Source organism: Hibiscus syriacus, unplaced genomic scaffold, assembly GCF_006381635.1.
Source record: "Hibiscus syriacus cultivar Baekdansim isolate YM2019G1 unplaced genomic scaffold, ASM638163v2 tig00111783_pilon, whole genome shotgun sequence".
Classification (NCBI taxonomy): Eukaryota; Viridiplantae; Streptophyta; class Magnoliopsida; order Malvales; family Malvaceae; genus Hibiscus; species Hibiscus syriacus.
Window position 1 is genome coordinate 2,756,835 of NW_024063178.1, and position 72,089 is coordinate 2,828,923.

A 72,089-nucleotide genomic window follows, 5' to 3' on the forward strand; every position below is an offset into this window, starting at 1 on the left:
TGTCTGGATTGAGGTCATCAAGAATAGGGTTCAAATGATCTTGTATCGCTCTTGGTCTTGCAACTCTAAAATTAATTGCTGCATATGGATCTCTTAGATCTCCCATGTTATGTTACATTTGGAGTTGATTTGATTGTTCTCTGGTTCTTTGGGTACGCAACCTTTGTACGAGTGACTGCTCAATTTCAGGGTCGAATGGTTCCAAAGGCTTTCCAAAAGAACTAAGGGTCATACAATAATAAAAACCTACAAAAGAAAATAAAAATTACGTTAGACTAAGTAAATATAAAGTGACAAAAATGAACTTGTTATGGCTTTCCAAAAATGATCTTGTATCATCTTGTTGATTGTTGAAATCTTTTTTTCTTTTACGAAGAGGATGTTGAAGTGGAAGGAATCTTCTATGACCAAGAAAGCATATTTTTTTTCGAATTTGGCAACCACTATGAACAAGTATTCTCTGAACATATTGGACACGCATAATAACCTTTGGTAATACACCTCGAAAGATTACCATATGTAGGAAAGTCATTTATAGTCCAAAGTAATATTGCTCTTAGATTAAAGTATTCTTTCTTATAAGCATCATATGTCTTCACGCCAGTTTCCCACAAGAGTTTTAGATCTGCTCTCAATGGTGCCAAGTAGACATCAATATTGTTACCAGGTTGTTTTAGACCTGATATCAATAGAGTTAACATCATGAATTTTCTTGTCATGCACAAATAAGAGGGTAGATTATAAGTTATTAAGATAACCGGCCAACAGCTATGCTTGGAACTTAATGACTTGTGAGGATTGATACCATCAACGGACAAGGCTAATCTAAGATTCCGTTTTTCTTCTCCGAATTCTTTCCACGTTCTATCAACAAGCTTCCAAGAGGGGGAATCACGAGGATGAATTAGCATACCATTATTAGCCCGACCTTGTGCATGCCAAGTTAAGTCATGTGCCATTTCCGGTGATGAAAACATTCTCCTAAATCTGGGGATGGGAGGAAAATACCACAAAACTTTCGAAGGTACATTTTTTGTATTCTCATTCCAGCGAGATGTGCCACAAGTTGGACATTGAGAAGCATCCTTAAGTTCTTTCCAGAATAGAACACAATCGTTTTCACATGCATGAATTTTTTTCATATTGTAGACCTACTCCTTTTAGCAATTACTTGGTATCATATAGGGAGTTAGGTATTGTATTGTTTAATGGTAAGACATCTTTTTGGGCACCTAAAAATACTTTAAAACTATCCTCAGACCACACAAATTGACCCTTGATATGTTGGAATTTCAATAATCCACTAAGTGTATTATACTTTGACCCTATGTAAAGTGGCTTCTCACACTCTTCAAGAAGTGACTTCAATGAATCGGGTTCTTTTTCTATATCTCTGAAGGCATCATGTATCATATCTCTTGTATAATCAAAGTCAGGAGGAATAGATTTGTTAGGGCATCTAGAATCAAGCTATGGTTGTCTTTCTCCATGGAAAGACCAAACCTTATAACTTTCATTAAAGCCAGAGATAAACAGATGATAGCGCACAGTCTGAATTGAGTGGCGCCACAAATTGATACAATGTATATAAGGACATCGAATAAGATCTGAATTTGGATCATTACTTTGTGCAAACTCTAGAAAGGTGTTTACACCCACTTCATATGCATCAGATAACCTATCAGACGAAATACATGATTTATCCATCGACCATTACTTACCATCCTAAATAATTATAAATGTTGGGACCGTCAGCGTACCCTACGGCGCAGCGGAAACAAAACTCGAATGTCTCACCAGCGATCCAAGTACATAAAACCGAAATCAGGAGGAAGAGATGCGAATACTTACAGTGGGTTCCTTGAAAACAGTAAGAACAACAGAGAATACTAGTGGTGTAGATCGGTTCGAATCGTAAGCCTCCACGAAATCACGTCTCGGCCTCTACTCAGTTCACCCGATTGAGAGCAATATTTATTTTCCCCAAGATTATTTTGAGAGAAAAACGGCTGAAGGTTTATGTGTGTGTTTTTAAACGGCTGCTAGACCTAACACACCCATTTATATCCATTACCCTAACATCTTAAGGTTTTCAAAGTTATTTCGAATTAACAATAAAATATTATTTAATTAGTTCAATTAAATATACATTAAAGACTTATAATCTGAATTATAATCTTTAATGTTATTTAAAACTTATTTAATTATTCTGAATTATATATATACCAATTAAAAGAGTTGTAATCTAAATTACATTCTTTTAATGCTTACTTACTATATTCGGGATAATTAAAATCATATGTATATCAAATATACATATCATAACTCTAGATATATTTTAGTAACATACAACAATTTGTACATGTTGCACATTTCAATCCTTGGGTGTGACCATGTAGGTTCTTGTAACGTTAGTAGTAATTATTAGAATAATTCTAATATTACATACAATGAGTGACATCTAGCAATATATCATTATCACCTAAGTTACAAGAAATTATGATTCGACATATCATCTTCGTGATTAACTCTTTTATGTATTACATCCTTTTGTCCTTTATATATAGAATAGGCACAAGTCTTAGAATAGTCATACTTGTATAGCCCATCAATTGTTTCTTGATATCTAGAGTAGACTATAATTAACGAATATGATATCATATATCAACTTAATCGACCATGGCCATGCTTTTCTAGTCTCACTCAATCAAGTGGCCTGTGATATATTTCCTATTATGTAGGAAGGACAAATCCTATCTTAACCATATATACCCCACTACATATATCAAAATATATTCAATAACAGTCTTTATAGTGCAACCAGTTATGGAGCATGTTTAACTGTATCAAAACATACAAATATATGTTGGGATGACATTGATCTCAAGTGAGGATCATACATATAGTCATCACCATGAGCAATGTTATGACCGTTACATAATAATCCAAGACATATGCTCATGATGGGTCAATCCAATACATTGTTCTCTAACAATATAAGCATGTGTCAATTCTGACATCTCTATGTCAATGACAACTCATTGTCATCAATCAATATCATGTTAGTCTTAAGCATATTATTATTGTCCATGCCCATAATAATACTTGACTATGGATCTTTTAATAATGTTATTATATAGACTTTATTATCTTTCAGTTTATATTAAACACAGACACGTAATTGAAAATAATAGTGGCAATGCCTTTATTCATAAAATCAGTGAATAATATATTATTACAATCATCATGATTGGTTTGGGCATACTCTAACAATCTCCCAGCACTAAGCCAATCACTCACATATCTAATACTGAGTGACTCAGTGTGACAATCATGCCTCTGCTGTGTAAGAGGCTTCGTCAAGGGATCATCAATGTTTTCATCCATGTGTACTCTGCATATTTCCACATCTCCTCGATCTATGATCTATCGAATGAGATAAAAGCGCCTAAGAATATGTTTGGATCATTGATGAGATCTGGGTTCCTTTGCTTGTGTAATGGCTCCATTATTGTCACAACGGAGTTCTAGAGTATCTGATATGCTGGGAACAACCCCTAATTCCAATATTAACTTCTTGATCTAAACAGCCTCTTTTGCTAGTTCATTGGCTGCAATGTATTCCATATCTATTGTAGAATCAACTAATGTGTCTTGTTTCAAACTTTTCCAACTCACAGCACCTCCATTAAGACAAAACAAAAAAACCTGATTACGATCATGAGTCATCCTTGTCAGTTTGGAAGCTGGCATCAGTATAACCTTTTATACTAAGCTCTTCCTCCCCCCCCCATAGACAAGAAATTTATCCTTAGTTCTTCTTAAGTACTTAAGGATATTTTTAACAACAACCCAATGATTTTCACCAGGATTCGCTTGATACCGACTTATCATGCTTAAAGCATACAATACACCTGGTCGAGTACATATCATGGCATACATGATAGAACCAATAGCCGAAGCATATGGAATCTTATTCATCCGTTCTCTTTCTTGTGGAGTTGAAGGATACATTTCCTTCGAAAGAGAAATGTCATGTCTCATAGGCAAAAATCTTTTCTTGGATTATTCCATACTGAACCTTTTCAGCACTTTATATATATTTGTACTTTGACTCAAATCTAGAAGTCGTCTTGATCTATCTCTGTAGATCTCCTAAGATATATGTTACCTCACCCAAATCTTTCATATAAAAACAACTACATGACCAAGTCTTAACAGACTGTAAAGTAGGTATATCATTTCCTATGATGAGAATGTCGTCTACATACAAGATTAGGAAAGAAACAATTCTCCCACTAGCCTTCTTATAAACACAAGGCTCGTCTTCATTTCTTATAAAACCAAACTATTTGATTGCATTATTGAAACGAATATTCCAGCTTCGAGAAGTTTGCTTTAGTCCATAAATGGACCTCTATAGCTTACAAACCTTTCCAGCATTTCCTGGAATGACAAAACCTTCTGGTTGTGTCACATATATATCCTCTTCAAGTTTTCCATTAAGGAAAGCGATTTTGACGTCCATTTGCCAGATTTCATAATCATGGAATATAACTATTACGAGCAAGATCCATATGGACTTAAACATAGCTATAGGGGAGAATGTTTCGTCATAGTCTACACCATGAACTTGTCAAAAACCTTTAGTGACTAATCGCCCCTTGTATGTTTGTACATTACCATCCATGCCGGTTTTCTTCTTGAAAACCCATTTACACCCTATAGGTTTGACCCCTTCAGGTGGTTCAACCAAAGTCCATACCTGGTTTATTGACATGGAATCCATCTCAGATCTCATGGCTTCAAGACATTTCTCAGAGTCTGGGCTAGACACTGCCTCTTGATAAGTCCTAGGCTCATCTTGATCCACAAGAAGAACATCTCCATGTGTCGTAACGAGAAATCCAAATCTCTCAGGTGCACGGCGTTCTCTTGTGGATCTATGCATGGTTGTGTTTCTAAATCTGTTGAATGCTCCTCAATAGCTTGTGAAACATGCTCAACTTCAGGTTCATTTATTTGTTGTTCTTGAACTTCTCCAAGTTCAATATTTCTACCATTCCCTTTCTTTGAGAGAAACTCTCTTTCGAGAAAAACTCCTGTTCGAGCAACAAACACTTTGTTCTCGTTAGGGTTGAAGTAATAGTATCCCTTAGTTTCTTTAGGATATCCAACAAATATACACTTATGAGATTTAATTTCGAGCTTTGTAGACATCTGATGTTTTACATAAGCTTCACAACCCCAAATCTTCATAAAAGACATACTAGGACGTTTCCCAGTCCATATCTCGTATGGTGGCTTTTGAACCGATTTAGATAGAACATGATTTAGTGTGAAAGCGACTGTTTCAAGTGCATGTCCCCAAAAAGAAGTCAGAAGATCACTATGACTCATCATCGATTGAACCATGTCTAACAGTATTCAATTTCTTCTTTCAGAAACTCCATTCCACTGTGGTGTACCAAGTGGTGTAAGTTGTGAGACAATACCATATTCTTTTAGGAGTTCATCAAACTCTATGCTTAAGTATTCTCCACCTCAATCTGATCGAAGAGCCTTAATACTCTTTCCTAGTTGATTTTTTACTTCATTTTTAAATTCCTTAAACTTTTCAAAGGCTTCAAATTTATGGCGCATAAGATAAATATACCTATACCGACTGAAGTCATCGGTGAAAGTAATGAAGTAATGGAATCCACCTCTGGCTTGTGTATTCATTGGTCCACATACATCACTATGTATTAACCCCAATAAATCACTTGCTCACTCACCTTTACTATTAAAAGGAGCTTTAGTCATTTTTCCCAACAAGCAAGATTCGCATATATCATATTGTTCGAAAACAAATGAATCTAAGAATCCATCTTTATGGAGTTTTGATATGCGTTTTTCACTTATATAGCCTAAATGACAATGCCAAAGATAAATTTGATTCGAGTCATTTGTTTTTGATCTCTTAGTATTTATGTTATAAATGGTGTTTTCTTGATCCAAATATAGAGACCATTAACCAAATGTGTCAAACCATAAAAAGCACTATCGAGATAAAAAGAACAATAATCATTCTTAATAATAATCTCAAAACCAATCTTGTCCAAACAAGAAATATAAATAATGTTCTTAGTCAAACTAGGCACATAATAACAATCCTCAAAATTTAAATCAAGTCCACTAGGCAAAGATAAAACATGTCCCTATAGCTAATGCAGCAACTCTTGCTCAATTTCTCACTCGCAGGTCTACATCTCCTTTAGCCAGATTCCTTCTCTCTTTTTTGCAGTCCCTGTACAGAAGTACAAATACGAGAACCACAATCGATATCTAATACCTAAGAAATAGATGTTGGAAAATTCACATCAATAACATAAATACCTGAAACAAATGTTCCATTTGTTTTTGCCTTCTTGACCTCTTCAAGGTAAACAGGGCAGTTTCTCTTCCAGTGTCCGGTCTTATCGCAATAGAAACATTTTCCTTCCTTGCTAACTCCCCCTTTGGGTTTTAATGCATTTTTTCCTTTTGGTTTGGTCTTACCATTTCCCTTAGACTTTGCCATTACATTTTTCTTTCCCTTTCCTTTGTCCTTGTGGACCATTAGAATGGGATTAGGTCCAACCTTTTTCATGTTACTTTCAGTAGTTCATAACATGCCAAGTAACTATGGCAAAGTCTTGTTAATTTTCAATCATGTTGAAATTAAGGACAAATTGGCTAAAGCTATCTGGCAATGATTGTAGGATAACATCGGTAGCCAATTCATCTTTGAGAGGAAATTCCAGCTTTTCCAACGTTGGATGTAGCTCATCATCTTGATGACATGAGCTTCTACAGGAGTTCCCTCTGCCATTTTGCATTGAAATAGAGATTTAGAGGTCTCATATCTCTCTTGATGTGCTTTCCCTTCATATATTTCTTTGAGATTTTGAATGATCTCAAATGCAACCATGTCCTCATGTTGCTTCTGAAGCTTAGGAGTCATGGTGGCAAGCATTAGACATCCAACATCTAACATATCATCCATATGTTTCTTGAATTTATCTTTGTCAGCTCATCAAGAACAGGTTCCTCAATGAAATATTCATTCCTTTCCTATTTGAGAACAATTCTCAAATTACGAAAACAATCAAGGAAGTTTATGCCATTAAGTTTATCCTTCTCAATGAGTGATCGCAGTGATAAAGTGTTGTTTGCCATTAAATCTACAACAATGGAAATATTAAAGTAAGTAAATTTATCGAATTAAAATTTATAAATAGGACTTTATTTACAAATTACTCTCACTATTTTATTCAAAATTAAAAACCCTCTCTGTTTTAATTTTGGAAAAAATTCAATGAAAATTTTTCTAGTGGGTGAGGATCCATAATACATCAATTTTCTAAATCAGCTTTGGCTTTTCTTTTAGGATAATGATTATTTAGGTAAGTAACACTTTACTAGTTACATCTCATGTAACTCCTCATTTTGGTGAACAACTTTTGTTCAAGTCATCTCATGACTTATCCAAATATATTTAACCTTTAGGTTTCTAATCCTATTAGAATAACCTAGCTAAGTTATTACCAATATTTCAACCGGTGAATATCACTTGCTTATTCTTCGTATTTAACCAAGATAGATTTATGTGCCAATGCTTTGGCAAAGCCTAAGCAATATCGATCGAAGCCTTAACGGGGGTAAATATTGGACGGTTAAGTTAACTTAGATTATAAAGAGGGATTTGCGTAATTATCTCATCATTGTTAGTTTTAAGATTAGGCCCTTATTGATCTCATCAATATTCATTCTTATTTTATCATTTGATGCATTACATACATAACAAATATAGCAATAAATAAGATGCAATGGTTATAGCCCAAAATAATGACTAAGGTGGCTCATCCTAAGCCAATGGGAGAACCAAGAACCTTAAAGCCTAAGAATGATCTCTAGGTATATTCTCGCCATTCTTCTACTCCTTGTGAATCTTCATAGGTTTACAATTTTAAAAGAAACTCGTTTTACATACGAGAGAGTAAGATGAAAAGAGAAATACAACAGAGATATAGAAAGGCACAGGTCGCAGACCGTATTTCACATTAAACCATTATAAAGTCAATAAGGGTTATAACCATGCATGTCAAACACCGTGCAAAATAAACATATCATATATATATATATATATACATGTTCTTATGCCTTTGTTAAAAAAATTAATATGGGCCTTCAATTTGTACTGCTGATGAGGGGTCAAGGGGCTTTTCGGATTTTCAATCCCGAAGGTTTTCTGCATCGGAACAACCTTTGTTCCACTGCCAAACGCGAGCTGCTATCGCACTCCCACAGATCATCATGTCAATGATTGACATATGGATTTCGTAAAATCCTTGCAGCAACAAATCGATTGAAAAAACATATTAACAAATTAACATATTAATCGTTGTGGTTATCGATTCGAACAATGATATCAGCATATGTACCGAAATAGATAAAACTAGAACATGCATCTCATACATATCGCATCATCCAAGAATTTAACCCGAATTCGGACCGTACAAGTGGCTCTAACACCACTATTGGGACCGTCGGCGCAGCCCATGGTGCAGCGGAAACAAAACTCGACGGTCTCACCAGCGATCCAAGTACGTAAAACCGAAATCGGGAGGAAGGGATACGAATACTTACGGCGGGTTCCTTGAAAAACAATAAGAACATCAGTGAATACCGGTGGTGTAGATCTGTTCGAATCGTAAGCCTCCACGAAATCACGTCTTGGCCTCTACTCAGTTGACCCGATTGAGAGCAATATTTGTTTTCCCAAAAACTGTTTTGAGAGAAAAATGGCTGAAGGTTTATGTGTGTGTGTGTGTTTTTAAACGGCTGTTAAACCTAACACACCCTTTTATATCTATTACCCTAATATCTTAGGGTTTCCAAAGTTATTTGAAATTAACAATAAAATGTATATTTAATTAATTCAATTAAATATACATTAAAGACTTATAATCTGAATTATAATCTTTAATGTTTATTTAAAAACTTATTTTATTATTTCGAATTATATATATACCAATAAAAAGAGTTGTAATCTAAATTACATTCTTTTAATGCTTACTTACTATATTCGGGATAATTAAAATCATATGTATATCAAATATACACATCATAACTTTAGATATATTTTTGTAACATACAATAAATTGTACATTTTTGCTCATTTCAATCATAGGGTGTGACCCTGTAGGTTCTTATAACGTTAGTAGTAATTATTAGAACAATTTTAATATTACATACAATGAGTGACATCTAGCAATATATCATTGTCACCTAAGTTACAAGAAATTATGATTCGACATATCATTTTCATGATTAACTCTTTTATGTATTACATCCTTTGTCATTAATATCTAGAATAGGCACAAGTCTTAGAATAGTCACACTTGTATAGCCCATATATTGTTTCTTGATATCTAGAGTAGTCTATAATTAACGAATATGATATCACATATCAACTTATTGAGCATGGCCATGCATTTCTAGTCTCACTCAATCAAGTGGCATGTGATATATTTCCTATTATGTAGGAATGACAAATCCTATCTTAACCATATATTCCCCACTACATATATCGAAATATATTCAATAACAGTCTTTATAGTGCAACCAGTTACGGAGCATGTTTAACTGTATCAAAACATACAACAATAAATGTTGGGATGACATTGATCTCAAGTATGACGATCATACATATAGTCATCACCATGAGCAATGTTATGACTGTTACATAATAATCCAAGACATATGCTCACGATGGGTCAATCCAATACATTGTTCTCTAACAATATAATCATGTATCAATTCTGACATCTCTATGTCAATGACAACTCCTTGTCATCAATCAATACCATGTTAGTCTTAAGCATATTATTATTGTCCATGCCCATAATAATACTTGACTATGGATCTTTTAATAATGTTATTATGGACTTTATTATCTTCAGTTTATGTTAAACACAGACACATAACTAAAAATAATAGTGGCAATGCCTTTATTCAATAAAATCGGTAAATAAATATATTATTACAATCATCATATGATTGGTCTTTGGGCATACTCTAACAATAAATTATTAGCAAAACTACAACTTTATAACTGATGATTGATGAAATATTTATGTAAGATATGAATAACAAAATGTTTACCCCAAATTACCGAGTACAAAGTAAGGAAATATATTCATAAAATCTAGTAAATTAATTGGAATTCCACCTTCTCTAATTCACCCAATGATTCTTTATAAACCCTAATTCACTAGTAAATTAACCATACCCAAAAGTTAGAATTCCGTAGAAGTTTAAGTTTCATGATTGCTTGGTAGACAATAAAGAAGACCAGATAACTGGAAAAGCAAACTCCATGTCTTCACATATGCCTAACACTATGGCACTAGTGGAAAAGAAAGTAAGAGTTGCTTGGTTTGTTGCTCATATTATGGAAAATCATGTCAACCATCGAAGATAACACACCACTTTGAGTTTCAGTTAAAATGAACATTAACAAACACACATTGTTTCTCCCGTTGCAACATAGAAATGGTTTTACATACAAATTCACAGGAATATAACATAAGTAATTCACAGGAATATAGCATCAACGTGGTAAATGCAAAAGTTTTTAAGCAACAAATAATCGGCAGTGGGGTAAACGAATAGGCTTTGGAAACAAGTTATGTCTGTAAACATTTCAACAAGCATAAAAAACATATATCAAAAGATAATCAAAATTCAACATTTTGGAACCAAAATACATAATCCATCAAAACCCAAAAAGCAAAAAGAGTTCAAGAAATAGCACAAGAGTCCACTGAAGTATAAAAACTGAAATAACCCACTTAAAGAACCTATGAACTGAACAAATCAGTAGCGATTAATCAAATAATAGAAAATTACAGAAGCAACAAATCTCGATTCAATTTCAACATATATGAAGTAAAAGCATCAAACCCATTAAATCAAATAAAATAGAAATTAACAAAACCCTAAATTTGCAATAAAAATAAACAAGATATGAATAAATACATTTGAGAGTTACATCCGGGTAAGTTATCAAAGCGGGTTTCTCTATTTCACCACAAACACTTTTTGTATTCTCCATCATACATGAAATCTCGTCTAGAAGTATTAAAGATGGTTGTAGAATCGGACCTATCCATTAGACAATTTCTACCCAAATTGATTTTGGGTATAGAACAATGTTCAAGGGTTATGACCCATTCATAAAATCTAAAAAACTCAATCGAAACTGGAACAAACCCAAATTGAATGGTGGAATAGAGAACGAGGAATACCTGTGGAAACCCTTGAATTTTGACTCCCTTCGTCTGCGTTGTGGTGAATGGCGAAACCAGTGGACTGATGCAAAGAGAAAAAGGGGGAAGCATGCGTGCGTGAACTGATTATCGAGGAGGCCAGGACTAGAAGCGGGAAAGGATGAAAATAATGGGGGAAAATTAAAAGATGACTTTTAGAGATGACACACAATTAAAAGTGTACTCCGTGTGTTTGCTAAATTTTTTGGATTATGACTATTAAATATGACACACATTATTGTAAGTCATAAATCATTCAGATTTTAAGAAACATGACATTTTTTATGACACACATTTTTTGCAAGTCATAAATTACCATGTGTCATTGTTCGTGTGTCATTAGAGGTATATTTTCTTGTAGTGAAAAACACTCCAAAGACACTTGAAGAAGGTGACTACAACTATCCAAACTTAGAGATTAAGATAACAGAGTTTTCATTCATATTTCATTCACTTTCTCTTGTACATAAGTGTATTGAGCTTATTGTATATCTTTTTAATTCATTCTTTGTGAGTTTAATTCTTGTAAACACCTAATTAAAGAGGTATTATTGTTTACCCAAATCAAACCTTGTAAAAGACGGGAGAGGTTCTAGCTTAGCCTTCGGAAAAACTAGTGAGTTGTAAAGGTTGCACCTTATCCTTGAAAGTTAAGAATAAAATTAGTGAATTTGTTAGAAAATCCTTAGTGTGGTACTAAGGTAGTGTATGTAGACTTTGGTTGAGAAAGTCAAACCACTATAAATATTGTGTCTAATTCTTATCATTTATTGCTTCCACACCAAAGATTTAAAGGCCAATTCACCCCTCTTTTGGCAATTTTCACTTGATCGATCAAGCCTAAAATATTCCAACAGTTTTCTAATAAGTTTCAATAAGCTAATATGACACTAAAAACATTAGTATCCAATCAATGCCACATAACATAATCATCTTATCAGTTGGATAAGGGGCTTAGATATTAAGAATATGAGCCATTTCCATTGAGGTAACAAGAGAAGATAACGAGTTAACGTCTCATTTACCATTAAAGGTAGCGAGATTTTGCACAAGTATTCCATCACAAACCAAAGATGAGGCAAATAAATCGAGTGTTGCAACGTCCCGAGAAATTGAAGGATTAATTTAGGGGTTCATTTCGACTGAAAATTATGTTTTAAAATAAAAATGTTAATCGATGGAGTTGCCACCAATCATTGTTTAGGTGTGATTGGATCACCCAAAGTTTTTTCATTTTAATAAAATTTTAATTTTAAAATTTATTAAAATAACTTTTTTGGTCTACTTTCTAGAAAAATAGGCTCAGGATTCGATTATGTGTGGGGAAGGGTTAGCACCTAAACAATGCCCAAAAATCGGTACCTATTTGGATTATTTATTGTCTTTGCAATGGAAGTTATGGATTAAAATTGTTAATTTAATTAATGATTCCCTTCTTAGTTAAATAACTACTATAATATTTAAAATTCAACAGAGAAGATTTAATGATTCGTGCATATAACTAGGGAAAGTTAACCACCTTATATGAGGAAGAATGGTATCCCTTTCATTTCCAATTAAATCGATGAATCACTAATCTCTACCTCGAAAATTTTAATTGTCATTTCAACGTTTTGAACCAAAAAAGAACCACCACCTAATATAAGGTAGAATGATGATTCCCTATATTCAGAAGAAAACAAGAAATATCCCACTCATGGTATTTATTTACCTAAATTTATGCTACAAAAAATTATTTATAGATTATCGAGTCTTTAAGAAAGATAGAGAATGTTCGCATATTTAGATGTGTCGAATCTATACCTATGAATAGGGTCAAAAGGCTCATTTTCGATAAGTCTAAATATGGGTACATTTCCCTTTCTACCCTCTTAATTGATTTTAAAAGTGGGCATTTTTTATTTGTTTCACTGGAGGGTGCTCGTTCACTTTAAATTATCGAATTAAACTACCCAAGTGAGTTAGGATAATTTGCTTTGATAATTTAAATTAAATGGGCATTACCTTTTATTTATTATGTAAAACAGTAGAGTAATGGGGATGAGGTCATCATGCATACAAAAATAAAAATGTCATGCAAACAATTAATTTCAAATAAATTAGTCATGGGTTAATCATGTTCGAACTATTTGTCAAATTAATTAATCATGCTTAAAAATAAAACAAGTTAATGAATTAAATAATCGTGTTTCAATATATAATCAAACAAGCATACTTCATAAAAAAATTAATCTAATAGGCATGCTTTAATTTACAAAACAAACAAATATATATTAAATAAATAAATAGATAAATCATAAAGGAAAAAGGCCAAACTGGTTGTAAGCTGAAATTACATGGATAAAATTATAAAAATAGTGACCAAAATGAATTTCATATCAAAGTTACAGGAACAGAAAAATGATTTAAGAATCTAATAATTACACTCGCGTCCCTCCTATAAAAATCCAAAGTTCCCCCTTCTTTTTTTTCATTTTCAACCATGCTCTCAAAAGAAAAGGCTAAAATTTTTCTCTAGCTCCGACCACGACCACGGTGGCCGAAATTCCAAAATCCACACCACTCGAAGCTCCTTAATCCCCTGGTCCCGATTTTAAGACCCAAAATCACAAATAATACCCCGATTTGTGTAGATCTATGGATCAAGGTTTCAGCTTTATCGTTTCTAATGATGCCTTTTCGATTTTACGCGAAAATTGGCTTCTCCATCTACCGTTCGTCCTCTAAGCAAGTGCGAAGCTAAGCTTCCTTTCTTTCTCTATTTTTTTGTATGTTTCGAATTTCATTCTCCCAAAACAAATGACTCCCTCTTTGATTCTTTACAAGATTTATAGCTTGAGTGGGGAGCGTTTTTCCATAAGTTCGTCGAGATGTAATCCTAAAACTAGTGGGATTTGATAGAAATCGTTTCCCCTTTCTTTGATTCGTTTTTATTTTTCGGTTTTATTGCAATGCATGCCGATTTGATGCCATCTCCTTGTTGACTTCGATTCCATTTTTGTTTGGGATTTGATTCGGCTCTGATTTGCACTATTTTGGTTCGAATTTGCTTCGATTGATGTTTTGGGAAATAAATCTTTCCAATTTCTTGTGATGTTCGATGTGTGTTACGCGTTTGAGGAAATTTCCCGGCGTGTGGTTCTCACACCCCGTTAATTGATCGTCTGGTGACCTTTTCCGTTCTTTGGTGGATTATGAACCATTGGATCAAGGGCTTGGATCCAACGGTTGCTAAAGCAGCTGCGTGTATGACATTATTTTTTAGGGTTTTAAAACCTTAGATTTCCTACGACCTGGGTCATTCATTTACCCCCTGATCTGATGGTTCCTGAGCGTGCGGCACTAATGCTAAAGTGTGAACCCTAATTCATTGGGCTAGACAAATAGGTTCCCTGATGAAGAACGTTTTTCAAACTGTTCCCAACTGATAAGCGAGATTTTAACTACAAAAATAATCGAGTTTAGATAATAATAACTCAATCATGAGCTTCAATCACACCTGTGAGATCCTACTAAGGGAACTTTTAAGAAAGAAAAAAAGTATAAAATTTGAATCGAATCAAAATTAAATTCTTAACAAAAGTTTTTTTTTTTTCGAGAAATAATACTATTTTAAGACTATTTCTTTCATATGTATCCTAAGAAAAAAAAATGAAACATGGCATATATACATACAAACTATTTCTATTTTCAACACTAAGCTCAAACTTTTAATTGAATGAATTTGAATATATGAATATTTTAATATATACATAAATTAAAGTGGAATGTCTAAAAATAAATCATTTTAAAATTTAATGGCATAAACTAAAGTTTACGAGAAAGAAAATCGCCACATCATAACACCCTTAGCAATTTAACAACCCAATGCCTACATTAAAGCTAAAATCAAAATTCAATATTAGAATTGAAATATTTTAAAATTTAGTACTAAAATATTTTTAAAAAAAAATTCTAAAAAGTAATAATAGTTAATTATACATATAAAATAGTATTCCATGTTTTTATGCATATAATAATCAAGAAAGATAAAGAATGTAAGCCTACTACTTTATATATCAAAACCTTTGTCTTGGCAATGCTGCTGCTGGTGTTTTCTCTCTTTTCTAATAGATGGGCGCACTTGGAGCGACGATGTTCAAAGAATACCACATCCGCATCACCAACTATTTGCCTAATCATCAATTTCATTTTCCTAATCCGATGTGTCCTACTTTTATTTGCATTGCAAACTAGAGAATAAGATATATCAGTCCCAAAACCTTATTAAAAAATGAATTTTATTAGAGTTTTAAGGTTTCTTCTTTGATAAATTAGGATTATATTTATATTTTATGTATTTAAAATATATAATTTTTGTTCATTTCATTAGCAATATAGATGATGTTATCTATGAATCCTTTTATAATAATAAAATAATCTGATTACTTGCATTGTAAGAATGATATTCTTTTAAGATTTTAAGCAATCTTAATGCATCTTCTCCTTGGATTGATCTTCTTGAATCATAAAAAAAAGTGATTTTTTAATTAATATTATTAGCTAATTTTGATTCGAAAAATTATGACAATTCTTGATTTTTTTTAACTAATTCAAACCCAAAATTTATTAGATATCATTTTTATAAAAAAAAAACCCATATATGATTCAAAAACAAAATATAAATACTAGAAAATCTTATATGGTGATCACATAACATATGACAAGCAGCATGGGCAATCTCAAAAGTATTACCCTCCCATTGCTGCTAGCATTTTCCCTCCTTCCATTTGCAGAGAGTGATTGGTTCATGAATTATTATATTCATGTCACGAACGATTTGCCTTTACTTAATTCACCACCCAACCAGAATTTGTTCCTACATTACAAGTCCAAGAAGAGGGACATCGGCGACAGACCGATGATGAAGGGGCAAGATTACACGTGGGACACCAAGATCAATTTTTTCCGGCCGATTATTTTCCTTTGCAATTCGCAGTGGGTGGGTTACAACTTACAAGAGTATGTCTTTTGATGCTTTTGAGGCCAAAAGAGACGGAAAAAAAGTGCTTGGAGTACCATAACTCTTGCATGTGGTCGGTGAGGGCAGATGGGATTTATTTCAGTAAAGATAACACTACTTGGTTTAATGCATACCGTTGGTAAAATCTAGTCTATAAATTTATATTCTCGTCGGAGAACATATTAACAACCGGTTGCAATTATTTGTTTATTGTTTGTTTATTTATTAATAAAATAAATTATAACGTCATCAACGATTAAATTTAGAAGTTTGTATTAATATTTATATATTAAATATATTATTTCTGAATTGATTCAAAATTAAAAATAGATAGTTGACTCGAGTTAAATCTATTAAGTTTAGTTGATTATCCGTTAAACTTCATCGGTTATCTAATTTTAAAATAAAATAATAATTTTTTTAAAGGAATAATTCGATTATGTTAGAATTTGGATTTTTTTAATATAGTATCTAAGATCATAATTTTGTCATCATGAAGCAAATTCAACTACGGTGGTAGTTAAATTTTTTTATGCATCATGGGGAATTTAATTATGGATGCAAGTTTAGACAATGATGATTCAATCATAGGTCTAAGTCACCTTTGAGGTCTAAACTAAAAGGCAATTTTTTAAGAAAAAATGTATGCAATTTAATTTCAGTCGAAGTCGAATTTTTAACAAAAATATTTCAAATCTATTTTGAGAAATAATATCATTTCAAAATTATTTGGAAAAGTAATTCTTATTAATATTTCTAAAACTAATTTTATTGGAAGACCACTGAAGGAGATCAGAGTATTAGAACATAAAATCTTTAGATAAATTTTCATCGTGTTTAAGTGTGTTTCATGAAAAATCAATTCAAAAAGAAAAAAGAGAAATGAAATGTGAATGTTTTAGTATCAATCTTGTTACAAATGACGATCGATGAAAAACAATGATTTTTTGAAAACGACGGCTATAGGAGTAAATTATTGTTTGAGAGACCAAAATGATACACACTAAAATTTAGTGCCTAAATATAAAGTATTTTAAAGTTTCTTCCATCATTTGCTGCAAAACCCTGGCTAGGATGGGTTCGCTTGGGTTGATTCAGGTGCCACTTTGGGTGAACTCTTCTATGCAATCGGTCAAAAAACAAGATCCAAAGTTTTCGCGCCGGTGTTTGTCCGACAGTAGGTGTTGGTGGTCATTTTAGCGGCGGCGGATATGGTAACATGATGAGGAAACATGGGTTGTCTGTCGATAATGTTGTCGATGCGAAACTGGTTGATGTCGGTGGCAATGTTTTGGATCGAGAATCAATGGGGGAGGATCTTTTTTGGGCTATCAGAGGAGGTGGTGGAGCTAGCTTTGGAGTTATACTTTCATTGGAAAATCAAGTTAGTTTCTGTCCCTGAAATTGTTACTGTTTTTAGAATTGAGAAGACATTAGAGCAAGGTGCAACTGATATAGTTCATCAATGGCAATATATAGCTGATAAGATAGATGAAAATTTGTTCATTAGAGTTGTTCTGTTACCTGTGAATAAAAAGCGTTTGCAGTCCATTAAAGCTAAGTTCATTGGATTGTTTCTTGGTAATGCTAAAGAACTGACTTCAGTCGTGAATGAAAATCTCCCGGCATTGGGTTTATTGCCTGAGAATTGTGTTGAAACGAGCTGGATCAAATCGATACTGTTTTGGTCTAATTATCCCATTGGAACATCCATGGAAGTGTTGCTTCAGAGACAACCTCAACAAGAAAAGTACCTGAAGAAGAAATCGGATTACGTGCAGGAACCGATTTCGAAGGAGAAATTTGGAAGAAAATGATTGAACTCAAAAGACCTGCATTGACATTGAATCCTTATGGTGGGAAAATGAGTGACATTCAAAGAGTCCGATACCCCGTTTCCTCATAGAGCAGGGAACATATACAAAATCCAATACTCGGTCACCTGGAAAGACGAAGGCGACGAGGCATTGAACCGGAGTTAAGATCAGATACGAAGGCTTTACAATTATATGACACCTTATGTGTCGAAATCTCCTAGGAGTTCATATCTGAACTACAGAGATGTGGACATAGGGATCAATGAAAATGGCAATGCAAGCTACTCGGAGGCTGTTATATGGGGAAGAAAGTATTTCAAAGGCAATTTTGATAGATTGGTTCAAGTGAAAAGTAAGGTTGATCCAGGTAACTTCTTTAGATATGAACAAAGCATACCATGCCTTGGATCCTGGAAGATTGTCATGGCAGAATAGAAATCTGTTTTTATTTAGATAGCAGCTGCTTGAGCATATACACATAAACCGTGACTCTTGATTATTTGTAACTTCTACTACAGAACCAATTTGTAAAACTATATGTTGCCTTGTTTTCTGGTTTTTGTTTTACATCTTTTTCGCGAATAAGGGTCGGATTCATCATTTTTACAATAAAAATATAATTATAATTGAGATAAAACTTATAAGATAAAAAAATTAAAAAATATTTTGTAGTCGGTTTATGTCCATCTATTACAGCTCCTTTTTCTTGGGTGGACCGTCTCCTGCCTTAACGAATAAGCACACTCCACATTCTGCCCTGTGTCGGTCTACACTATGCTACTTTCGCCGCATTTAAGATGCCACGTTGTCCTATTGCCCATTTGCCACCTCCATCTTAAACCCCCTTCTCGATGAACGAAATAGAAAGCAAACCATATCCCACGCCGACTACGAGCAATGCCGCCACTGTCGACATCGTTAACTACTGTTGTTTCAATCATCGTCTTCACCACCGTATGTTTGCCGTGTGCAGCCGCCGATTCAGTCTATGAATCCTTTCTCCAATGCCTAAAAAACCATTCCACTCCATCAGATAATAGTATCTCTAACACAGTTTACTCTCACTCCAGTTCATCCTATGAACCTGTTTTACAACACTATATTCGTAACGCTCGTTTCAACACTACTTCCACACCTAAACCCATCCTCATCGTCACGCCTCTGACCGAATCCCATGTCTCCGCAGCCGTCATATGCTCCAAGAACATCGGGTTTCATCTCAGAATCCGAAGCGGAGGCCATGATTTTGAGGGTATCTCCTATGTATCCGACCAACCCTTTTTTGTCCTCGACATGTTTAATCTTCGTTCAATATCGATCGACATGAAGGATCGGTCGGCTTGGATTCAGGCCGGTGCGACCCTCGGGGAACTTTATTATAACATATGGGAGAACAGCAAAGTCCATGGTTTTCCTGCGGGGGTTTGTCCTACCGTTGGTGTTGGTGGTCATATAAGTGGAGCTGGGTATGGTAACATGGTGAGAAAACATGGTTTATCGGTGGACCATGTGGTGGATGCTAAGATAGTTGATGTTGACGGTAAGATTCTCGATAGAAAATCTATGGGGGAGGATCTTTTCTGGGCCATCAGAGGCGGTGGCGGAGCTAGTTTCGGGGTGCTTTTAGCTTTCAAAATCCAGCTCGTTGGTGTACCCGAAACCATGACGGTTTTTAGAGTTGAAAGAACCTTGGAACAGAACGCAACTGACGTTGTTTATAAGTGGCAAACCATTGCTCCAACAACAGATGATGGTTTGTTCATGAGGATGCTTGTGCAGCCGGTTACATTAAACAAGCAAAAGACCATAAGAATCTCGATCTATGCACTGTATTTAGGGCCTGCTAATGATGTTGTTTCTTTGTTGGCCAAGGATTTCCCTGAATTGGGTCTTGGAAAACAGGATTGCTTCGAGATGAGTTGGATCGAATCGGCTCTATGGTGGGCTAGTTTCGACAAGGGAGCTTCGCCTAATGTGTTGCTAAATAGAGATTCTTACCATGTCAAGTTCATGAAGAGGAAGTCGGATTATGTCAAGACCCCGATACCAAAACAAGGGCTGCAATGGCTTTGGGAGAAGATGATTGAACTAGGAGAGCCAGGGTTGGTTTTCAATCCATATGGAGGGAGAATGAATGAGATCAACGCCACAGAAACACCGTTCCCGCATCGATCCGGGAATCTGTTCAAGATACAGTATTCGATAAACTGGAAAGAGGCAGGCATGGAGGCTGACGAAAGGAACAAAGACTTGGTGAAGAAACTTCATGGTTACATGACTGGCTTTGTGTCAAGGAATCCAAGGAGTGCTTATTTGAACTATAGGGATCTTGAAATTGGGATTAGCAGGAATTGGAGTTACAAAGAAGGTAAAGTTTATGGGGAGAGTTATTTCGATGTGAATTTTGAGAGATTGGTGGACGTGAAGACAGTCGTAGATCCCCATAATTTCTTTAGGAATGAACAGAGCATTCCCCCTCGTACAAGCAATGAAGGAAGCATCGCCCCTAGTACAAGCAAGGCATGGAACAAAACAAAACCTTTTACTATTATGATTATATTGTTTATAGCCATAGCTCACACTACCACAAATTTATTTATTTTCTATGTTTAAAATATTATCATTAAAACTTGCATTTATGTCACCATTTGTCTTTCGTGACGTTAAAATTGATGTCACGACAAATGTCATCCTAAATGTATCATTAAGTGTCAAAGGTGACGATATATGTATTTTCATCACCTATTGTTAATCGTACGGTGATGTTAATAAATAATATAATATTATATTTTGTATTTAATGAAATTTAATTATGCCATCAAATAATATAAAACTGTCATTAAATTATTTATATCGTCATCAATAATATAATAATTTTATTATATAAATAAAGAAAATAATATCATCACAATTCGTTATTAAATTTTTTTAAAAATATGTTATATTAAAAAATAATATCATCACAAAAACATTAAAAACACTAAACTTTTATAAATTATGATAAAAGACAAATCTTTTGTAAATTACTATAAAAGACAAATCTTTTAATATTACAACAAAGAATAAATCTTTTATAAATTACAACAAATGACAATATCTCACAAATTATAATAATGACGCATACTTTTTACAAAATATAATAGCAACCATGAAATTTTCAAATTACAATAAAAGTCCAAATCATACAATAATTCCATTGTAATCCCTCTCCTCTTGTAGTATCCCATTTCTTAGAAGCCCAAACGCAAAATTGTATGACCAGTGGTCAAATATGCTTACGTTATGATCCATTGATCCCACTTTCAAGTACTTTGCATCTGAATCTAATTTGACACAAGTTGCTCTACCTGTAAATACAGAAGAATAATGCATTTCCATCTTCATCTTGCAATTAGGAAAGATAATAGAGTGCAGCTAAAAAAAACATACCATAGGTTGAACCGACCAAATGTGCATAAACTATTATATGATCCTTATATAGTTGTTGTACAAGAAAAACTATGGTTCCTGGTTTCACCCGTCCAGCCAGTTGGTGGAGTTTGGTTGTAACACTCTAAACCCGATTGGGTCTAAAGTACCCCACTGAGCCCGAGGCAACCTCTGATTTTTCTTAACTTGTTCATTTTCTTTTCAAACATATTGAATGGTATCATAGTTAAATAACATTTAATTGGCATAAAACATTTTACAAAACTGGAGCTCTGTGACACATGTTTTAAAACCAAAATAATACAGACACAGAGTTTAAAAAACTGAATACATGAGTAAAGTTCTATGAATACATATGCCCACTATGCTACAGTACAGTACTATATCGGAGATGCTAGAAGTTCTACTGTGATGATACTCCACGAACTGTTCAAGCTACCAACCTGCCCACGAAAAATATCTGAAGGCTGAGCTTACAAAGCCCAACATTATAATCGCTAATCTAGAGCATCATTAAGAGTTTCATAAACATAAGTGTGCTAAAGATTATGTACTAAGCAATAGGCACATACATGATCTTGATCAAGTGCTACCTAATTAAGGCTTTACTGTTCTATCACTAAAGTATGAGTCTCACACTTCCTTTAGTCCTCTGCTGAGGGCCTCGCCATGAGCACACCACTAAAAGGGGGTCCTAACCTTAATGATTGCACACCTTATCTAAAAGCGACTATAACACCACTATGCATGTCCTGAATGAAACACTGACTCTGTGGTGCATTATCTGAATGCAACATTGGCTCTGCTATGCTAGTATCTAGTATCTTAAAGCATCAGACACTAGCCTAGTGAGAGGGGGTACAAGTATCACATAGTGTCGATATGGTCCCTCTAAATTGCTGGATGATCTCCTGGTATCACATAGCATCAGGTAGACCATCGAGAAGAAATCTCGATATCACACAACATCGGATATTCCCACTCAACTGAAGGGTTTGCCTTGTATCACCCATCATCAAGCCAAAGTTTCTGATAACTGGGGTATTGGACTGAAGCAACTACATGTTGACACTAGTTTTCGTCCGAGTGTTGTATTAATATATATATCATATATGTATTAATATATTATTATATTGTATTATTTATAAAGCCCGAAGCCCGGTTACAAAGTGAGGCACACATGCCCATTTACGAGAGGACAATCCGATTACAAGGCACACATGCCCGACTACAACCAAGCCCGAGCATGAGTCAGATGCAAGCCCAAACTCATCCAGGCCCAACAATGTTAGTAGGCCCGTGTGAGATACCCATCAGTAGTTAGGGTTTTCACCGAATATTCCAACGTCGCACAGCTCTCCACCGTTTAATCTCAATGCAGATCAAGGGTCCATATCAGCCCAACAAAAACCCTAAAAACCCTAGGGTTATCATCTTACCGCCACCATAGCTCCAACCAAAGGTTGCCACGCCGTTGCCGCCTCTCCAGATATCACCAGAGCACTCCAGAATTCTCTAGAAGATGCAAACCAGCCGTACAAGTTGCAACCCTAGGGTGAGTCACCACCGTAGCTCCGGTGACTCACTGAAGGGCACCCTTGTGACCAGTCCAAAGAATACACCACCGAGCCCTATAAAAGGACTCGATCGATCCAGCAAGATAGACAGAGAGAGAGCAAGAAAAGGGAATAACCATAAGAAATAGAGAGCAAATAGAAGGCTATCACAACGATCCACAATAGTAACAAAAAGTCGAGAGAAGAGAGTGAGGAAACTTACCATCACCAAAGCCCAAATGTCATTGGAAACTCCATTTCATCGAAGGTAAAATCCTAGATCAATTGCTTTTGGTCAGGTTTTAGAGAAAAATGAGTGTGGTTTTGGATAGAAGGTATTTTGATCTACGATTTGGGAAGTTTTTGTAAATTCTGGCTACTGTGTGTGGTGGCCGGTGGCGGCGGAAATCAGCGAAATAGGACGGTCGATCAGTGATCGGTCTTCCTCAAGCGAGGAAGCTAGAGAGAACCAAGAGGTTCTCTCGGTTTAGAGAGAGAGGAAGAAGGGAGAAATGAGAAGAGTGAAGGCCTTAGGGCCGGTTATTATGCATTTATACCCTCCCTCATGTGACGTCGTTTTGGGGAGGGTATCTTTGTAATTTTAGTATGGGTAAACTATACGCGCGATCACTCCAGCTTTGTAAACATTCCATTTTGGTCCCAAAATCAGGTTTTTCATATATTTTAATTTTGTTTTTATGTTTTTAAAATTTGTATTTTAGTCACTATTATATATATAAGTATGTTAAGGTAAAATTATGCATTTAGTCCCTAAATATTAATAAATTTATATGTTAATCCCATATTAATAATTTAGGATAAATTACACAACTTGTATATAATTTTAGGATTATTTCGTATTAATTAACATTAATATTTATTTTCTAATATACATTATGTGATAATAGTTATATATATTAGGATTATTATCATACATAATTAATATGATTATAATATAATTTTATATTATAATTAATAATAGATTTTTTTATTTATTTATATTAAGCTTTAAATAAAAATTTATAATTTATTGCAAAGACACTAATTAATAAATACCGGTACTAATTTTGGGCAGTATGGGGGTGTTAATCCTTCCCCATACGTAACCGACTCCCGAACTCATTTTTCTGGTAAGCAGACTCGAGTTGTATTATTTTAATATTATTCTTAGGAATTTTTATTAAAATAATATGACATTTTGGTGACCAATCTCACCGAATTAAAAGATTGGTGGCGACTCTACAACTTGGTGTTTCATTTTATTCAAGGAGGATAAACACTTACTTTTTCGAGACTAGTTACACCATTTGGGGTATACTATTTGCACTCTCCGTCGCCAGGGTAGAGAAACATCTCGACAGGTTGTCGACTCCGCTGGGGAGTTTTCTCTTAAAAAATGAGAGTCTAACCACCAATTTCTTAATTATTTATCTTTGCAATAAATAATAAATTTGTTTTAATTATTATTATTATTTTACTGACTTTTTGTTTTCATGTATACAAATTTAATTTTGAGTCATTAAAATAGAATAATAGGTTGTATATTATTTTTGTTATGCTTTTCCTCACCCACTATGCACTACATTCATGTCATGAGCTAAAACCCCGCTCTTATCATGTTTAAGTGAATTAGAAACTACTCCCTTGTGTGGTTTTCACCTCCGTATGGGATAGAGGACCATTCTTTGAGCTCACATCTTATGATCCTCCTGTGGTTTTCACCTCCGTATGGACATAAGGAAGTGTATTCCTTCGAATTGAACTTAATCCAAAAGTCTGTAATAGACCAGGATTGAGAGCTTGGCAGTCGAAGGGGATAATAACAAAGGACAATTCATTAACCCTCATTACTCTAGAGCCAAAACCTAGCATATAGTAAAACCTAAAACTGGAGTTTAGGTGGAGCCTAGCCTGATTAAGTCTTTTAAGACGATCACACAAGGAAAAACACGTTGAGTCTTTTACTTATTTAATATTATTTTCATTTATTTCTAAATAAATGCATACGAACTAGAAATCATGCAGCTAGGTTATTTTTCCTGAACAAAGCATGGAACTAGAAAGCATGAGGTTAGGGATATAATTTTTCTTACTAACCAATTTTTTTATATATTTTGAAAATAAATATATTAATTATTTTGTTTGTATTTGCATAATCATAACATACTCAAGGGTGTGATTCAAGAGTGATTATCAAAGGTTTTCATTTTGGACAAAGGGTTTCATGATCAAGTAAACAGTGAAGCAGCCAAAGAAGGATATCTTGAGGAAGCTTTTAAAATAATTGAGGGGTATGCACATAAAAATCCTGTTAGACTGATACCGAAAGCCTTTTATGGTAAGAGCATCAATAGAAGTAATCACAAGGGAGAGAATTTTTATGAAGCTCAAGCCCATTTTTGGAAAGACGAAAACAAGAAATTAAGCACAGAAGTCGAAGCCATGCTTGATGATTTCCAAAAAGTCAGTCAGACCTTCAAAGATGTTGGATTTGGAAATTCCCCATAAGAATGGATGACATGAATCATTAAACTGAAGAGTGACGATGAGTATTGGAAAAAGGATACATGAAGATCAAGCAAAGAAATTCTCCTATGACTTTCAAATTGCTGAAGAAATATACAATGCAACCATCACCAATTTGGAGAAATGTCAAACTGAAAACCATATGTTGAAGAAGGATGTAGCCAGCATGGAAACTTCATATCTGATTCATCAAAGTGAGATTGATGTTGAATTAAAAGTTATTAAAACTCAAAACCACACATTACTAAAAATGGTGGATGATTATGGAGATCTGATACAAGAACTTCTTGAACATAAAGGTTCTCTGATAAAAGAAAATGAACAATATTGTCTACAAATTCAGAAAATGGTGGGTAAGATTCAAGAAAAGAAATATGACATGGAAAAAGCCGTTGCTCAAGCAAGCAAGGTAGCCCACAAGCTGGTGAACTTAGTTGGTTTTACAAGGGAACTGAAACTGGTTAACGACTTGATTATGGAGCATAAATGGAAATTAACCTGGATTTTTAAGGAGATAGAGGAATTAGGAAGGAAAACTATCCCTTATATGTAATGATCTTTTGGATGTATTGAAAATACCTTTTTGTGTTCATTTATGTTTTGCATAGCATGATAGCATTTATCAATCATGAAAGCATGAGAGTAATCAGTAAAGGATTTTGGAATCAGGAAATCTGAAAGTACCTTCAAGAATCAGGGGAAGGTCTTAAAAGAGATTAAAATCCATGAATGGAATATTAGCTCAAGTTGTAAGGATTGAGAGAATTCAAGAGCAGCTTGTAGAAGTCCAACGATAAATGATTAAAGAAATAAGAATGTTCCAAGCTGAGTCCAAGGAACAAACGACTAAGATAAAGAGTATGATGATTACTCTGCTATATGGGGAGAAAATGTCAGAAGATTCTATGAAACATTAAAAGATGAAAGTCTCAGGAAAAAGTCTGGATTTCAATAATGTAGTTATTGATATGATGACAAATGACCAAGAACCTGTTGTGGGAATGTAGAAATCCAACTCAGCTTTATGAATTAGGAAATGTGATAGATAACATGGACATTGAAGCTGGTACAAAAAAGAGAAACATGGAACAAGTCCAATTGAAAATGGATAAAAAGGGCAAGAAGGAAAATAGAATGACACATCTCATTCCAATTCCAATTTCGTATTCAGAGTTGTTACCCTTTCTCTTTGAAAGTGGTCTTGTAACACCTATTCCTCCTAGTACTTATTTATATCCAAATTGGAAAAATATCAAGAATCCATGTAATTATCACTCTGGAGATTTTGGTCATTCTACAGAAAATTGCATAATGCTGAAATTAAAAGTCCAAGACCTTATGACAGAAGGGTTGTTATGTTTTGAAGGTAGGAAACCAAAGCTGGTTGAAAAAGATAAATTTTCAAGTCATCATGATGATCAAAAGTCAGACATTCAAAGAAAACATTTCCAAGAAGGCAGTGTAAAGAAACAGTCATATCAAGGGAATCTCTACCCTGTTTTCCTTCAATTTCATGTAGCAAGTTATATGCCAAATTTTATGAAGCCCAGCTTATTGCCCTGTGTCTGGCTAAACCTTTGGTACCTCCTTATCCAAGATGGTATAATAAAAGGGTCTTTTGTGGGTATCATGCTAAAATACGAGGACACTCTATTGAAAATTGTGGCAACTTCAAACGACGAGTTCAAGATCTTCTTGACTCATAGAATTATAGAAGTGGATACCGACAGTCAATCCATTTTGATCAAACATTTAGAAGTCAACCACAAGAATAAAGCTGATAGTGTCAAAACAAATTAAGAACAAGGCAAAACTAAATAGGATAAAGTATGTATGGAAGATTTAACTCTCGATACTTCTCTCAAGCTAAAAGATGATGCAAAAGAAAGAAATGAAAAAGCAAAATGAAAGGTAATCCGAGACTGGCCTACAGGTTTAAAAACAAGCAAGATAGATACAACCTTGGAAATACCTATATTAGATCTTTAAAATCAAGAGAAACAGGGGCAATTTAGTAAATGCTACTCCAAGCGCAACTGCAAGAAATATCCAGGATCAGGATATAGCAATTGTCACCAAAGAGATTAGTTCTGAAATTCAAACTGAGCTCAACTATCAATCAAAAAAGATGATAAGATTTGATCAAGAGATAGCTCAGGAAAAAGAAGACGTTTGTATACCTAAAAGCTCATCAAAAGAAGTTATCCAAGAAATGATCAAGAAATGGGGGCAAATATCTACAAAGATCCTGGTCTGATTATGTACCTGACATCCAAGGAATAATGGGACAGTGGAAGTTGTTATCTATCATTATTGTACCTTTCAATTTGTAGCATCATGTTTGAATATGTTTTTGTTTCTTTCTCCGCCTTTTGTAATAAAATGTGTTGCTTTTAAGGTTAGGAGCATTGAATCAATTTTATAATCTTGAAGTTCTTTGAGTATCATTAAATTAAAACTCTTTACAATTAGAGTTATACATTTTTGGCAAAGTATCAAGATTGAATACCAGAAAAAAGGACCCTGACCTTACCTAAAAATAATGCATCCCCAAATACTACCTTTCCAAAAATATGAGAGAGCTTTCTCCAATGCAAGGAATTAGACAAAAGGCTTGGTATTGATATTTAGAAGCATACAACGTGGGGCATCTTGTGTAACATTACGAAGCTAACTAGATTACATTTTTATTAATGAGGTTCGACGATGAAACTTTTTCTAGTTTAAAGTCAGTTGCTTGGGAATTGAAGTTTGGTAACAAGATTTTCTAAATTTCACTTGACACATAGATTATAGTAGGTTCCCTGTAAAAAGTAAGAGTCATAAATGTCAATTAGCCCAATGATGACTAACGTCAATAAAGCTAAATTCAGCAAGCCAAAATGACAAAAGAAGTTGTTGTAAAGTGAAATAATAATTTTTATAGTCTATTTCACACATGTGCACACAGAAATCTTGTTGTTAGACCAATGTTCTCACACTGCTTTGAATAGAATCAAAGATTTCAGAGAATTAAAATGGAAGTATTCTAGAAGGTCTAGTAATTGTTATAATAGATTATGTCATTTTGTACGCATCCGATTAAAGATACCAAGTCCAGAAAGTGAGACATGTGATAATGTTCGCAAAAGAGTAAGAGATGAGTGACATCTTCACTAAGATGTAACCATAGAAAATAGGGAAACCAACCTAAAACTAACTTCTCAGTCTTGATACTTGTCAAAGAACTATAACTCTGAAATAGTAAAAGTTGTTGATTCTTTTGATATTCTTTGAATTCATGTTTATGATTTGATTATATTGTGAACCTGTAAGGGACAATATTTTTTCAAACTTCTTTCATTCTTTGAAAAGAAAGGAGGAAGAATATTTTCAAACAGGATGGTCTCAAATGAGAAAGGACCCTGAGTCAAGTTGATGCCTATTATACCCTTATTAAAGAAAAGGGGTAAGTAAGGCCAGAATGATGAAGCATTTCACATTCTTGAAAGCAAGTGGCCTGAGAAATCAAAAGTCTGAGGAATTGAACTTATAATATTCCTTTGTGAAAACCTGTAAAGAAAAGATGATTACCTCATTTGGAAGAGGAATGAGAGCATTCAAGATCAAGAGATTTGGCACCAAGAGAGTTACGAGTACCCATGATGGGGTAATATTAAATTTGGACAATATGAGGATCATGAGATTTAGATCAAATAAACTTTAAGAGTGAATCTTATGACTCAGTAAAGGTTGGGCCATGCTGAAAGCCCATTTCAGTCAGAAATAAAATATGGGACATGCTGGAAGCCTATTTCAGTCAGAAATAATCCTGGGACATGTTGGAGGCCCATTTCAGACAAAAATGATTCAAACGGGTATTTTGAACAATCACATCAGTAGCATTTGAATTAGCAAAAAGCTAGGGCTTGCTGAAGGCCCCTATCATCCTATAGAAAGGACATTGATTTGAGTAAATATTTCTAATAAAGCAAAAAGGTATGAAGAATGAAAATGGTGAAACAATAGAGTTGATAATATATCACTTTTCTGTCCACCATGTGATCATATTATCCCCACAGAAGCTACAGGAAAGGATGAATGTGTTGTCAAATGTTCCTTGATATGATCTGGAATATCATTGTGACATTATACAAAAGCTTCGAACATCATACAAAGTGTTCTTTGGTTGAGAAATCTAGGCATAAACCACAGGAAATGATGAATGTGTTGTCAAATGTTTTACGAACTAGTAATTATGGTGCTGAACCAATATTATGATCATGTGAATAACATAAGATTAAGTTTGTCTTCACACTCCAAGAATCAGAAATGAGAAATGGAAAAAATTTCTTTCCCCGAATGAACGTTGGAACTTTAACAACAAAAAACTAGTGGAGCCAACTAAGATTGAATGATGGGTTATGGTTTGAAGAACCTTGTTCAAGATATGATTAGATGTGGAGACATGAAAGGAATTAGGATAAATCCTTTTATAAAAAAGATATGATTAGATGTGGAGACATGAAAGGAATTAGGATAAATCCTTCTTGTGATGAGTTTCAAGAGTCAAATCAGAACAGACGTGGCTGACATCCTGATTAAGCTTTGTAGGGTTTAGCATATTCATATCTACATTCTTCAAGGATAATATATTCTCTTTTCAAGGATGATAGATTCTCTTTTCAAAGATGATAGATTCTCTTTTCAAGGATGATATATTCTCTTTTTAAAGATGATAGATTCTCTTTTCAAAGATGAAAGCTTTATCAGATTTCTACACAAGTTCAAGTAAAGACAACTGGAGTTATCAAGAAAGTGGGGTAACAAGGTCATAATTATGGGTATGGCAAGTATCCCATAAATGAAACAGTTCTTCTGAAGACAAAAAAAACACCAAGATACAAGTTGATCCGACAATTCTTCAGAAATGCTAGTTTTATAGCATAAGTTGCTATACTGTTTGAAGATAGTCATGAAAAAAAAGAAGAAAATCAAAACTTCGGAGTTAAACGAAGATTGATACATTCATGCATTCTTAGAAACATCATGCATTACATTAATACATTTGATTGCATTTACATGAAGATGCATGAACAAAATACCTTACGAGTATAAGGTAGAATCCAAATCATAGGAGTCATATTTGGATAGGCAAATATTTGAAGAAAAAATGGACGCAATCCATAGAAGAAGCAATACTTTTGGGACATGCCCAACTAACAAGTTGTTTCAAGAAATGAGAAAGCGATTTTCAAATGTTTCTCATTTAATCTTTTCCAAAAATGAAATTATTGAAAAGTAAGAAAACGATTTCCAAAGTTTCTTACCCAGTAAATTATTTCCCACGAATTTGTAAATCATTTGGATCATTTCTAAATCCTTCGGGTCATTTGTAAAGCCTTCGAGTCATTTTTAAAACCTTCAGGTAATTTATAAATCCTTCGGGTCATCTATCAAGCAAGATGGTTCTTTTCAAGACAAATCAATCTTCACGGAAGAGTAGTGAAACAAGAGTAGGAGCGAGATCAAAATCTGAACTCCACGGAAGAGTAGTGAAAAGGATTTTTCAGCAAAGTATCAAACTCCACGGAAGAGTAGTAGAAGCAAATTCAATCATAAAACTGAACTCCATGGAAAAGTAGTGGAACATATTTTTCAGCAAAGTATCAAACTCCACGGAAGAGTAGCGGAAGCAAATCTGAACTCCATGGAATAGTAGTGGAATGGATTTTTTAGCAAAGTATGAGAACTTTACGGAAGAGAAGTGAAGTAGTCCAACCATAAATTCGAACTCCACGGAAGAGTAGTGGAAAGGATTTTTCAGCAAAGTATCGAACTCAACAGAAGAGTAGTGGAAGCAAATCCAACTTTGAATCTGATATTCACGAAAGAGTAGTGAAGCAAAAGCAGATCAGATCAAAATTTGAACTCCACGAAAAAGTAGTGGAACAGATTTTTCAAAGTATGAAGCCTTCATGAAAGAGTAATGAAGTCATACAAATTCATCCTTCACGGAAGAGTAGTGAAGCAAATCATTTGCAAGTCATCCTCAACCTTCACAGAAGAGTAGTGGAGCAGGAACAAGATTAGATCAAAATTCGCTCTCCATGTAAGAGTAGTGGAACGGATTCCTAGTAAAGTAAGAGGTTCACTCAATGAAAACTTGCCTTATTATCTTTGCTTTATTCTTGTTTACACAAAAATTAACAAAGAGGGGCAGCTGTCGACACTAGTTTTCATCCGAGTATTGTATTAATATATATATCATATATGTATTAATATATTATTATATTGTACTATTTATAAAGCCTGAAGGCCCGGTTACAAAGTGAGGCACACAGACCCATTTACGAGAGGACAACCCGATTACAAGGCACACATGCCCGACTATAACCAAGCCCAAGCATGAGTCAGATGCAAGCCCAAACTCATCCAGGCCCAACAATGTTAGCAGGCCCGTACGAGATACCCATCAGTAGTTAGGGTTTCCACCGAATGTTCTAGCGCCACACAGTTCTCCACCGTTCGATCTCAACGCAGATCAAGGTCCAGATCAGCCCAACAAAAACCCTATGATTATCATCTCGCCGCCTCTATAGCTCTAACCAAAGGCTGTCACACCATTGCTACCTCTCCAGATATCACCAGAGAACTCCAAAAGTCTCCAGAAGATGCACACCAGCCATACACGTTACAACCCTAGGGTGAGTCACCACCGTAGCTCTGGTGATTCACCGAAGGGCACCCTTGTGACCGGTCCAAAGGATGCACCACCGAGCCCTATAAAAAGACTTGATCGATCCTGCAAGACACAGAGAGAGAGAGCAAGAAAATGGAACAACTACAAGAAACATAGAGCAAATAGAAGGGTATCACAACGATCCACAAAAGTAACAAAAAGCTGAGAGAAGAGAGTGAGGAAACTTACCATCACCGAAGCCCAAACGTTGTAGGAAACTCCATTTCATCGAAGGTAAAAACCTAGATCTATTGTGTTTGGTCTGGTTTTAGAGAAAAAGGAGTGTGGTTTCGGATAGAAGGTATTTTGATATACGATTTGGGAAGTTTTTGTAAATTTCAGCCACCGTGTGTGATTGTCAGCGGCGGCCAAAATCGACGGAATAGGGCAATCGACTGGTGATCGGTCTTTCTCAGACGAGGAAGTTAGAGAGAACCGAGAGGTTCTCTCTGTTTAGAGAGAGAGAGTAAGAAGAGAGAAATGAGAAGAGTGAATGCCTTAGGGTCGGTTATTATGCATTTATACCCTCACTCGTGCGACGTCGTTTTGGGGGAGGGTATTTTTGTAATTTTAGTATGGGTAAACTATACGCGTGATCCCTCCAGCTTTGTAAACATTCCATTTTGGTCCCAAAATCAGGATTTTAGTATATTTTAATTTTATTTTTATGTTTTTAATATTTATTTTTAGTCACTACTATATATATACATATGTTAAGGTAAAATTATGCATTTAGTCCCTAAATATTAATAAATTTTTATGTTAATCCCGTATTAATAATTTAGGGTAAATTACACAATTTGTATATAATTTTAGGATTATTTCGAATTAATTAACATTAATATTTTATTTTCTAATAATTATACATTATGTGATTAATTAGTACTTATATATATTAGGATTATTATCATACATAATTAATATGATTATAATATAATTTTATATTAGAATTAATAATAGATTTATTTATTTATTTATTTATATTAAGCTTTAAATACAAATTTATAATTTATTGCAAATACACTAATTAATAAATATCGGTACCAATTTTGGGCGTTATGGGGGTGCTAATCCTTCCCCATACATAACCAACTCCCGAACTCATTTTTCTGGTAAGAAGACCCGAGTTGTATTATTTTAATATTATTCTTAGGAATTTTTATTAAAATAATATGGCATTTTGGTGACCAATCTCACCGAATTAAAAGATTGGTGGTGACTCTACAACTTGGTGTTTCATCTTATTCAAGGAGGATAAACACTTACTTTTTCGAGACTAGTTACACCATATGGGGTGTACTATTTGCACTCTCCGTCGCCAGGGAAGAGAAACCTCTCGACACTACACATGCATGTGTAAGGCCTAAAGGCCACACAACATTGGCGCCGCTAACCCACTCTTCGGGAGTGTTTGAGCCTCGCGCCCTAGCTAATTCCTGAAGTGCCTCGCGCACAGAAAATACCTTACTAGGGCAACTAAGGTAACCTGGTATACTATAGCATAGTTGAACTCACTAAAGGGAGACTATCCTCTCACTTTATACTATTTTCTTGATCTCTACATAGAATGTTACACAAAAGCTTATTGGTCTCTCACTGTTGTTATTTAATATGTTACCCCATTCTGGTCACTCGTTACTTAAGGGTATTTTAATCATTCTCTATCTCTAGCAAAGTCTCTACGCATTCTCATGGTTTTACGATGAGTTTCGAGGTTGTTGTTCACTATCTGAACCATTCGCTAGCTCGATACCTAACTTGGGTTCAACACTGGGTAGTAATACTCTGATCATCCTCATTGAACCTCCTTTCAATACCCCTCAAATTGAAAGGAAAGCTTATACCTCCTATGTTCACTGACGTTCTCGAAGCCCGTGTATTTCACTATTTTTGAATCTGACTTGCACATTATACCGCTGGTCTATACATTCTCTTATAATGATCCTCATTCTCAACTATCCGTACACGTGCTTAATTGGAGATACCTGGGCGTATTATACTTAATATGGTTGCATCCATTGAAACCCATCTTTAAACCTCTTCTTTTGCACTTATTCTAGTGTTTTACACATATATGATCCCATTTATGGTCATACTATGGGTTTAGGGCCTTTCGAGTAACATTTTAGGCCTTTTTGGATAGGGTTTTTGAAACCACTTTAGGGGGTTTTGAAACCTCTACTATATATTTATATTCTGGACAAGGTGTTTCGAAACTAGCTTAGGGGGTTTCGAAACCTGTGCTACAGATCGCACTGTTTCTTACGAGAAAGCTATCCAAAACACTTTAAAAACTCTCCGAAGGTCCCCAAATGTTTATTAAAGCTTATAAAAGCTATTTAGGGTCATTTAGCACTATAAAAACACTAACTTTTTAACAAAAACATCATTAATGGCAAGAATCAAACACGGACCTTAATATACCTTCAACAAGCATTATGATTTATGGAAATTATAACACCAAAAAGGTCTAATACACTACCTTGTTGTTTGAAACATGAAATGAAGTTCCTTTAGCTAGCAAAAACCCCTAATTATTTTATAATCAAAGAACCTAAAGCTTTAAAAATGCTAAAACAATGTTGTTGGAGGGATTAAGAACAAAATTGAAGCTTAAAAGAAGTATGAAAATGGCTCAAGGGACTTACCTTTGACTTAAGGAACTTGGAGAAGAAGAAGAGAGGAAAATGTGAAGGAAAGAAGAAATGAAGAAATGAAGAAAAGAAGATAGAGGGAAATATAAAGCCTCAATCTTTTTAAAATTAGGTAATTTATGTTTTTAGTCCTTCTCACCTTTTTACTAAATAGAAATCTCCTTTTGATAACTAATTCGGCCAGATCCCGACCAAATAAGCTCAACTTGACCCATGATATTAAAATATGAAATTCACAGGGTCCACTTACTTATCGGGTAAACCCAAAACTACTAACTTGGACTTTTGGGTGTTACAACTCTCCCCTCCTTAAAATAATTTTCGTTCTCTAAATTTACTTGATCCAAACAACACTACATCCTTAAGTCAAACACTTAGGAACCTTAAAGTACCTAAACTCATATCAAATCTAATTCTGAATGAAGAAGTCCCGACTATCTGTCATGCAACTCAAAACTTGCCAAATCGATATACAATTTTCATAGGGCACTGCCAATATCGAACTTCAAGTGAAAACGCTCGAGAAGCACGAAGTTAAAGAAATCATTTTGTTACTATATGATAATGTACGCTCAGAATGTTCCACAAGGATGACGCTGCTCTAAAATTCACTACTATCGCTAAATCCTTTTCCGACTAGTCTTACTCTATCGAGTTAACTCACTGCATAACAATCTAACTTCTTTTACTTGTCGAGCATAAACAACTCTTCATGCTACACCCTGATGTCTTATGGCATTTGCCAATACAGTCTCGATACCAACTACTGAAGAGGTGACGATAATTATCGACCAATATCGATCTCTTTGCTTCTGCTGGTTAAATTTGCATTAATACCTGTCCATGTCACCTGATTGTTTCTCATTTATCTTGCAACTTATATACATTTTACTCACCCGATCTAGTATCTAAGGTGCTCACAAATAGAAATCGACTAATTGCCTAGCGAAACAATAACATATGGCTCTCATAGAAAGCACGTTTCATAGATGGAGATCTCTCGTAACCACTCTTTCACTTAAGGGTTCTAAGATTCTATATCTTACACTCACTATTATTTACCACCATTGAGCTATCTGATAACGACTAATGCTAGTCAAATGATGCTTAATGCACTTGATCTCCTTTAGTCTGAAGTACTAAAATCCATGATACTATGCAACATTTCCTATTGTTGTGTGTTGTATATGGATCGTGCTCATATACCAACATGAAGACATCACTAACAAGGCTTAGCTCACTTAACTGATTCACTTATTGTTTGCGCACAAACGCATACTAACAGAATCGAAGGGTTCTCTACACCTCGAGAATTGAACCTTGATACTCGCAACTCGATACCTTACCAATAATATCCTTAGTACTTAGGGTGAAATTTTGGAACTACTATATCGGAACATACACCCTGTTAACTTACTCTTGAAGAGTACTTGGGGCATCTTCATCCAATTAGCAACTAAAATACCTTGGCACTAATTGAGATACATCCTAATATTTCTTTCTAGGCGACTTGGGTATTCTTAACACTCTAGTGGAGATCCTTATCTCTAACGTTGAACATTTGATCTTGGAATTATCTATCGGTGGATTACACGAACCTTTAGAGAATATCTAAGAAAATTTGCTTATTCAGTTGGGGTCTACCAAATCGACACTTAGATCCTCACACGAAGATTCTTCCTATCTAGTTCACTTAACTCCATAAAAGAATACATGTTTTCTTTCCTACTATTGCAAAATGAAAAACTGAGGTAGTTGAAAACATACCTGACATCTCATCTGAACTAGGACAACCTCTCACCACGTGCCGCAAAGATCCGTATTTGTAGCACTTTCTAGGAAGCTTGAAAAGCATCTTCCTCAATGCTTCTTACCACAATGCTCGCACTTTGATTATTCCTAAACTATATTGGTGTTCCCAACAACCGATACGGACTGCGAAGTTGATGGCCTTCTATAAGATCTTACATCTAAACTCTAGCTCGATTGGAGAGACAAGACTGACATAACTCTCATCTGTTCACACGAATCTCTGTCCATCTTGGCCACTGATTAAGGTAGATCCAATGAAAAATGAATCCTTAACTTGAGCTACCTGTATCACCCAACAAACTCTACCTCATAATATGCACCCTCTTCACGACCTCAGTATGCTATGACAACTCTGAAAGCACTCTAGGGAGGTTTGGCATCATCTACTGAAGAATTTCAATATGAAGTCCCTCAAGAAACCTCTTGCATCTCTAGGACTCAGTCGTAACCAACTCTAGAGCTTAATTATTCAACCAAAAAAAAATCTCTCATGTACTCATGCACTGAATGATCTCCCTGAACTAAATGAGAAATATGTATCTTCAAACCATTTGTGTACACCTCGTCGATATACTTGCCTCTGAACTCACTCAAAACCTTATCCCACTGGGTAATTTTGGTTGTAGAGTCATCTCTATAATATCTCATCAGTTGATAGCATCACCCTTGAGCATAGTGGTGATGTGCTCTATGTTACCCTTAGGCGTAAGGTGAAATTACCTCAAATTCCACATTATTTCTCTCAACCACTGATCGACTGAAATCAGGTCATCATCTCTTGAACCGTAGAATTCGAATGTATTATACCTCCTCAATCTCTCTACTAAAGATTCTATCAACACTAACTTACTCTGGGTGGCCGGCTGAATAGTCTGCACTCTAGTAATGACATCTACTATCTCCCTAAGAGTCGAGGCCAAACCTCACAATGAGGTTGCCTCTGCGATATATGCACCTAATAGAACCCCATGGTCCTCTACCCTAGGACAGAACTCCTCGCTGATACTACTTGGATGAGAGGCTCTGCTCTCCATCCTATCATTGAGACCACGCTCGAAACTATCGACTATCACAATGCTCTACAATACAGATTAAAGAAGAAAGCACCATCAGGATTCCAGACTTATACAAGTACTTTCAGTACCTAAGTGTATGTATTCGCTGACACCTTACTAAAATAGACAACTAGGTCCTAGTACCAACTCAACCTGACGCTCTGATATCACTAAATGTAACACCTTAAACCCTATTAGGTCTAAAGTGCCACACTGGGCTATCGAGGTAACCCCTGATCTTTTTTTAACCTGATCATTTCATTTTTAAACATACTGAATGGTATCATAGTTAAATCACATTTAACTGGCATAAAATATTTTACAAAGTCAGAGATCTGTGACACATACTTTAAAACCAAAATAATACGGACACTGAGTTTAAAAAATTGAATATATGAGTAAGGTTCTATGAATGCATATGCCCACTATGCTACAGTACAACACTCTATCGGAGATACTGGAAGTCCTACTACGATGGTACTCCACGAACTGCTCAAGCTACCAACCTGCCTACGACAAATATCTGAAGGCTGAGCTTACAAAGTCCAGTAGTATAATCGCTAATCTAGAGTAGTATTAAAAGTTTCATAAACATAAGTGTGCTAAAGATTAGTTACTATGCAATAGGCACATACATGATATTGATCAAGTGCTACCTACTTAAGGCTTTACTATTCTATCACTAATGTAGGAGTCTCACGCTTACTTTAGTACTCTACTGAGGGCCTCGCCACGAGTACACCACTAAAAAGGGGTCTTTAACCCTAATGATTATGCTACTATGCATTATCTAAATGTGACTCTAACACTACTATACATGTCCTGAATGCAACACTAACTCTGTGGTGAATTACCTAAATACAACACTAACTCTGCTATGCTAGTATCTAGTATGATACAACATCAGACATTAGCTACTGAGAGGGGGTACCGGTATCACATAGCTTCGGTTAGGTCCCTCTAAGCTATTGGATGATCTCCTGGTATCACATAGTATCAGGTAGACCATCGATAAGGAATCCAGGTATCACACAACATCAGATATTCCCACTCAACTAAAGGGTTGGCTTGGTATCACACAACATCAAGCCAAGCTTTTCTGATAACAATGGTACTAGATAGATGCAACAACACATGAACGTCTAAGGCCCAAAGACCACACAACACTGATGCCGCTAACCCACTCCTCATGAGTGTTCGAGACTCGCGCCCAGCTAGCTCTTGAAGTGTCTCGTGCACAAATAATGCCCTACTAGGGCAACTAAGGTAACCTTTTATACCATAGCATAACTGAACTCACTAAAGGGAGGTTATCCTCTCACTAGATGCTATCTTTCTCGATCTCTACCTATAACGTTACGCGAATACTTATTGGTATGTTACTGTTGTTATTTAATATGTTGCCCCATTATGGTCACTCGCTAGTTAAGGTTATTTTAATCATTTTATTTCTCTAGAGAAGTTTATATGTATTCTCAAGGTTTTACGATATTTTTTAGGTTGTTGTTCACTAGCTGAACCATACGCTAACCCGATACCTGACTCGGGTTCAACACTGGGTAGCAATACTTTGATCGCCCTCATTGAACTACCTTTTAATACCCCTCGAGTTGAAAGGACGACTTACACCTCCTATGTTCACTGACATTCTGGAAGCTCATGTTTTCCGCTATTTCTGAATCTGACTTGCTCATTGTATCGTTGGTTGGTATATTCCTTTACAGTGATCCTTATTCTCAACTGTCTATACACGTGCTCGACTAGAGATACCTTGGCATATTATTCTTAATATGGTTGCATCCATTGAAACACACCTTTAAACCTCTTCTTTTACAATTATTCTAGTGTTTTACACATATTCTATTCCATTTATAGTCATAATATGGGTTTAAGGCCTTTTGGGTAACATTTTAGGACTTTTTGGACATTTTGGACAAGGGTTCGAAACCACTTTAGGGGGTTTTAAAACCTCTTCTACAAATTTGCATTCTGGTCAAGGGGTTTTGATACCAACTTAGGGTGTTTCAAAATCTCTATTGTAGATTGCACTGTTTCTTACGAGAAAGTTATCCAAATCACTTTAAAAACTCTCCTAAGGCCCCCAAATGTTTATTAAAGCTTATAAAAGTTATTTAGGGTCATCTAGCACTATAAAAACACTATAATTTTAAGAAAAACATCATCCATGGCAAGAATCAAACACAAACCTTATATACCCAATTACTCAAATCTTTAACAAGCATTATGATATATGGAAATCATGACACCACAAAGGATTAGAAATACACTACCTTGGTGTTTGAAACCTGAAATAAACTCCTTTAGCTATTAAAAACCCTTTAGCAAGTCTTGGATGTAAAACCCATAATTATATTGCAACCAAATAACCCAAAGTTTTAAAATCACTAAAACGATGTTGTTAGAGGAATTAGGAACGAAATTGAAGCTTAAAGAAGTATGAAAATGGCTCAAGGAACTTACCTTTGACTTAAAGAACTTGGAGAAGAAGAAGAGAGGAAAATGTGAAGAAAATAAGAAGATGAATGGAAATATGAAGCCTCTATCTTTTTAAAATTGGGCAATTTATGCTTTTGGTCCTTCTCACCTTTTTACTAAATAGAAATCTCCTTTGATAACTAATTGGGCCAGGTCCCGATCCAATTAAGCTCAATTTGACCCACAACATTAAAATATAAAATTCACGGGTCCATTTACCTCTCGGGTAAACCTATAACTATTAACCCAAACTTGGGGGTGTTACATTGGTTTTTTTATTTAATGAAAGAATAAAAGAAAAGATGACAAACCAGTGCTAGATAAATCAGTTAAAGTTTTGATGCAAGTCCACTCTTCTTTAACACTGTTAACTTGATAGATTATGGAAATACATAATTAAATTAGTATTACTGGATATCACAAGAAATTTGAAATAATATTAAGAAAAAAGATGAAATTGTGCGAATACGAAGAAAGGGTGGAGATAAGATTTGTGATAAGTCCACTAAACATGTTCTTTGAAACTTTAATAACGAGGCATCAAACAACATTTTCAAAAAATATCTCGAGTTATATTTGTATGCATTCGATTTATGCATACAACCGTTTTACATTGAATTTAAGTTTTAATCCACATAACTATGTGACAAAATTTGAAGACCTTAAGCGTAACTACCTTACATCCGAGCAAGCGATTGCATGGTAACTCCCACTATGATCGAAATCCACGAAAAAAATAAATAGAAGTTCGCTGTTATATAAAGCTTTTCATGATTAAAAACTTTGATCGCAAGTTTTGCTCGTTAAGAAATTCCCCCCCCCCCAAAAAAAACCATATTTAGGATTCGGGTTAGGGAAAACTCAAATTATAAGAGGCAAAAGGCGATTAGGGACATGAAGAAGGTCATACCTAGAAATTGAGGTCCTCAAACTTTATATGTGGTGGTTCAAAAAGGCATTTTTTTAAAGGAGTTTTCTTATATCTAGGTTGTTTGGTTTAAGGATTAGGGGAAGGGGAGTTTATATTTGGGTTAACGGTGATGAAAGGAGTAGAAAAACCCATTTATTTTGTTCCTATATCATCCACCAAAAGTGCCAACACCGATCAATGGCAGCCGACGCGATAGAGAATCGTTATTTTCTAAGAATTAGGAAAATCAACGAGGGAAGCGTGGGGAGCTCTTTAAAGAGCATTTGAGTTTTTTTTTTGTTCTGGAGTAGGTTAAAATAAGTTTTTCCTAGAAAAAAATGTTATTTATAATTTGATTTCCCAGTTGTAAGCCTACGTGTCTTAAAAGGTAATGAGAATGTGCTTTATAGGGGTGTAAACGAGCTGAGTCAAGCTCGAGTATTGCTAAGCCCGACTAGGTGCGAAAACTCTGAAATGGAGCTCGACTATACTCGAAAACTCATGAGCCTAATATTTTTAAGCTCGACTTGAACTCGAAATCATCGAACTGAAGCTAATAAAAGCTCGAAAAGGCTCGAAATGAAAAAAATATTAAATTTAACTCGACTAAAGTCTCAAAATCAAACTCAAACATGAACCTTAAATACATGAAAAACCTTATACTGCATTTAAAAAAAATCAACACATCAATGTTAATATTATTAATAATTTATTTTTAAAACAATAAATTCTTAATATATTATATTTTCAAGTTGCTCACAAACTTTTCAAGTCGAATATCAAGTAGTTAGTTTTGGCTCGTTAAGAACTCGAGTATAGCTCGAGCTCAATTTGAGTCCATTCGAGTCGAGTATTTATTGAGCTTTGACTGAGCCGATCTCGAGTATTTCGCGATATGGCTCGTCTCATTTACAACCCTAGTCATTTACGCAATCCTTCATATTTTAATATCTGTTCATTTTGGTCCCTTTGAATTTAGATTTTGGATGTTATTTCGTTTAAATTTGTTTGTTTATTTTATTATATTTCAGTCTTTTGTTTATCTTTATTTTTCTTTTTTTCTTTTTAATTTTAAAATAAAATAATTAAACTATATTATATGTGAATAAGTACATGATATTAAAAATATGAAATAAAATGTATAAATAATATGATAAAAGTATTAATATTATTATAATTATAGTTAACATTATAAAAATATTTTTCAAAATAAAAAATATATATTTTTATTTTATAAGTCACGATTAGATTTTTATTGGAATTTATATTAATTATTTATTGAATTAAAAGATTTCTATTCTCTAAGAAAGAGTAAACATAGTTTGAAATTTTTTATCGGGCTTCTGTTATTCAATTGTGTTATAAAAACATTTATAAAAAAATTGTGTTGCATCAAAGATAAATATACAGTTTATATTAATAAAATTTGTGTAAACACGTAAATTGATTGCTTATTGTTATGCAATGAAGTTTCAAAATATTTTAATAAATAATATTTTAATAAATATGATAGTATATTATATTAATTTTAAATATATAAAATAACATTATTTATTATTATAGATTCAATAATATTATTTTAAAATGTTATAACAATTAATAGATATTACTGATGTCAACATGATTATTATTAAAATGTTACTTTTTATAATTTTATGACTAAAAATATTCAAATTAGTATATTTTATTGAACATGAAATATTATTAATTATATTAGTTAACTATTAAAATAATAAAATTATATTAGTAAAAGTTATTAGTAAATGCACTAGGATAAATTATTAATATAATCAATAATAACATATAACGAAATTATAAATTTAAAAAAATATATTATTTTTAATATTTATTATATATTTAATATTGAATAATGTTATTTTTTAAAATATATCTATTATTAATTTTCCTAAATATATATGTTAACATATTCATATAATATATTTAATTTTCTAAATGCACATTGCAATAATAGAGGGATTAATGTAATAGGAGGAGTTTTAGTTAACTATAATCCTGATTATCGTTTTAACTCGATAATTGTGGTGTTGCATGGAAGAAAAAGGAAATCTATAATAAGCAAAATACCATTGGTGCTAACTAAGCTAATAGCAATGCATGGTGCGAAACCTAATTGAAAAACGGTCTCTTCCATTGAATTAAAATAGAAAAAAATCATAGATGACAAATGATTTAAATCTTGAATAACTTAACTTGCAAAAGGCAAAACACAATGGAACTTTCCAAGTTGGAGAATGGATGGATCTTTTGTTGAGTTTTATATTTTTCGTGGGCAGCCTAGGATCCTGCCTATCAATCGCTTCTCCAATGCGTAAATGGGTTCATTGGATCCCCAGATGTTTCCTCCATTATCATTCCCAACACCAATCCCAGGATTTCAAATCGCGGTCGCGGTCGCGTTTTCGGTTATTTCAATTTATCGTGATTGCGGCCGTCGCGGGCGCTATTACGATCGTCACGGACGCTATTGCTGCCGTCGCGAGTAATTCGGACGGCTGCGAAACCGCTATATCACGGCCGAAATCGCGATCGCGGACATTTTTGAAACCCTGATCCCAACTATACATCCGTATTGAATGCACGGGTTCATAATGCTCGTTTCAACAGATCTTCCACGCTTAAACCAGCTATCATCATCGCTCCATTGCAGGAATCCCGTAAGGGTAATTTGTTACCAAAAGGTCGGTTTCCAGCTCAAAACCCGCAGCGGCAGCCACGATTACGAGGGCTTATCTTACGCTTCTTCTGATAAACCCGTTTTCATGCTCGACTTGTATAATCTACGTTCTGTATCTGTCGACATGGCAGATGAATCCGCCTGGGTTCAAGACGGTGCGACCCTCGGCGAACTTTATTATAGCATATGGAAAAAGAGTAATGTCCATGGATTCCCTGCCGGGGCGTGTCCAACAGTTGGCGTCGGTGGCCACATTAGCGGTGGCGGTTATGGTACTCTCATGAGGAAATACGGTGTGTCTACGGACAATGTTGTGGATGCCAAGATAGTCGATGTCAAAGGCAAAATAGTAGACCGAAAAGGCATGGGAGAGGATCTTTTTTGGGCTATAAGAGGAGGAGGAGGAGGCAGCTTCGGTGTCATTTTAGCCTATAAGATAAAGCTGGTCCGTGTACCCGAGACGGTCACCGTTTTCCGAGTCGAAAACATTAGAAGATAACGCCACCGAAATTGCTTTCAAATGGCAAACCGTTGCCTCGACAACGGATAGTAATCTCTTCATGAGGATACTCTTGAAAGCCAAGACAAAGAAGAAAGCGACGATGAAAGTATCGATCTTGGGACTGTTTTTAGGCGACGCCAATGGTCTTGATTTCCCGGAACTGGGGTTTGACCAAAGACAACTGCACCGAGATGAGATGGATCGACTCGGTTCTTTGGTGGGTGGATTTCGATCTCGGAACACCGCCGAATGCGTTGCAAGAGGGAAGCAATAAGGACCCCAAATTCGCCAAAAGAAAATCAGATTACGTGCAGACACCGCTTCCCAGAGACGGGCTGGAATCGTTATGGAAAAAGCTGAGTGAAAATGGAAAAGTGGGATCGGCTTGCAATTCGTACGGTTGGAAAATGAACGAAATCAAAGAAACGGAGACTGCATTCCCTCATCGTGCTGGTAACTTGTACAAGATACAGTATTCAGTGAACTGGGATGAACCCGGAATGGAAGCGGATACGAATTACACGAACCAGGCGAAAGCGGTTCACGAGTTCATGACTCAGTTCGTGTCCAAGAATCCGAGGAGGGCTTACTTGAATTACAGGGACATCGATATCGGCACCGCTAAAACTTGGAGCTATGAAGAGGGGAAAGCGTATGGGTTGAGATATTTCCATACAAACTATGAGAGGTTGGTCGATGTGAAGACCAAAGTTGTGAAGACGAAAGTTAATCCCAATAATATCTTTAGGAATGAACAAAGCATTCCTCCTCGCTCACCTAACACCAATTAGGATTTGTTTAGCATCCTAATAACCAATTAGGATTAAACCACCCAACAAGGAAAGTTATGTATGTATAAGTGATACAAAGATATGGTATAATTATGTAATTCATATGGATTTTATGTACATGGTTATTTGTAAGTTTGGTTAAGAATCATAAAGATGATATATTTTTATACAATTTTAGTATTAGTTTTTAAATATAAAAAAATATATATATCTAAAAATCTAGTTATCTTTCATTGGTGTGTCGTTCAATTCTTTCTTTTTTATCTTTGTTGATCGACGGTGGCACCAACTTTAATATTGGTTGTCGATCGTCGTATTCTTTATTTTCTATTTCTTTTATATATTGTAACTTTATTTTCTTTTGTTTTTTTATTTTCAATAAGTTTACATGTGTTGCACGTTTTCATCTACCTTTATGACACATTTTCTTATGCTTTTTGGCATGTTTTTCGGTTCTTTGGTCGTTTTTTATTTATCTTTTTTCTAAGGGTTAATTTAACATCGTCACGACTGATCAAGATAGTGCTTATCTGATATCTTGTGATCTTCACTGCTTTGAACCCTCGGATTGGATTTGGATACTCGATTAGCGTTCATAGATAGGTTTTCACGTCGCTCGAGTCTGATTTGAGGTTTACCGATATTCTTTCAATAGTTTGATCCCTTTTTGTGGTTCGTTTGCCAATATAATCAGATCTGTTTGTATCTATCTTTGTTCGAGTTTCTTGGTTAGATTTAATCTTTACTTGTATGGTCCTTATGTGATCTTAAATTACTAATTTTGTTTCAATGATTACAAGATATTTTCCTAATATGTGATTAATTTAGGATTGTGATTGTAAATCTTTATTATAATTTAAAATATTTCCTATTTTAAATAAAATTAGTTGCTTCTGTAAAAAAAAAAGCATAAAGATGGTTATATTCACACATTTGTCTTTTATTTATATAATTAGATCATCCATCTATCATTTTTTAATATTTATATCGATTAAAAGATTTTTTTCTTTTATATTTATAAATTATAGTTTTCATATCATATTCTTTTAAAGAATAAAATGATGTATCGAATAAATTAGACCAAGTCAAAAGTTTATTTATTACCTAACTACCCCAACTTGACCAATTTACATCTTTAGTCCTTCCATAGACTTTTCCCTTTTTTGCTTTATTTTCCCTTTCATCTATCTACCTATAAGACTTTTATTTTTTCCAATATGTCAACTATTTCAATCAACGCAGCTATCTAACTCTCACTTAATTTGCAGCTTTTTTAGAATTCTATCTTAACAATCACAAAGAAATGTATTATATTGTCCCTTAAATAAAGATAATAATCAATCACATAATCATAGAGTAAATATACTAGGTTTGTAATGATTTAAGTTCAATTCTTACAAATATCTAATCTAATCATAGAATAATCACATCTCAATCAGATACTGAAGATATATAATAATGTTTTCTAAGGCTAAAAAAATGTACACATTTTCTTGATCTCATACTTTCATAATATAATTAATAAATCTCTCTCTCTTCACACCAAAATAGGCAAATTACAAATTGTCAATTTAATCACTTTTTTCTCATTATTTAATCCATTATAAATTATCACCATACATATGGTACATTAACACTTACTGAAGAAAATCAAATAAATATGATTATAATTATTCTCATATTATTTTTAGAAAACTACAATATGTAAAATAATTTTCAAAAAATATGATCTTCTAGAAACGAAATCTTATAAGCATAAAAACAATCATTGATATATGAAACAAGGCCTAAACTTAGAAAAGTCTGATTGCACTTGCATGCGAAAAGTAAACGGTCAAATATTATTTAGGGTAAACTATAGCTGTGACCACCCAATTATAATCCCTTTTCATTTTGACCATTATTTTTAAATTCTTGTGAATCATTAGCCGTTAATGACAATGCTGATGTAGCAATTAGAAAAAATTGGTATAATTATACATTTAGTCCTCATTACTTATACATTCTATCAAATTAGTCGTAATTTTAAATTAATTAAATAAATTAAATCCTCCAATTATATGAAGACACATGTCACGACATTATTGGAAACCTTTTTGTTGATTTAATTCAATTGAATTAAAATGATGCTGGGGGATTCAATCCAAGCTCTCAAAGGAATTAAGCATCCCTCTCAACCACTGCTGCACCAACAACTATGTTTGATAAGTTTTCCACCACATTAGTTATTTAACTTACATTATAAGGAATGCCAAACGATAAACAAAAGTATACGAATCATTTATATTTTATTTATTAATTATTTAACTATGTATTTAATATGTATTTAACTTACATGATAAGTTTTCCACCACATTAGTTATTTAACTATGTATTTAATATGTATTTAATTATTAACTAATTATTAATATGTATTTAATTATTAATTTTACTTTTTTTATTAAAAAAATAAAGTATACGAATCATTTATATTTTAATTAATTTTTATTGGATTATATAGTTAAAATGTGTAATTAGAAGTCGATTTTAATCTTGTACAAATCTTAAATTTATTTTTTTAATCTTGTATAAACTAGTAACCTTGGCCTATTACGAAATATAAAAAAACTTAGTGAACCAAAACAGATGTAACTATTAGTTAATAATTAAATACATGTTATATATATTTAAAAATGTAATTAAAATAAGATTTAAAATAAAAAAAATTAATTTGTTAATATTTTAAATTAAATTTAATATTTTTAATTAGTTAAATATTTTATATTGTGAAACATTAGCTAAAAATGTTGTTGGCGCAGTGGTAGTGTTGATGCTTAGCTCCTTTGGAGACTAAGAATCAAATCTCCCCAGTAGTAACTTTTCAATTCAATTCGGTTTTCTTTCAGAAGATGGTGTCACGTCTCACCATCTGATTAGAGGAATGAAATCTTTAAATTAAATATTAATTAAATTAAGAAAAAGCCCTCTAATAATACCCTGACACATGTCATGACATATGTCACTAGGAATGGGCATGAGACCCGAAACCGACAGGTTTTGACCCAATTGGGTTGGTTTTTTTTTTAAATTTCGAGTTCGAGTTAGATTTTTTAAAGGTAATGTTCGGTTCGGGTCGGATTCAGGTTTAGGGTGAAAAATACCCGACCTGAAAAAAATATAATTTTACATTATATATTTATGAATAATTACAACAATACCCCTCTCTATATATTTTTTCAATTAAATCATTGTTTTTATTGAATAAAAATAATATTTTATTATTATTTCATGTCGGGTCGGGTCGGGTTTGGATTTTATCTCAAAAAATTGGATTGAGATTGGGTCGGGAGAAGGGTATATATTCTTCGGGTCGGGTCGGGTCGGTTGAAGGATGTAAAATTTTCAAGTCAGGTCGGATTGGCTGAAACCAAACCCATGCCCATCCCTATATGTCACCATTGACATGTGTCTTCATATAATTGGATGATTAAATTTATTTAATATAATTGAATGATTAAATTTATTTAATTAACTTTAAATTATGACTAATTTCATAGAATGTGTAAGTAATGAGGACTAAATGTATAATTATACCAACTTTATTAACGACCACATCAACACTTCCTGAGTTTTCTTTCATAAGATGGTGCCACATGTCACCATCTGATTAGAGGAATGAAATCTTTAAATTAAATATTAATAAAATTAAGAAAAAAGCCACCAATAATGTTGTGACACGTGTCATGACATATGTCACCATTGACATTTGTCTTTGTATAATTGGATGATTAAATTTATTTAGTTAACTTTAAATTATGACTAATTTCGTAGAATGTATAAGTAATGAGGATTAAATATGTAATTATAGTAATTTTATTAACAGTCACGTAATCTCTTCCGTTAACTGTTAACGGCTAGTAGCCTGATTGAATGTATTTAAATAGTTGAGTGGTCTGATTGACATGAATTTAAAAATGGTGGTCAAAATAAAAATGAACTATAGTTAGGTGGCCGTTAGTATAGTTTACCCTATTATTTATACGCGCCTTTAATACAAAGGGCTGACTTTATTTATCAAAGTTAAAAAATAACTATTATACGTTCGATCAAGTAATAATAAATTTAACATTTTAAACATAATATTAGTTTAGATTTTATTATTAAAAGAATTTATTCTTTAAAATAACATTTAAATCGACACTATCTTAAATTTAATTAAAAAATTATAATTATTGAACATTGAAAATTTTAGATAATATATATATATATGTAAATATTAAAATTTTCTATATGTTATGATATATCATCGCGTTTTCTTTTGTTGTTTGAATATTCTTCGTAGGTAATGTCTTGTCTTAAGACTTGTTGATAGCTAAGGCCGCGTATGTTTGGGGTACTTTTCCACACGTTTGAAAGTCCTTATAAATTGTGGCCACCTACATACATTGTTAAACGCAAAAACAAAGCACAAAAGTGCATAGTTCAATGGCGCTTTCACTTTCCCTTGTGCTGTGTCTTGTTGTCTTCAACTTCTCCCTTTCATATGCAGCCTCGGATCCTACTTATCAATCGCTTCTCCAATGCTTAAGTCAATCGATCCCATCCCAAAATGCTTCCGCTATTCTCTTCTCCAACAACAACCCTTCCTATGCCTCCGTATTGCAAGCATACATCCGTAATGCTCGTTTCAACACCTCCGAAACACCTAAGCCGACTATCATCATCACACCGACGGAGGAATCCCATGTCTCCGCCGCCGTGACCTGCTCCCAAAAGGTTGGTTTCCAGATCAAAGTCCGTAGCGGAGGCCATGATTACGAAGGGCTATCGTACGTTTTCGGTGAACCCTTTTTCATCCTCGACATGTTTAACCTACGTTCGATATCGATCGATATATCGGACGAGTCCGCCTGGGTTCAATCCGGTGCAACACTCGGTGAACTGTACTATAACATTTGGGAAAGCAGCAATGTCCACGGATTCCCTGGCGGGGTATGTCCCACCGTCGGTGTCGGTGGACACCTTAGCGGGGCTGGTTATGGTACCTTGATGAGGAAATACGGTGTATCATCAGACCATATCATGGATGCCAGAATAGTCGACGTAAACGGAAAAATTCTAGACCGGAACGGCATGGGAGAGGATCTCTTTTGGGCTATAAGAGGTGGTGGAGCAGCCAGTTTCGGTGTTGTTTTAGCCTACAAGGTTAAGCTCGTTCGTGTATCGGAAACAGTCACTGTCTTCAGAGTCGATAGACTATTAGCAGATGATGCCAACGCCACTGATGTTGCTTACAAATGGCAGTCCGTTGCTGCAACAACAGACAATAATCTGTTCATGAGGATGCTTCTGCAACCCGCGACGAGAAACAGGCGAAGGACGGTGAGAGTATCGATCCGGGGACTGTATTTGGGCGATGCCAGTGGTGTTGTAGCCTTATTGAACAACGATTTCCCTGAGATGGGTTTAACCAGAGAGAATTGTACTGAAATGAGATGGATCGACTCGGTTCTTTGGTGGACAAACATCGATGTGGGAACACCACCTTCTGTGTTGCTTGACCGAAACGTCAATGACGCTGATTTCTTGAAGAGGAAATCCGATTATGTGCAGACACCAATTCACAGAGAAGGGCTGGAATCACTGTGGCAAAAGATGACAGAACTTGGAAACGTGGGGTTGGCTTGCAATGCGTATGGAGGGAGAATGGACCAACTCAGTGCTACGGACACACCGTTCCCACACAGAACCGGGAACTTGTATAAGATACAATACTCGGTGAACTGGGACGAACCCGGAAACGAAGCTGACATGAATTACACAAGTCAAGCGAGAGAGCTACACGAGTTCATGACTCAGTTCGTGTCGAATAATCCGAGGAGGGCTTATTTTAACTACAGGGACATCGACATAGGCACCACTGAAACCTGGAGTTACGAACAAGGGAAAGTGTATGGAGAGAGTTATTTTACTGGAAATTATGAGAGGCTGGTCGATGTGAAGACTGCTGTGGATCCTAAGAATTTCTTTAGGAATGAACAGAGCATTCCTCCCCGGACATGAAGACAATGATTATTAGATTGTTATAAGTAATTGTAATACGAAGATGATAATTTCGTTTATTAATACTATACTTTTATCTTCTTAAACAAATATCTTCCATTGAAGCATGCAGTGAACCAAAATTTGTGGTTGTGCATGCAGGGGCGGTTAGCCAAGCAAAGCATGGTCCTTGGTTTACGTGGCTTTCAACAGGTCGAGGGTTTAAATGCATTAGAATAGAATTAACTACTTGCCCCGCTCCTCCTCTTATAGCTACAGGCGACATTTTTGACTTTTTTTTTATTCTGCTTTTTGGTAATTTGGATGATTGCATTGTCACCTGAACTAGTTGTTTTTCAGCCGGTGTCGGCGTAGCCATTAGTTTCCCACTTGTGCCATGATTTGGATGAAGAAATATAAGTATTTCTTCAAATTATATAAACGAACCGTAATATCTAGTTTTTTTTTTAAATCGCTAATTTTATTAAACATAAAAAAATTCAAAATTATAATAACGATTTACAAGCATAAATGTAAACCTAAAATATAATTATGACATTTTCCTATTACAATTGAGACAAAAACTAGTCACCTAAATACATAAAGATCAAAGAAGGAAAATGTTAAAAAAACATAACCAAAAAACTCGAATAAAATATGTAAATCAGAGTCAAGCGACGTGAAAAAACTATCCATGGATGTAAAGCGCATATCTAAATCAATCCGAGGGTCCAAAGCAGTGAAGATCATCATGATAACAAATAAGCGCCATCTTGATCAGTTGTAACGATGTCAAATCCAACAATGAGAAAAAAGATAAACAAAAACAATGAAAAAAAACCCTTAAACAACGACAAAAAACCATAAAAGGAAGAGAAAACATGCAACAAAGGCAGATAAACGTGACATAAAGGCAAAGAATATGTCACAAAAAATAATTATTTTTATTAAAAAAACTAAAAAAAACTAAAAAAAAAAAAGATAATCGATGGACGACAACAAACATTAAAACCGATGTCGTCGCTGATTAAACAAAATTAAAGAAAAATTTAGATTGATTAATAAAATTGACAAAAATTATAAAGAAGAAAAAGGCAAACGAAAGGAGTTAATATCTAGGTTTAAGATTACCGTTTTGATAATAAAAAAATTGTAAGTGACTAACCTTCATCTAGAATAACGAAATCTGGGTTGTCTCACAGAAGTCGTGACCTAGAAACGATACAATTATGGCAGATTCAGTACCATAAATCACTTTACTATCGTCACACAAGCTGAATTTCTCTAATCATATTGATTCCAATTTAAATTAATTTCTCTAATCATATAATATATGCATATATATTACTTCATATTCTTTTTCACATGTGTAAGTAAGGCTTGTAACATTACTTAGTAAATCAAATAACATCTAAAATTATAAAATATATTTATAATATTATTTTTAAATAATAGAATTTTAAGGATAAATTATTGATAAAAGTATAAGGGATTTAGGGGCGGATGCCCTAAGGGCCAAGTGCATCTTTATTATTTTGGAAAAATAGTTAAATTTAATTTAATGTGATAAGGAAAAAATTAAAAAAAAATTAAATATCTATTATTTTTTCAAAAAGAAAATTAAAATTTTGGACAACGTTATTAAATTTATAGATCCACCACTGAAAGGAGTCAAAAGAATTGATGTGAAGAAAATTTTTATGAAAAAGTCAGTCAAAGGACCAAACTGAAATAAATAGGATTAAATTTAAAAAATAATTAGTTTTTGGTTAATATAATATTTATTTTCAAAAGGAAGAATTGAAGATTCATAGTTATTCTACAAATATTTAAGTGTGTAGTTCAAATTAATCAAAAGTATACTTAAAAATAAAAGAGGAATTGAAATGACTAAATTTCAAAACAATCAAATTTAATTTTTATTTTTATTTTTTTGAATTGATATATTCAAACTTAAAATCCGAAATTAAAATTTGAAATGACTTGAATAAATTAAATTTTTTTAAAAAAATTAGAGGAATCGACTTTTACTTACCCCTAAGAAATAATTTCATAAGCCACTTGGACAACCTTACTTGATGAGTAGTAATGTTCTTGGATATGCAATCCAATCGTTTTTATTTTACATTGAGCCTCATACCTTTTGGAATTCGTTACAATTCAATAGTGTTATTAGTAGTCATTTGCAAATGGAACATCTTTAACGCAACGAATGTAAGGATAGGTACCGATCAACTTACCTATGTGGTTAAATGAATCGTCGTTGTTCTTAAATGTTATATGTTCGAGCACCAGTGATTGTAGCATGGTGATTGTATATCACAACAAACCACTAAAGCGACGTATCAAAACACATCACTAATTAAATTATCCTTATTAAGTAAAATATTAAAAGGGAGAATTTTAAATTTAGTACCTACATCAACATTTTTTTTATTTCGTTTTAGTAGCTGAACTATATTTTTTTAAAACCATTAACAATGATACTGATGTGGTATTTTTTAATTAATTTTATTCAATCAATTAAATAGTGACATGTGTCACCAACTATGAGGATAAATAAAAGAAAATACATAACACTCAACCTTTGTGTTAAACTAGTAATTTAAGTTAATTTTACCACATTTTTTATTTATCTTATATAATAGTATCATCACAAAATTAATATTTTTCGATAATTATAAAATTCAAATATATGACATTTTAAATTAATGATGGAAAGTTTAATTATTCAACTATAATGCCAATCAAATTTTATTATATCAAACTTAATACTTATTTATATCATTATTTAAATTAAATAATAATTTTTCATTTTATTTGGAAATAAAAAAATAAATATTTGTTTATATATATTTATAAAATTTATATTAAATTATTATAAAAATTATATTTATAATGTAATGAGATTATTTTAAAAAATTTATTTAATTTTTAAATCATATTATTAATTTAATTTGAAATAATATTAATTATTTATTTGAAATAATTTCATTTTAAATTATATATTTAATTTTAAATAATATTGCATGAAGTGGTGATACGGTTTTTACACATGTCATCACCTAATTGGTTGAATAAAATTAATTAAAAAAATACCGACAATAAAGAAAAAAATGATGTGATAATTAAAAAATAAAACAAATTGACATGTCATGTCACATAAGCATTGTTGTGAATGATTTTAAAAAAGTTAAAATTTAGATACTAAAATAAAATAAAAGTGATAATTTATGTACAAAACGTGCAATTTACAATTTTAATATTTACTTAATAAAAATAATTTAGCTAGTGATATGTTTAGTTGGATCGTGTGTTGTGATGTGCTATGTGCATTATTGAAATTTTCACTATTTTGTAATCATCATAGCTTAATAAAAAAAATGTAAGATTAGAATTTGAATTTCGAGTCGTTAAAGTCTTTAAGAAAAATGAATAGCAAATAGTTTTTATTAAATTAAATTTTTATTTTTTGCATGAGATAAATCTTTCGTTTATAATAACGAAATCGCAATGATTCCGACGTATATCAAAAACCTCGGCAAAAGGTTCTTCATTCATACTTTTATTTCTCCCGAAGACATAAATCTTTCCATGAGTAGCAACAGCGGCGGGGGAAATCCTTGAAGCCAGCATAGGAGGAGCTGATTTCCACCCACGTTCGGGATGCTCGGAGTCAAAGTAGAAAGCATCGTCAAAGGTGTGAGGAGTTGCATTAGTTTTGGTATGGAGACAATCGGTAACCCAGCGACAGTCGCATACTCCGTCGAGGACGTAAACGTGGTTGTTTCAACCAGGATTTTAAAAAACAGTCCGCTACTTCGATTTCGGCCGCGATATAGCGGTTTTGCCGCCGTTCGAGTTACCCGCAACGGCCGCAATCACGGTAAATCCAAAATAACCGAAAACGTGACCGCGATCACGATTTGAAACCTTAGTTTCAGGCAACGGCGGTTCCATCATCACGAGCATAGAGTGACATCGAACTCAAAATCCCACTGGTTTCATTCCTTTCCAGATCTAAAGTATGCCAATCCATCCTCAAGTTTCTTGCATCCGCATCACTCGCTTTCCAAGCGCGGAAGCGGAAAGGCAACGCCACCACCACTCCATCACTCTCTCTTTCTCTCATACCAAAGTGACTCCAGAATTTTCTACTTTCATGCCTCGTGATTATTCAACTTCCTTTTTTGCTTACCCTAACCTACTATTTCTTTATACACACCAGCAGTCGGCAGCAACAAAGAACCAAGGATAAAAGGCCTTTCCCTTTAGTGCTAGCTAGGGTTCCCCCCCTTTTTAAACCAAGTTTTAGGTTTTTTAAACATTTTTTTCTTATGAAAATTTAATTATATATAAATGCTAAATAAAACACCTTTATACAACAATAACATATTAAATATTAAGAATAATTATTTTTAAATAAAGTTCAAAAATTCTATTCATGTAAAAACAAATTTAGCTTAGGGATGGGGGACGCGCGGGCGGTTTTTTTCCGCCCCAACCCGACCCCGACCCAAGAATATATTCCTTATATCCGATCCCGTCTCGGATAAATTTTTATATTTTCTTTCGTTCTAATCCCGTTTCGAATTTTAGATTAAAATCCTAAGTCCGACCCAATCTGTATATATTAATATTTTAAAATAATTAAATTAATATATTTATAATTATAATTATTTATTATATTTTAAACTATTAAAATAATATATTTTATATTTTAAATAATTAAAGAATATATTTTAATAATATAAAAATAAAAATCTCTATAATTTTAAATATGTTATAAAAAAAGTAATAATTTATACCAAGTCGGGTCAGGTTGTTTTTTCACCTTAAATCTAGCTCGGCCTCAAAATTATATACAATATAACTCTCCCTGCCCCGCTCTGGTCCCCAAAATTTAAAAAAAAAATCATCCCTATAAGATTGGGTCAACTCGGGATTCTTCAGGTTCGAGTATTTTGACCATCGCTAGTTTAGCACTTGAGATACTCTTATCCCATCATCTGAGATCACATGTCAAGGAATACAACCTTAGACAACCAGCATTTACACTCTGTCAACCTAGCATACCACTTTTGTTCCAAAGAGTTGGAAGAGCTATACAAAGATATGCATCATTGTTCGCGTGTTGTGAGTACTATAAAATATACGCAAATAATGTGCAAGTATATACAATCGCTCAAGTAATATAATGATGAGTGAGTATCGTCTCCACAGGGATTGGGTGAAATTACGAAAGTCTAACCAAAGCAACGCACTAAATTATCTAAGTATAGTTAGTCTTGATATATACAAATGTCACGGCAATGGATATATGTATACTGGTGGATGCGGATTGATGGTGTGATGGTGTAGCAAATGGAAATGCAGTGGCAATGATGGATGTTTAATGTTGAGTATGGTGAAATGTCAAGGCAATGAAAAATGGTAAAGACAGTAAATAAAAAGATAAATAAAATAAGAAGAAAATAATCCTCACGTGACAAGCTTCCAATGAAATGAATGGTAAGGATTGGTCTAAGGTTGCTAAACTTATTTCCCAAGTATATTTAAGCTATCTTGTCTTTAATTACTCGACAGGGCTTTCCTAAGGTGTTCAAAAGAACCTAACAGAATAGGATGCCAAGGCATCTGCTCTCACTCAACGATGTTGGACAGCCTACCCTATTGATAAAGACACCCTTCTTATTCGTTGAAATCCTATCCTAGTCTCTTCCGAGATCTAAGGGATTAAGTTATAATATTCCTAGGCCGGTTCAAAGCCCCTTGAAAATACCATAACCCATTGCTTATGAGGATCTTATCTTGCGTTTCTTCCGAATACTTACAAGTATTTTTAGTTTAGGATTCTTCCGAATACCTAACCTTCATCTAAGAGATGGACATTTCCATGCCTCTTACAAGCCTAGATGGTGAAGCATTCATAAGCAAAGCAAATAAAGAACCAAAATAAACTTAAATATACCATTAAAAATAAAGTTTAAACAACCATTAAATCAACCACCACCAAATAAGTTAGTTCATGGTGGGGTTCGAAATATCCAAACACAAAGTCATGAAAATATTCGTTCCAACAACCCACAAAATAATATAAAAATAGCAGCAAAAAGGGAAGTGAGAAGAAGCCTTCGACGTGCCACTGGAGGTTTCCTCTCGGCCACCACGAACCACCTAGCTCGCTAGCTCATTTCGGTGCCTAGCTTGCCACTCCTTGGAGCTTTATCAATGGAGGAATATCCCAAGGAAGAAGAAAGGAAAAGAGAAAATAAAAATGTGATTTTTCTGCTCTATGCGTGTGCTCTCTGTCTGTTTCTATCTCTCTCCCATGAGGTGTCATATATAATAAAAAATATCTAGGGGTAATGATGAGTTTGTTGGGTGCAAAATACCCCTCACACCCCTAGAATCACATGTTGTGCATGAACCTTATCCTCCAAGTGGCAGTGGTCCTTTGGCAGCTCTGGCAGGCGGTTACAGCAGTCCTTCACGTGCAGAGACAGCTGTCTAGTGCCAGCTGTCCTTACGCAGAAATATCTTTTTGTCTTTTTCTACGCCAGAAATGCCAAGGCATTACTTTCCAAAGAATCATTTTTCTTGCTATTCCATGCACACCATAGACAAACTGCACCTTTCCCTCAAACAGTACCATTAAGAAATAAAATAGCACAACCACCACAAATGCAACTACATGATCCTAAAATGACTAAAATGAGCTTTTAAAAAAATAATAACTTAAGTGAAAAAGGCTTTAAAAGTAGCATTTTTAGGAAGTTAACACACCCCCAAACTTAAGCTATTGCTTGTCCTCAAGCAATGGATAGCAGTTACATAAGCATAATGTCATGGCAAAGTTCGATAGTAAGACAGTAGGACAAAATTGAATTTCAACCCTCAGAACGATAGGCTTCAACATGCTAGACTTATCAAGAATTCAAGTACTTTTCCCTAGGTCAAAATCCTTTGTGGTAGTGTGTGTGCGTGATTGTATCCAATCTATACTTAGCGAATTTAGACAATTTCTAATCAAGTCCCCTAGTTTTTGTCAAGGCATTTACTTATCATTAAGCACATTTTTACTCCATTTTCTGTGATTTTTTTTTTGATTTTTTTATATGCTGTTACGAAGGGAGTCAGCTCATCACACATACTCTCCCACACTCTAGATGAAAGGGAGCATACCTTCCATCCCCGAGCTAGTTAAGTAGAGTCATCCCGTGACTTCTTTCATTCACTCATATGCATAAGGCTTCCATTTATCAAAGAAAGTTCCAGGAAATGCCACGACAAAGAGGAGTGTCCCTCTACAGCTATGCTTAAGCATTTATTCACAGTTTCATTTCTAAGGGAGTTTGTTTTTGATTTTTCTTTTAAACACCATACTATATTTCAATGCCAAGACTAACTAAAGTTCCTTCATAAAAATTTCCTAAATTTTCTAAGTATAGAAAACATACAAATCGTGTAAATATTTTTCACAAAGCATCAAGCCCTAGAGTGAGTTCTATCATTCTCAACAGTCATTTACATTCAGATTCTAGCCTAACAAAATTATCATCATCGGGTATCCTCAAAACATTTCATCTAACTGTCCTACCATTTACTGATGCCATGGCATAATACTATGCTAATGCTATCATACATATGACCTACCAAGAACAATACCTCCCCCAAACTTAAGGGAAGCATTGTCCTCAATGCTTTAAAGAGAACTAAACTAACTATAAACTATATGTTATGCAATGAAATGCAACTAAATGAAAATGGATGCAAGAGAGGTACCTCAATGTTTACGTGGTGCTTTGGAGGTGCTAGCAGCTCCTCGTCGGGTACGCTTAGTATAGGTGCTGGGCTGGACTCGGAAGAATTGGAGTAATAGTGCGCAATGTGTCCAGCCGTGGTCTTGGTGCGGCGACCACTACGTTGTGTATGAGAAGGATTGGGTGCTGGGACGGGGCTGGGTGTTTCTTCGACAGGAACAGTGGGCGGATATTCAGGAGTCTCGGACCGGTGTGTATCAGGAGTAGGGTCAGCAGCAGGAGGATCAGGTGCATCGTGCTCAGGCTCTGGAGATGCCTCGGCATTGAATGCCGGTAGAATTTCGTATGGGAATCCAGGAAAATTCCGTTGTCTGTGGGGAATGATTTCTTGAAAGAATGATTCCACCACAGCATCTCTATGCTTCACATATCCAAAGAAGTTACGGATGTCACCGTGTAAAGCATGCATTTGAGCTTGAGTCTACATCACAGCTTCCTCGAGAGCAAGTAATCTTACCTCGGTATTCGATTCTGTAGCACCTGCAGATTGCTCATGAACAGGGTCGTTAGACTTGGGATTTTCAATTCCCAACAACAGTGGAAGTCTTCCCTAGTGATGCCCGATAATCCAGGTAAAATTTCATCAAAAGCATTTTCCTCAACCTTTTTCTTACGACATAAAGCGGTAATTAAATTAGGAAACACCAAAGCACTTGCCTTTTTACCCAAACAATCGTGAACTTGCTGAACAATGATACGACCCACATCGATCGGACGGGATACCATTATAGAATGTAAAAGCAATAAGCGTGAAAGTGATACCGTAGTGTTGTGGGAGGTGGGCATGAGTTTATGCTTGAGGAAGCGATTCCATAATTTGGCACGCGGCTGAAGACGTTCCCGGTTGACCGAGTATCGGCTCGTCTGGCGGCCATTCCACTCAGTGTTTTCGAAACAAAGGTCCTCCAAGACCCCATCGTATGTGTTGCTATCGGCTTCCTCTTCGAACGTGACATGGTTATCCACAACATCCTGCAAATGAAAATAACGATTAATAGCAGTGGATGTAAAACGGATTTACTTACCTCGAACGAAGATGGAGTGTTGATTGGGCTTGGAAATGTTCGCATAGAACTCCTTAACTAATGAGGCATTCACCGAACCAGGATAACGGGCAAACTTCTGCCACTTGAGTGGCGTCACGATGTCCATAACTTCGGGTCCAAAACCACCATCGGTTTCCTCAATAAAAATAAATCCTAACTCAAAAAAGAGTTTTCGATTCTTGAAGTTTTGGAACCGAGCCTTGGCCTCATCGTTCTCAAACTGTTGCCAAGCAGTCGTGTCGGTTGGAGCTGGTTTTGAGCGCACCATTTTCAGTGTTTTTGAAGTAAGAAAAATGAAAAAAGGAAGAAGCTTTTGAAAGCTTTAAAAAACTTGGATGTATTTCGGCTATGGAGAAATAACAAAGAAAGAAGATGAATGAAAGAAAGAGAAAAGGTAAAAGTTAAAATGAAAGAGAAAAATTTATAATGAAAGATAAAAGAAAAAGTTAAAAAATTAAGAAGGAAAAGGGGTGATAGGACAGTTAAGAGAGAAGTTAGTGGGTGGGGGTTGTGCTTGTATGGGGAAGGAAAAACTGCCAAAAAGCAATGATGATGATGGGACAAAAACTGTGGAAAGAGAAAAGTAAATGTCAGAAATTAAATTAAATAAAAAGAAACAAATCAAAAGAATATCTCTCCAATTAATGCTTTGTCCTTTCCTCCATTTGGTAACCGCTCCTTGTACGGTTTGCAGCAATGTGGTCCCTACAAATCAGATCAAAAATTAACTACAAAATAAAATAAAATAAAACTAAAGAAAAAAAAACTTGAATGTTAAATTTTATTTATGCACAGACACAAATTCAATGCCGAGGCATCGAATTTTGGTTCTCCTCTGGGCACGCTTCAGTATCGTGCAGCCGTAACACGTCCTTGTTGTGCGGTGGTGGAATTCCATTATAGGCTTTCAGACGCTGTCCATTGACCTTGAAGATCTTCCCATTGTCTATTCTCTTGATGTCAACAGCTCCATGGGGATAGACATAATGCACCTCAAACGGCCCTGACCATCGAGATTTTAGCTTCCCAGGAAAGAGTTTAAGTCTGGAGTTGTAAAGCAAGACTTGGTGTCCCACATGAAAATGCCGTGGCATCAGTTTTTGGTCATGCCACTTCTTGGTTTTCTCCTTGTATATCCGAGCATTCTCATATGCTTGTTCTCTAAACTCTTCCATTTCATTAAGTTCTAATAATCTCTGTTCCCCAGCTAGTTGAGCATCGAAATTCAATCGCTTGATAGCCCAATAAGCTTTATGTTCAAGCTCAACCGGGAGATGACAAGCTTTACCATACACTAACTTGAAGGGTGACATCCCCAAAGGAGTTTTGAATGTTGTTCTGTACGCCCAAAGTGCTTCATCTAACTTTGGCGACCAATCCTTTCGCTTTGGGTTCACCACTTTCTCTAAAATCTGCTTGATCTCTCGATTAGATATCTCAGCTTGGCCATTTGTCTGCGGATGATATGCCGTGGCAATCTTGTGTCGAACTCCATATCTCAGCAATGCCTTGGCAATCAACTTGTTATCAAAATGGGTTCCTTCATCACTGATGATAGCACGAGGTACTCCAAACCGAGTGAAAATATACTTGTGCAAAAACTTGAGTACGGTCTTGGAGTCATTCCTTGATGTTGCTATTGCTTCCACCCACTTTGACACATAATCCACAGCAAGCAATATATATAATTTTCCTTCAGAAGATGGGAATGGTCCCATGAAGTCGATGCCCCACACATCAAACAACTCTATCTCCAAAATATTTTGCAGCAGCATCTCATGTCGTCTGGAGATGTTTCCAGTCCGTTGGCATCGATCACATCCTTTGTAAAATGCTTGGGCATCTCTAAACAAAGTTGGCCAGTAAAAGCCTGATTGCAGGACCTTAGCAACAGTCCTTGCTCCACCAAAATGACCTCCACTTGGGGCCGAATGACAATGGTACAAAATATCACTTTGCTTCTCTTCAGGTACACATCGTCTAATGAGCTGATCGGCACAATGTTTGAACAGATATGGCTCATCCCAAAAATAGTGCCTTGCATCGTGCTTGAACTTCTTTTTAGCCTGACTATTCAAATCAAAAGGCACAATTCCACTAACAAGAAAATTAACAAGGTCAGCGTACCACGGGATTGCCGCGGCATATAAAATTTTCTCATCAGGAAATTCCTCTTGGATATCTACAGTGTCATGGCATTCAGAATTGTTCTCTAGCCTAGATAAGTGATCAACAACTTGATTTTCAGTTCCTTTTCTATCTACCACCTCTAAGTCAAATTCTTACAAAAGTAAGATTCACCTAATAAGTCTAGGCTTGGCATCCTTTTTTGTTCACTAAGTATTTTATAGCCGAATGATCAGTGTGAATAATAACTTTAGTGCCTATTAGGTAAGGTCTAAATTTATCAAAAGCAAATACTATGGCAAGTAATTCTTTCTTAGTGGTGGTGTAGTTCAATTGTGCTTCATTTAAAGTGCGGCTAGAGTAATAAATAACATGAAAGATTTTACCTCGACGTTGCCCCAAAACAGCTCCTACGGCATAATCGCTTGCATCACACATCAGCTCAAATGGTGATGTCCAGTCGGGAGGGACTACAATGGGTGCCGAGATCAGTTTTCGCTTTAGCTCAGTAAACGCACCGAGGCATAATTCGTCAAACACAAAGGGTTGGTTTTGTTGAAGCAATGTGCACAAGGGTTTAGAAATCTTGGAGAAGTCTTTGATAAATATTCTATAAAATCCAGCATGTCCAAGAAAACTTCTTATTCCCTTGATCGAAGTTGGTGGTGGAAATTTTACAATCACTTCAATTTTGCCTTGTCTACCTCAATACCCTTGTGTGAAATTTTGTGGCCTAATACTATGCCTTCAGTCACCATGAAGTGACATTTTTTCCAATTTAAGACCAACTCAGCTTCTTTGCATCTCTTGAGAACTTTTGCTAAATTGTCGAGGCATCGTTCAAAATCGTCCCCACAAACAGAAAAGTCGTCCATGAAGATCTCCAGAAAATCCTCAACCATATATGAAAATATAGCTTGCATACAGCGCTGAAACGTTGCCGGGGCATTACAGAGTCCAAAAGGCATCATCCTAAAGGCAAAAGTGCCATAGGGACAAGTAAATGTAGTCTTCTCCTGGTCCTCTGGTGCGATGGCAATTTGATTGTACCCCGAGTACCCATCCAAAAAGTAATAGAATGCTTTGCCGACTAATCGATCCAACATTTGGTCGATGAAAGGTAGAGGAAAGTGGTCATTCTTCGTAGCTTTGTTGAGTTTTCGATAGTCCATGCATATCCTCCATCCGGTCACAGTGCGAGTGGGTAATAGCTCATTATCCTCATTCGTAACCACCGTCGTGCCTCCTTTCTTCAGAACACATTGGACAGGGCTCACCCATGAGCTATTGGAGATAGGGTAGATCACTCCAGCATCAAGCCATTTCAGAATTTCTTTCATCACCACTTGCTTCATAACAGGGTTGAGTCTTCTTTGTGGTTTAATTGAATTACCGTGGCAATCTTCTAGCAGAATCTTGTGCATGCAGATCGTGGGACTAATGCCTTTCAAATCGGCCATAGTCCAACCAATTGCTTTCTTATGCTACATCAAAACACTTAACAAACTTTGATCTTGGTTAGCAGTAAGGTTAGCGGAAATAATCACCGGTAAAGTCTCATCGCTACCTAAGTAAACATATTTAAGATGCCCTGGCAAAGTCTTAAACTCTAGATTGGGTGCATGCAATAATGAAGGCTTAGGAGAAATGAATTTATCAAAATTCAGAGGTTCAAAATTCATACATGATCTAACGTGTACTAAGTTAGATTGCTCCTCCAAAATTAGAAAGTCGTCGGACTCCACTAAGCTTTCAGCATCCACCCAATATTCATTTTCTGCTAGCTGAATGAAGTTGTTATGGAAAAGATGTTCAGTCTCTTCTTCAATCACTGAGTTCAATTCAGAAATACCTTGGCATTCTTCAGTGTCATCAACATATTTGAGCGTTCTAAAAACATTGACAGTCACACACTGATCAGCCACTCTCATGGTGAGTTCACCTTTTTCACAGTCTATCAAGATACGTCCAGTGGCTAGGAAAGGTCTTCCTAGAATGATTGGTGCCTTGGCATCAACTTCACAGTCCAGAATTAAGAAGTCGACTGGAAACACAAACTTGTCCACCCTTACTATAACATCCTCAACTCTCCCTTCAGGTTTAACATGGGATTTGTCGGCAAGTTGTAAAATAACTGAGGTGGGTCTTGCATCTCCTATGCCAAGCTTCAAGAATATCGATTTCGGCATTAAGTTGACACTTGAACCAATATCACAAAAACCTTTCCAACGAAATTAGGTCCAATTGAACAAGGAATAATGAAGCTGCCCGGATCATTTCTCTTTGGCGGCAACTTACTCAATGAAGAACAAAATTCTGTTGCCGTGGCAACAGTCTCTACTTTCCTCTTCTTGGTACATATGTCCTTCAGAAATTTGGCATACATCGGCATCTGTTCAACAGCTTCCAAGAGAGGTATATTGATATGGAGCTGATCAAGAATGTCTACGAACTTCTTGAACTGAACTTCATCATTGTGCTTCTTCAATCTTTACGGGAAGGGTAGGGGAGGTCTAGCTTCCTTAGCTGTAGGAATAGAATTTTCTTTTGCCTTGGCATCAGAATCTGGTACCTTGGCAGAATCCTCCTCCTTGTCCTTCTCAGAAACTCTATCATCTTGTAATTCAGCTTCAGTAGTGGGATTAGAATCATCATGCTGTGGCCCACTATCCTTGACTTGTCGATTGATTTGTGTTCCACTCCTAAGAGTTAACACATTGCAGTGCTCTTTTCCAGGCCCTTTAGTGACTTCAGTATCACTTGGCAAACGTCCTTGCTGACGCTCTTGCAATGCCGTAGCAATCTGACCAACTTGACCTTCCAAAGCTCTCAGAGACGAGCTATGGCTTTGAAGTAAGGCGCCTTGACTATGAAGTAAAGCTCCTTTGTTAGCATTATGCCATGGCATAGCATTTTGGTAACTTTGAGGCTCATTGTGATTCTGCTGCCTAGTAGGTCGATTAGCATTGTGGGCTCCTTGATTTCCCCATGAGAAATTAGGATGCTGACACCATCCAGCATTATAAGTGTTTGAGTAAGGATTGTTGCTGCCTCGATTGTAATTACCAACAAAGTTGATGGACTCATGGTTGGTTGGGCATTCGCTCTCGTGATGATTGCCTTGGCATAACAGGCATGCCATATTAGTTGTTTTCACTTCCTTCACATCAGTGGAACATTGTAAGTTCTTCAACATATTAGCGGAGAGTTGAGCGGACACCGAATCTTTGGCTTCTAACTCGAATGCTCCAGGTGCTCTCCTCCCACTCCCAAGTCTTGAGGAAGGAAATTGATAATCATTGTTAACAATTATGTCCAAGATAGCAAACGCCTCCGTAGGTGATTTGTCCAGTAATGTCCCATTTGCCGAGGCATCTAGTAACATCCTCGTGGGTGCATTGGCTCCATTATAGAACATGACTACTTGAGTCCAATCATGAAAACCATGATTTAAACACTTTCGAAGCAAACTCTTGTAACGATCCCAACACTCATACATGGATTCGTCGTCGCCCTGGCAAAAAGATGATATTTCATTCCTTAGCTGCGTATTCATGTTTGGTGGGTTGTACCTCAATAAGAAACTCTTGCAAAGATCGGCCCATGATTCCATCGAACCGGCTGGTACACCACTCAACCAAGCTCTTGCTCGGTCACGCAATGAATACGGAAAAAGCTTTAATTTCAGAAAATCCTCATGCACTCCTTCTTGGCGGAAAGAATCACAAACTTCCAAAAAATTGCGAATCTGCTGCCTGGCATCTTCAGTTGGCATACCCCCAAACTGCCCAATGGAATTCAACATGTTGAACATGACTGGTTTCAGCTCGAAATGTGCAGTTTGAATTTCGGGTGCCACAATCCTAGGATTCAGGTTACCCAACATCGGATTTAAATGATCTCGAATAACACGAGGCCTGATAGCAAGTTCAGCATTGTTTAATGCCGCGGCATTCTGATTTCCGTAATCTTGACCAATGCCTTGGTTTCCAATCTGATACATATTTCCTTGAGCACGTCTTCTTCTTCTAAAGAGTCTTTCAATCTCAGGTTCTATTGGTTCCAAAGGCTCTTCAGAAGTTCTTCTAGGCATACACTAAATAAACCTGAAAAATAAAACAAAAATATCAAGTAAACTATACAAAAATAAAAATGCAAAACAAAATAAAATGTTCTGGCAAAACTAAATAACATCAGGTTGCCAATCCCCGACAACGGCGCCAAAAACTTGTTCGCGTGTTGTGAGTACTAGAAATATATGCAAATAATGTGCAAGTATACACAATCGCTCAAGTAATATAAGGATGAGTGAGTATCATCTCCATAGGGATTGGGTGAAATTACGAAAGTCTAACCAAAGCAACGTACTAAATTATCTAAGTATAGTTAGTCTTGAAATATACAAATGTCACGGCAATGGATATGTGTATGCTGGTGGATGCGGATTGATGGTGTGATGGTGTAGCAAATGGAAATGCAGTGGCAATGATGGATGTTTAATGTTGAGTATGGTGAAATGTCAAGGCAATGAAAAATGGTAAAGACAATAAATAAAAAGATAAATAAAATAAGAAGAAAATAATCCTCACGTGACAAGCTTCCAATGAAATGAATGGTAAGGATTGGTCTAAGGTTGCTAAACTTATTTCCCAAGTATATTTAAGCTATCTTGTCTTTACTTACTCGACAGGGATTTCCTAAGGTGTTCAAAAGAACCTAACAGAATAGGATGCCAAGGCATCTGCTCTCACTCAACGATGTTGGACAGCCTACCCTATTGATAAAGACACCCTTCTTAGTCGTTGAAATCCTATCCTAGTCTCTTCCGAGATCTAAGGGATTAAGTTATAATATTCCTAGGCCGGTTCAAAGCCCCTTGAAAATACCATAACCCATTGCTTATGAGGATCTTATCTTGCGTTTCTTCCGAATACTTATAAGTATTTTTAGTTTAGGATTCTTCCAAATACCTAACCTTCATCTAAGAGATGGACATTTCCATGCCTCTTACAAGCCTAGATGGTGAAGCATTCATAAGCAAAGCAAATAAAGAACCAAAATAAACTTAAATATACCATTAAAAATAAAGTTTAAACAACCATTAAATCAACCACCACCAAATAAGTTAGTTCATGGTGGGGTTCGAAATATCCAAACACAATGTCATGAAAATATTTGTTCCAACAACCCATAAAATAATATAAAAATAGCAGTAAAAAGGGAAGTGAGAAGAAGCCTTTGACGCGCCACCGGAGGTCTCTTCTCGGCCACCACAAACCACCTAGCTCGCTAGCTCCTTTCGGTGCCTAGCTTGCCACTCCTTGGAGCTTTATCAATGGAGGAATATCCCAAGGAAGAAGAAAGGAAAAGAGAAAATAAAAATGTGATTTTTCTGCTCTATGCGTGTGCTCTCTGTCCGTTTCTATCTCTCTCCCATGAGGTGTCATATATAATAAAAAATATCTAGGGGTAATGATGAGTTTGTTGGGTGTAAAATACCCCTCACACCCCTAGAATCACATGTTGTGCATGAACCTTATCCTCCAAGTGGCAGTGGTCCTTTTGCAGCTCTGGCAGGCGGTTACAGCAGTCCTTCACATGCAGAGACAGCTGTCCAGTGCCAGCTATCCTTATACAGAAATATATTTTTATCTTTTTCTGTGCCAGAAATGCCAAGGCATTTCAATCTGCTTTAGCAACGTGTGATGCCGCGACATTACTTCCCAAAGAATCATTTTTATTGCTATTCCCTACACACCATAGACAAACTGCACCTTTCCCTTAAACAACACCATTAAGAAATAAAATAGCACAACCACCACAAATGCAACTATATGCAACTACATGATCCTAAAATGAGCTTTTAAACAAACAATAACTTAAGTGAAAAAGGCTTTAAAAGTAGCCTTTTTATGAGGTTAACAATCATGTTCTTCCTTGGTCTTACAATAGATCAAAATATCACCAATGAACACTACCACCAATTAATCAAAGTATAATTGAAATACTTGAATTATCAAATCCATAAATGTCGCAGGAACATTCGTTAAACCAAACGACATTACTACAACTCAAAGTATCCATATTGAATTCTGAAAACTATCTTAGGAAGATCTTCTTCCTTATCTTTTATCTAATAATATTCAGATTGAAGATTAGTCTTGGGAAACTCTAATGCACCTTTTTAACTGATCAAAAGATCATAAATCCTTGGAAGAGGATACTTTTTATTCTCTATTACCTTATTTAGCTGACGATAATCCATGCATAATTGCATAGACCCATCTTTCTTTTTCACAATAGCACTAGTGCATCCCAGATAATCCTTTTAAGCCTCTGGGCTCAATCGAAGCCAATCAATACGAGATAATATAAATAAACACAGTACCTGGTAGTACCATATTTCTTTTCAACATCTCGTCTTGGAAATAATCCAGGTAACGTTTGCAGATACACATCTGGATACTCTCAAACAGTTAAAATATCTTCCAACTTAACTATGAAAGTTTGAGTATCCACTGCATTTACTAAGAAGGCTTGACAACCTTATAGTAATAACATCGTGGCAGTTACTACTAAACTCACATCAGAAAACAAATTTACTCTCTTTCCCTACCACTAATATCTCAAAACCTTTCAAATTTTTTAAGATCAATTGCTTTAAGTGATAATTAATCGTGACATGGTAGGGGTAATCAATCCATTCTAAAAATTACATTCGAAAGGTAACTCTATCAAGTCTATTAAATCTCAACACTTTGAATCCTTACCAGACTGTTATTGCCTACAAATACGACTCGCCCTTGCACTATGGCCTAAAGGGTTAGTCGTTCACATGTCAATTATGATCAATTCTATCAGAATATTCCATTCTTTAATCAATATTGTACTTATGCATGAACGAGGGTTTTCTTAAACTCACATTGACACCTACTGTGCCGATGTATCATCTTATTAGACTAAATAGGAGAATTGTAGCTAGTTTTTACTATCACTATTAGCTTATTTTTGAACCTCATGCTCGGTCACGTACTATCAGAATTGCATCTGTTGAAACCGTTCAACTTCTCTCATGCACCTAGACACAAAGGTGAACTTTATTCAATCTTTAATTGAAATCATGCATGAAAATATTAAGAGTTAGATTTATAAATGAACTCATTTTATTATATGAACTAGATGCATTTATGAAGTATCTTGCTAAACAATCTTAAGGTATAAATGAACTACTTCCTTAAATGAAATAGATGATTTAAATGCAATGCATGCTTAAATGAATAACACACTTATTAAATGTAATAAATGTTATGCAAACTTCAAATTCTCATGCTAATTCAAGCATAAGCAAAATAAAATGTTCCTCCCTTATTATTCCTCATTGCTCACGTCCCAAGCTTGATGTAAACATACTTTCCATGGCTGCTTGGAACTCTTTATCACAAAGGAACTCATAAACAAGTAAAAATAAGATGAAATAAGATAGAACTCGCATAGATTTAGCCCTAATGATCATCCATGGTGTGATCGAACAATGGATAAAATGGATGTTGATTAGGATCACATCATCCATTCCCTCTTTAAAGCGATTTGCCCCAAAAACGACACTTGCTATGAACGGAAACAATTTTGATTTCATTTGGGCAGGGAAATTCTTCAGTTTTGATTTAAACAAAGCCTATTCTCATGGGTCAAGACATGCACGCTTGTAAACCTTATTTTCATATGGTTCGCTTGAACATGGACATGCCTTTTGGATCTCTCTTTTTGAAACATCATATTCATTGGCAACAAGAGTTCTCTGTTGAACCTTTCCTTGATTCAAAACATCACTTTCATTGATGGAGGAACTTGTCCTTTGAATCATTCCTTGGTTTGAAAGGTTAAAACTTTTGATTAAAGAACGTTTCTCCTCAATTCCTCTAATCTTTCGTTGTTGTTCTCTTTGAAAATGACGTCTTCTTTCATTTCCCATAGTCAAAACTAGATTAGTAGAAAAGGAAATCATATTTAAGGAGATAAGGAAAACAAACCCAAGAATAATCAGAGATAGTGGTCGATGGTTGAGGTTCTTCATGCAAATATGCATCGGTTCGTGGGATCCTTCCTCTTGGTGTCCCTTGGAATCATCATGCCAATTGGTTAATGCATGAAGCTCCTGGAAACTTTTATTGAATAAATGGCTTGTGTTTTAATGTTCACGATTTTATTGGATTCCTTCAAGTAGGTAGGTAATGCCAACTTTAATCTTCGTGCCCTTCCACATTATGAACCTTGAATATATCGATAATTTCTAATTCATCTCCTTGAATCGATTATCACAAGCAAGGTAAATTCCATGAATCAATGTTCTACAAAATAAATCTAAGTTAGTACATGAAACTCCATTAATAAAATGAATGAACATAGAAAATTCATTAAAGTTCATGAATGGAATTTGGCCCTTGACATTCTCAAGAATCAGATTCATCGAAACTTCCCTTTTATGAAGTTCTTCTAATGGATGGAGTATACTTGGAATGTCAACGAACACGTCCCTTGGAATTTCAAGCGATTCAACCTTTAAAACTCCAAGTGTCACTCTTTTTTGGAACTTCAATGGACATGCTTCTTGAATAATCACTTTGTAAAGGTATGACTCTTAGATTGTCTTGAAAAATAGAATAAAGAATAGGAGAAGAAGAGTTGTTAGGTAAAATCTGTTCTCTACTTTATTTTTCTTTTCTACATTTATTTTCTACTCCAACGTTTACATCACCAATTGTTTTTGTCTCATCACAATGTTCTTTTTCAATTGAACATTCTTTGTTTTGCTACTTTTCCATCATATCTTCAACACTTCTATTCAAGAGGAATTGATCTTCTTTCACTTGATTTGGCGTTTGGGGCACCAAAGTGATCTTCTTGTTGTTGTATTCCGAAACATCCTCGAATGTTATTTCTCCCTTGCTTGTTGTATATTTGCTCTCATATTGTCTCGGATTAACTTCTTCATTCACATATACATTGATTTCTTCTTTTGGTTGATGGTTAGTGATAACTTTATAATTTGTAGCACTCCTATTAGGACATTGAATAGGGTCATTTCCATTTCCCAAGAAACGATAGCATCTAAAATATGGATGTAGGTTGCATTACGTTGGAGTAGTCTTCTCTTTTGACACATACTTCCTCGATTGAGAAAATATGTCATATTTTCCTGGAATTTGACTAGAGCAAGAAATGAAACTCGAATGCTGCTATACAACATTTCTTTCTCGTGAAATGGTTATCATTTCTTGCCTCCACAATCTTGACAACTCACGAACCATTGTTTGCGTTTGTAATTTAGGTGCAACACCGTAACTTTTGCTGTCACCTTTTCTTGAAACATGAGAATTGTCTATCGATTATTGAGGCATAGTTAGTAAATAACAAGATTTAAATCCTCACAAAAAAATCTCACCAATACACTGCAAGAAAAGTCACTCCCATTCGTGTTTCACACGGGATGGCTTTTACCCTTAATGTGATCTTGTTCCTTTTTTCGTTCTTACTTTTCTTTTCAGGTTCTTTGAGAACTCTCTTAAGGTTTCAAGTGGTCTTGTGGTCTTTTGGCTGAAACAAGTGTGTATAGGTAGCAAGGATAGTGAAAATAAATTAGCTACAAGGAAAAGAAATGGTAAGTAAAGGAAATAAAATTGAATAACGGAATATAAAGATGAAGTAAATATTTGTTTTCTTTAAAGATGAAAAGAATTACTCCCTCCCTCTTT

General features: G+C 34.9%; 2 protein-coding genes and 2 pseudogenes across 2 annotated transcripts; all 4 read left to right on the plus strand.

The window, feature by feature from the left end:
• The first annotated feature begins 16,053 nt into the window (after window positions 1-16,053).
• On the plus strand, window positions 16,054-18,655 carry LOC120170687 (annotated as a pseudogene).
• A 415-nt stretch (window positions 18,656-19,070) lies between these two features.
• LOC120170689 (berberine bridge enzyme-like 21) lies at window positions 19,071-20,786 on the plus strand. Its single transcript, XM_039178595.1, has one exon. The coding sequence runs from the start codon at window positions 19,071-19,073 to the stop codon at window positions 20,784-20,786; it is 1,716 nt and encodes a 571-aa protein (XP_039034526.1).
• Window positions 20,787-25,703: 4,917 nt separating this feature from the next.
• On the plus strand, window positions 25,704-45,320 carry LOC120170690 (annotated as a pseudogene).
• Window positions 45,321-49,763: 4,443 nt separating this feature from the next.
• LOC120170660 (berberine bridge enzyme-like 21) lies at window positions 49,764-51,421 on the plus strand. Its single transcript, XM_039178576.1, has one exon. It carries the CDS (start codon window positions 49,785-49,787, stop codon window positions 51,360-51,362), a length of 1,578 nt encoding a protein of 525 aa, XP_039034507.1. The 5' UTR covers window positions 49,764-49,784; the 3' UTR covers window positions 51,363-51,421.
• The last annotated feature ends 20,668 nt before the right edge of the window (window positions 51,422-72,089 follow it).

Excerpts from the sequence above, each read along its gene's own strand:
- LOC120170660 (XM_039178576.1), top strand. The coding sequence starts at position 49,785 with ATGGCGCTTTCACTTTCCCTTGTGCTGTGTCTTGTTGTCTTCAACTTC.
- LOC120170689 (XM_039178595.1), top strand. The coding sequence starts at position 19,071 with ATGCCGCCACTGTCGACATCGTTAACTACTGTTGTTTCAATCATCGTC.